Raw genomic sequence first — 72,089 nt, forward strand, 5'->3', positions numbered from 1 at the left:
GAGTGCCCAGGAATTCTCAGACTGTTGGGACACCTATATTGGGAGATGAATAGGATTCAATGACCTTAATGGCCCTTTAAGCCCCCAAATCTCTATGATTCTATATAATTAGTTACATAACAATATTTATTCTGAATACAAATCCACAAAAAAATCAATTAAGTTTTCCACTTTTAATGGGCAGTAGATTATAAGGAAACATACACTGATATCAAAGATTCATCTGTATAAAACAATCTCCAGGCAATTTTATGTAGTCAACATAGATTTAATGCAATTAGAGTAGAATGAATATTATAGTTTATAATCTTGCCCTACCTCTGCCCTTGTCTTAGAAACTACAGCTACCACCACAGGTGTCTGGGCCTCAGTTTCTCTATGTATCTACAGTCAGTCTTTTAAGATCTTTGTGTCTAACAGTCTGTGAATCCCTGCCCCTCCACTTCCCTTTAGAGCTCTGGACAAGGAGAACTCAGCCCAATACTCACAGCCTTCTATGCAACCTAGGGTTTGAATGGCATATGTGCTATATTTAATGCCAAATATATACTGTGAAGTTTGTATAGTAACCCGCAGTTAAATCAAAGATTGAATTAGCCAGAAAGCTTAGTTCCTGGCCCTCCCCCCATCTACCCCCAGCCTTCTCCATGGACTCAGCTGTCTGTCTGGGTTACCAACCCTCAGGACATCATAATCTCAGCTTCCTGCCACTGTTCTTTCAATGGTGCCACAGAGTCCAATTACCAAATCCTGCCCACCATCCAAGATGCAGCTCAAGTCAGGACCTCTGAGACCCACAGACCACACACTGGGCACTTTATATACACTAGTTGTTAGCTGGGATGTTATTCATGCCTTCTCCTCATCTGTAAGCTCTCAGAGGACATACTACTTATGACCTCCATAAACACTTGAGAACCAATGGCTCATGGTGAGGTGGCAATGGTGAGGTGCAGCTAGCCAGTGAGCCATCTGTTTACCATCATCACTGGCCTCAGCCTTGTGAGGGCAGTACATTCCAGTCCTTAGTCCTATGAGAACATAAAGAAAACTCAAGGGAAAAAAACAGGTCAGTAAAAAGTAATTGACAAAAGTCAGCAAGAAGCCTCTCAAAGAACAAGCTAAGGTATATCTAAGGAAGCTTATCTGAGGTCAAGGTAAGCTTATCTGACCAAAGACAAAGACTAAGGTCAGACACCAGGAAGCACTCCCTGAGAACTGCCCAGTCCCTCTAGGAAGGCATGCACTCTCTTAGCTGGAAATCTGTTTGAAATGAGTGGAGCATTCTATTTCTCAGACACAAGAATGCAAGTCTTTACAGAGGTAGGTGGCCTCTCAGAAAATCCATCCTTCTCAATGATTCCGAATCCTCAGCTCCAGCCCCTAATCATGAGGTGTGAGCCCAGTGTAACTTATAAATTATTTTTTTTAAGTTGCAGAGTCTTCACAGAATCAAATTAGTCAGAGCTGCAGTGGGCCTAAGAGGTCACCTAGTCCTGTCCACTCATCACACAGGTAAAGGACAGACAGTTTTTGAGACGGTCCCATGATCCTGCTTCACTTCTCTCATACCAATTCAAATGCACCACACATTCTGAATTAAGATATAGACACACGCAGGCAGCACCCAGGACTAAAAATGAAGTTCATGCATTCAAAAAAAAACAAAAAACAAAAAAAAAACCACACCTGCCTCACAAGTACCATCTCACATTATAATCCTAGTATGTATTCCCTAGCTAGCACCTGCCCAGCCTCCTACAAGGTGTTGGTGAGCAGGAAAGACGAGGAATACAAAGGTGAAAACCACACACAGTTCCTGCCCTCCTAGCTTATCTCTCTAGTTGGCAAGGTAATAGGTTAACACATGAAAAATTAAAATCATATTATCAGAGAAAAATATAAGTTCAGGGCAACAACAGAAGGTTTGTATGAAGGCTCTACATGACAGGTTGTTCGCAAAAGAAACTGAGAAGAGAGCAGGTTTAGAAGCCGTGAGGTCCAACTGGGCTGGACCCAGAGAGAGCTTCCTCCAAGTAGGTAGGGCAGCAGCCTGCCCTGGAAGGTGATTGGATGAGATGTGCATCTTCAAGGAAGTGGTAGTTCATACGCACAGAGCCTCACGGCAGGTAGAACAGTGCTGACATCTGAGTTCCCTCCCTTGGGGAGAAATGCTACTCAACATTTTGACCTTATCTCTTGGATAGCAGAATAAGGGAGTGAGAAAAATTCTTTTTTGCTTCCTAACAGGAGGTTAATCAGCCATCAGTAATGCCTTCATTCGGTTGACACTGGCCCATCCCACTACCTTCTACCTATCCCATCCACCTAAATGCAACCATGTTTTTCTTGACATTTCTCATTTGTGTGTGTGAGGTGTGGGGGGGGGGTGTGCATGGTGTGTGTGCACATACGTGTACAGACCATACTGGGCATGCATGGTTCCATCCACAACTCTTAAGGTTTACTTTCTAACTTCTGGGCATCAGTTACAATTACAATGCAGTCAGAGGCAGAAAAGAGATAGGCTAATTAGTCATTGTCAATACTGGTCCCTACTTTCCAGATGAGTTTTTTGAACAGCATAGCTGAGAATAATTTGTATCAGATTGTATTTCCTTGTTTTGTGTCACTGAGAAGATTTATTTGGCATCATGGTCACTGTACATAAAAATCCTAGAAGCGATGAGGGGTATAACTGAATGGCACAGATTCATTCATTAGTATTCATCAAATTACGTACTGAACATCTATACCAGTATGTAAACTGCACTGAACTCAAAATATTAAGTTTCTGGGGGCTCTTTAATAACTTCCATAGTGCCCTAAACTTGGCCAGGACTTTTCTGGTCACCTGCACATAAACAGAATGCATAGTTTCACTTCTAGAGACTACAACTGGAAAATTCAACATTATCTAATTCCTTGAAATTCCACTGGTCAGGTGGCTTTCTAATGGCAACCCAGAGCTCTGTGTTTACTCAGACTGATGGTTCACCCAAAGGGACTCTGCATTCATGAGCTGATAAATCACAGCCACTGGCTGGGATTAATCTTTATGACACCAGAATGTGTCTCTGCTAGAGTCACTAGTCTGCCTGCTGTAGGAAGGCCTCCGTTTGCCTCAGAAAGGGCAGTGATTTCAAACACTCAGAAATGTAAGGAATCATCAAGAGACAAAGGGATGCTTGGTCACAGCTATGCATAGCCCTCCTGGAGGCCCTGTTGTGTGCTTTTCCTCAGCCCTCATTTCCTATTTTTGTTCTATTAATCCCTGATTCTGTATACATCTTAGTTAACTAGTTCAATAGGTATGCTACAAATATACTTCCACTTTAATACACACATTAATAAATAAGTCAGTCTTTTTTTTTTTCTTTTGGCCAGGCATCATGCTATCAGTGCAGTTATTTACATAATTGTTTCATTTACTTCTCTCAAAAATTCCTAGGAGGAACGTAGATATTTTTAATCCTATTTTAGGGATGACTTAACAGAGTCACTTGCCCAAGGTTACAAACTTCACAAGAAAGCTAGGACTCAATCTCTGGACTTATTGAGTCTAATGCACTGTTTTCCTTCCTATCAGCTGACCTTTCTGGACCAGCATCTTTTCTGTTCATGAGTACAGTTTATACCATAAGACTTCCTGAATCCTAATTCCAGCTGAGGTCTCCACAAAAACTAGCAGATATCCTTTGAAACTTAGAACTTGTTTAGGAGAGGGAACTGAGAAACGTTTTACCCAAAGGAAAGGAATGAAGGGTGCTATCTGTGATCACAATGAATGCTGCGTTTTCAAATAGCTTTTGACAAAAGATCTGCGTGAATTTGTAACTTAAGAAAAATCTACATATGAATCCTCCTAGTATTGCTGCCAGTGTAGTCAAGTCAACTCGATGATTCAACATTTGCTTGATGATGCTTGTGCACTGGACCCTGTCAGAGGATGAAGTCCCGCCCAGGGTGACTTTCCAAAGGAAATGAGGGAAATAAAGAAGTTGACCCCCCATGTTTCCAAGTCTTGGGCTTCCTTCTTTGGAGATGATGACAGCTCAGAAGCATCTAAACACCCCACGATTTTTCTCTGCATCCAAGATACCAGATCCATTTTTGATTCTCAAATCACAAAACTGATGTGGTCTGTGGACACTGACAGTAGTACACTGACTTCATCTCTCACCTCCTTTTGGTTCTTAAGACCTAAATTTTTCACCCATCCTCTTTAAAGTGAAAACCCACTTCCAGAAATACTAACACCAGCTCCCGGTGGAAGGTCAGTCACAAAACAGTTCTGATCAAATGCTCAGAGAAATGGGGTTGGGGACAGATCCTTTCTCCAGACTTTCCACAATTCGGAGGTGCAGGCATGGCCAGCTGAGACTTTTAACCATATTAACAGAGCACAGATGCAAAGCAGCTGACCCCTGCAGGGAGCTTAGCTGCCCAAGGAGTTCCTGGCTAAAGACAACAAAACACGAATGAGGAGAAATGTGGCCCCGAGTCCTAGGGACAACAAGGCAAACGTTGTTGTTCCAGAAGGAACCCTTCTGGAACCATCCTTCTCACCACCAGAAGACCTCAACACTTCACAAGTAGTTTGTTCCACTTGAATGTACACAAGCGCCAGCTCGCCACCATGAGCGCTAGCCTGAGCAGCACATGCTCATGCATCCAGTAGTCCCCTGTCGGGCCTTGGTGCTCAGGCCCCTCACTCTCACCCCCGCCCTGCACCCCTCCAGCAGTTACACCCCACGCACTTTCACACTCCTGACAGTCTACCTGCAGTTCTCAGCAGCAGTTGCCTGTCCGTGCATCTCGTCACCCCAGGCAGACTGGAGGTGCCTTGTGGACAGGCCAGTCTCAGTCGTCGTCCATCCCCCCACTATGCCAGCCCATCCACCCCGCTTTAGGATGGCTTCTGGGTCAGTACAGCCAGTGCTGCTGAGTAGCCATGCGGTGCAGCATTGCCCACAGCTGGGAGAGGAAGCGCACCTTGGCCAACGTCTCCTGTGGGAAGAAGGGAAGGATGTGTGGAGAAGGCTCTGGGGTGTGTAGGGGCAACACGCCCTGTCCATCCACCCCCCCCCCCCCCCCCGGCCTCTCCTCACTGGAGAGGAAACTCAGGAGCTGGTGCATGTAGGGAAAAGCCTCCTCTCCTCAATTTTCCAAGAAGATGGTGGGGGTGGGGCAGGAGAGTGTTGGTGGGGTGGGCACCTCACAGGGTTTCTGGAAGATCTGGGCACTTGACTCTTGCTGTGAATGAGACCAGGTTCCTCAGAACACCCAGTCAGTCGCTCACCAGGCCTCCTTCCCCTCTCCCTCTGCTCCCTCTCAGTGGGCTGAATCCCAGGCAGGTGATGCACAGCCACAGTACTGATGAACATTAGGGGCACCCTGCCAGGACAAAGTCCACCAAAATGAAAGAAAGGAAAAACGTCCCAACCAAGAGTCTGTTACGGACTGGCTCTGGAAATAGCTACAAAATCAGGGCAGGGGGCAGGGAGCAGGGGTGGGCTCTGTCCACGTGCCTGGTCATCTCCTGAAGTCGCCGCTGGGCCGGGGCAGGCCTCTCAGGCGCCAAGCACCCCCGCCCCAGGGCCCCACTCTAAGCAGGCCGGAATAGAGGCCTGCTGTGGTGGTCCTGGCTGGGTCTGGGCTCAGGCCCCCGGCCGGCCCCTCCTGGAGCTCAGAGGCCAGGCGAGCCCGGTGTGCAAAAGCAAACAGGCCCGGCTGCCCTTTGGACCTTTTGCAATTCGCCCGGCGCGCTCTGGAAGCCAGGGAGTTGCGGCCTGGGCGGGCGGCCCGGTATAAATGGGCCGCGGGCGCTGGCCGCGCATTCCTAGCTCGGGTGCGGGGCGGCTGCCTGCGGGTGCCCGTCCCTGAGGAGCCAGCCAGCCCGCCCGCCGGCCCACGCGAGGCGCAGCGAGGGAGCCGCCCACCCCGTCGGCATGGGCCCGCCGAGGCCCGCGCTGCTGCTGCTGCTGCTGGCGGCCGCCGGCGCCTGGGCGCGTGAGTGGGGCGGGCCGGCGTGCGGGCGCGCGGGGCTGCGTCGTCGGGGAGGGGGCCGGGGGCGCCGCCGGGGACCCGGAAAAGGGCCGGCGGGGCCTCATCCTCGTGCAGCACGGTGGGGGGGGGGGGGGGGGAGAGCACGGGCTGGGGAGCGGGTTCTCCAGAAGCTGCTTCTCCTCTAAAAGCTGGAAGACCCCTGCGGTGCCCCTCCCGGTGAGACGCTGGGGCCCGTCATCGGAAGACAGGAGCGACCACCAATGTCTGTCTCCTTTTCTTACAGAAGACGAGGTGCTGGAAAACGTCAGCCCCGGCTGCCCAAGTAAGGCGCTTCCCCACTGGGCAGGGAAGGGCGCCCCCACCCCCCAGCCCACCCTGCTGTACGCCAGCTCACTAAAATGCTGGGATGCTGGGATGGATGTGCACTGCTCTGAGCCCCAGGAAGCCAGTTCCTGGGGCCTCTGCCCACCTCCAAAGGAGCTCAATTCTCTTCTCCTTGCTGTTCTATTCTGTCCCCAAAACATGGCCTAGGGCACGGTGGGGAAGGAACTGTCACGCTGTGGGCCCGTGGACACTTTAAAGAGACATCACCATCTGTTTATCGGTGGCTAATCATTAATTCGAAACATATGAGGGTGAGGAAATGCTGACTTTAACCTTTGTGCAGAAGCCAGCCCCCCAGTCCTTCATATTTACCTGACCTCTCGGGGTCAAAGGAGCTGGCCTTGCGGTGGTACTCAGTGTTTTCCTTAGAGCAGGAGGCTGGCCTCCGATGGGGCAGCACTGCCATCTTGTGTCCTTCTCGCGTCACTGCACCTGTGCTCATGCCCCAAATGTCCTTTTTCTCAAATTGTTAGGCAAATTCCTCTCCAGCACAATGGAAACCTCCAGATATTCCTTCTTGAGGTTTTCTTAAGACAGATACTCCTAAAACTTAATGAACTCTGCCTCATGGATTTGTGAGAACCAAAAAAGAGCCACAGAATTGTGGTATTTTCAAGCTGAAAAGGTATTAGAGGTATTTGCTGGTCTCTCTTGTAGACTTTCTGAGCCCCATTGTTTAACGCTCCCCTCCTTGCACCTCAGAGGATACATCCAAAATACCATCAAATGTAAACATTATCCTCAATGAAACACAGTGGGGAAGTTAAATCTGTAAAGGGAAAGTAAGTATAATGCAGTCAATTAAAAATAATTTCAGTCTAGGCGTACCTGGGTGGCTCAGTTGGTTGAGTCTATGACTCTTGATTCAGCTCAGGCCATGATCTCATGGTTCCTGAGTTCCTGCTTGGGATTCTCTCTCTCTCTGCCCCTGCCCCCCTCTTCTGTCTCTCTCTCGCTCTCAAAATAAATAAATAAACTTGAAAATAATAATTTTAGTTTAATTACCATTTTTTATGATCTGGGCCACTGCCCCTCTCTTCCCAGAGTTGACTATCCTTGGGGGAGTTATCTGCTATGTAGTTGACCTATTTCTCCCCATTTTAGAAGGAGCAACTCGATTCAAGCACCTCCGGAAGTATGTGTACAACTATGAGGCTGAGAGTTCTAGTGGTGTTCCTGGGGCCACTGATGCAAGAAGTACCACCAGGATCAACTGTAAGGTATGGAGGGAGAGGAGGAGCACCCAGAGGCACGGAGTCCATGGCTGAGCAAACCCAGCTTATGCTAGGACTGCTGTGACCTCAAAGTGCAGGGACTGGCCCTCAGTTTGAAAGTCAGCCGCTTTGCTGAGTTGTCTGCCACAGAAAATTTTGCCAACCAGATTTATTTTTCCATTCGTTTGCAAGATGCCATTGGAATACATATCTAGAATATCAGCATTGCAGGACGGTAGATTTAACATGATGAGAGAAGCCCAGTGGGTGAGCCAAGGGAGGTGGGCATCTCAGGAAAGCATTCTGGAGTACAGTTTTGATACTCTAAGCCAAACAGTGTCTTTGCTAAAAGGAAAAAGAAAAAATTAAACATGCAATTTGTTCTTGAATAAAATTTTACCTGTGGTTCAGATGACTGTATTCATGCCCATGTTGATATGGAATGGATCTAAGGGCCACTATTGGGATTTGTGTTGGGGAAGAAAAGTCAGGCTGAGACATTGACCTCTTCTTTCTAGGGCCCCGTAGTCTGTGCTGTCAACTAAGGTAGCCATTAGGTACATGTGGCTATTTAAATTGAGTAAAACTTAAAATTCAGTTTCTTAGTCACCCTAGCCACATTTCAAATGCCCATGGCTAGCAGCTTTTATGTCAGACAGCACAAATATAGAACATTTCCATCATTGCAGAAAATTCTTTAACAGTGCTAGATGACAACTAGGGATCTCCATAAATGCCAGCTCTACGAGAAGCTCTGAAGAGGCCCTAATAGATAGATACAAACAATGGGGTCTGGAGCGGGGGGGGGGGGGGGGGGGGGGGTGGGGGGGGAGTTGGTGACATTAAGGAAACATTTGGTGTTGAAACCAATGATAGCCTGCTTCCTGCTTCCTGTTGGTCTTCCTCTTGCTCCCAGGCTTCATTCCCTCTAACCAGTTATGCCTCTTTAGAACCAATACAAAAATAAGTCCTCCTTTACATGCACAGGGGCAGACTTAAAAAACTTGGTACCTCAGAATGCAAAAAAGACCCAAAATCAGACTAAGTCTGTTGATTGATGGGGGACCCAGAAGGCATATTAAAGACCCACATGGCGTGGGGGCAGGTATCACAGTCCCCAGTGTATTTCCCGTAGTGTCCTGATTAAAGAGTAAGGCCTGGGCTGTGGAGGGGCTCACATTCTTGGTGGAGAGTCTTCAGGTGCTGCTATCCTCTTCCCAGGTTGAACTGGAGGTGCCCCAACTGTGTAGCTTCATCCTCAAGACGAGCCAGTGTGCGCTGAAGGAGGGGTATGGCTTCAACGCTAGGGGGAAGCCGTTGCTGCACAAGACCAGCAACTCTGAGGAGTTTGCTGCTGCCATGTCCAAGTAAGGCACGGGCTTGTGTAAACTTCTGACTCTGGGAGTCACTGCATGTATCGTGCATACACGTGTGTGTGTTGCATGTGTGTGTGTGTGTCCCGCGAGGGATGAATCTATGTGTTTATAGGAGGCATGTGTGTGAGAATAAGTATTTTATGTATTCACCACGGGTCAGGGAATTGCTGTTGTCACAAAAATCAGAAAGAGGAAGCATTATTTACCCTCCCCTAGTGAAGTTCCCCTAATTATCATTTAACTGTGTTTCTCAAATAATCTCATGCTTTAAAACTCCTTGAGATGATAAGGCTGAGATAGTTGATTTAAGTAAGCGAATTTTTGTTTAAAGAATTAAACGAGACAGGAACCTAGTGCTCTTCGTTGGGGAAGAGGGGGTCCAGCAGGATTTGTTGGTGTGGCTACTCATGGTGGTGCGGGGTCTGTTCAGCACGGAGACCAAGCCCAGCCTCCAGTCTAGAGCGTTCTGCTGGTGCACGCTGACCAGGCTATTCCTGGTGTTTACAGCTGGCGTGTCTTCTGACTGATCAATGTCTATGTGACACCAGTTGTTAAATATTTTGAACATCACCCCTGCCTCCAGTCCAAATCACAGCTGATGGTGTCCTAAGTGTGTGCAAATAAATACAAGCAGTGATAGAGGTTTGTTGATCTGGTAGCACCAGGAGCTCTCTGCCCATCTTCGGTTTGTTACACATTAGACATGAAAGCCAGTCCTTCCTCTGCAGAGTAAGCCTTGAGGCTTCTGACTCCCACCAATAGTTTTTTCTAAGACCTAAATGTGTATGAGGGACAGGGATGCGGTGACAGGAGGGACTAGGAGTTACTTTTTGGTCCTTATCTTTCTCCGAACAAAAGGGACTCCTGCTCTTGATCACCACAAGGCTTTCCAAGCCCACACGGCTGTGTCTGAAACTGTCAGTGAGGATGTCGAGCTGTAGGAGATGTGCCTGGCCCCCTTCTCTTCCTGCTGACTTAACTAGAAAAGGTGCAGCCCTGAATTCCCAAAAGGGAGTCCCCAGAGGGAAGTCCCTAAGATCATAGTTGACATGGGCTTCAGACATGATCTGAGACCACATACGAGTGACTATCCAACAAACGTATGAGTAGAAGCTCAAATTCGGTAGTAGTCAGGAAGTGTAATTAAGGTAACAACAAGGTATTTATCACCTTATGCCCATAAGACTACAGAAATTTAAAACAGCTACAGCACTTGTTGCTGGCAGGCCTCCGAGGAAAAGTGTACATATGCATTGGTGATAGAAATGAGAGCCGATAGTCAATAGCTATTATAATTAAAAATACTTATAGCCTTTGACACAGCAATTTCAAAACTCTGGGATTCTAGCCCGTGTAAAGAAAAGCAGTAGTATATGCATAAGGATGTTTATTTCAGTGTTGTTCGTGTGGGGAAAAAAAGATCCAGAAATAAAGTGAATGCCACTAAGTAGGAGAATGTCTGAATAAATTATATATAACCATAAAATGGGAATGCTCTATAGCTTTAAAAAAAAAATCTGTTAGAGCTTTACCAAACGAGTCAAAGGATTTCTATGGAGTATAATTAAGTGAGAAAAGCAAGAAAGAGAAAAATGTGGAAAACACAATGTCGTTTGTATAAAACAAACAATGAAAAAAATCTTTATGTGCAAATGCTTCCACCCCCACACCTCTGTATGGGATTGCCTGCGTGTGGAGATAGAAATGAAATACCCAGTGGGTTGTTCCGTGAAGAGCACGTCAGCAGAGACTGATGTGGGTGGCAAACAGATAACGGGATGCGTGAGTCAAACGAAAACAGGTAAAGAAGTAAAAGAATGCCAAAAATATACACATATCTCTATACTTTTTTGAAAAATGTGTGTATATGTGTAGGTACATTTGTAAAGAAAAGATGCAAAATGAAAAAAACGGTAAGTAAAAAAAAAAAAAAGGAGGCTGCAAAGTGATCCAGCTTACGTCCAACAGGCTCAGTGGAGAAAAGACACTTCCGTGACCACACTCTCTCTGGAACAGGTACGAACTCAGGCTGGCCATTCCTGAAGGGAAGCAAGTTTTACTTTACCCAGAGAAGGAGGAGCCTAAACATATCCTGAACATCAAAAGGGGCATCATTTCTGCCCTCCTGGTTCCTCCAGAGACAGAAGAGGATGAGCAAGTGTTGTTTCTGGTGAGAGCTCAGAGAGTGGATAATAGTGGCCCTTTGAACTCCTCTTCACATATTTCAGCCGGGTCCCACTGTGTACATAGAGTGGGTTATTCATGTGGCTCCATGGCTTGCTACACAGTACCCAAGGCTCCCCCTCTCTCCTGGGCTCACTGGTGGATCCTCTTGAACAGGCTGAGCAAGTTGGCTTCATTTGAAAGCAGTATTTGAGGAGTCCTGGCCTCCCTACTCTTTTGTTTGATTTTTTCCTATCCCCACCAGGTGTCACAAAGTAAAGCCTGTGTGTGTTTTCAACACAGAAAATAATTGAATCTGTTGCCAGCCTCTCTTAAGAATTTCAAGTTTCAATCTGAGAGACAATTCAATTTACTTGAGTCCCGGGAACATTTCTGAGCCCTTACTGAGTTCTAAGTTCTATGCTATACCACACTTGGAGAATACAGAGATGCATCCTACAGAAGCCTTTCCTCAGGGAGTTCTCGTGGTCTGGGGAGAAAACCAAGATACATTAAATACAAGGCAGATTGGAATATATGCCGTAAATAAGCAATAGAGAAAATGCTCTGAGAGCACAGAATAAAAAGTCAGAGTTAGCTGGGTCCTGGGAGGCCAGGCTGGAGTGCATCAGAACCAGAACCACTCTTAACTGGCTTTCTTACTCTGCCTCTGGCCAGCCAGGCAGCAGCATTGCCCACACTCTGCCTAAGAGGAAGAAAGTCCCCTCCCTGTCCATATGGCTCCTGCCTTTTCTCCAAGGCTCCTTTCCCACCCCCTCTGAAGCACCTAAGGCTGCTTTCGCACATCCATCTGATAAACCTGTTGTCTCTTCTGCTCCCATAGGATACTGTGTATGGAAACTGTTCCAGTGACTTAACTGTTAAAACAAAGAAGGCAAATGTGGCAACAGGAATCTCCATCGAAAGAAACCTGGAGAAGTGTGATCGCTTCAAGCCCATTAGCACAGGAGTTAGCCCACTTGCTCTCATCAAAGGCATGGTAAGTTTCACACCCACATCGCTCCTTGCACTGAGCACAGTCCTCTTGGTTATTAAAATTCTGGAATGTTAAAGCAGGTACAAATCTCAGAGAAGATCCAACCCAGCCTCATCTTCATATAGATTTCAGCAGGAAACTGAAGACCAAACCAGGAAAGGACTGATAGAGGCCACATGGCCTATTATTAATTAAGTCAAGACAAGAATCACGTTCCTGACTGTCAGCCCAGAGCTCTTTCTTGCCATTATTCTGTCACTGGCACCAAACCTTCTGCCATCGATAGAGAATAATGACTATCCATCCATGAGAAGGTTCTAGGGCTTAATGTAGGGCAGCAAAGCCACTTGCCACTCTTTCCTGTAAGAGAACTGGATGTCCCCCCACCTCTAGGCATCTGACCTCTGAGGAAGCCCCAAGACCTGTGTTCTGCTCTCCTCTCCCTCACTCCCATGGAGTGACATTACCAAGACCATTCTAGTGTCATTTCCTTTCATCCCATATACAACCCTGATCAATACCTGGCCCCTCTGCTTCTTGTCTAGGGCACCCCCTTAGTATTAACCTTCTCTGCTGTCACCTCAACAGGGCTCATGCAGCACCACATTACCAGAGCTTGCCCAATGCCTTGTAATATCTTGCGGGACGTGAATCACAGCCTATCTCAGTAAATTGGAAGGTCTTGAGCAATCACTGCCATGCTTGGCAGTGTTCCTGGTCATTGTCCTTGGGGCCAAAAATAGGGCATCTGATGACAACAAGGGCCACAATCAAAAGAGACCAAGGCACTGGCTTATCTTGAGCACCTGCTGTATGCTCAGACTTACTCTAGGCAGCACTGAGGGTCAGAGACAGTGGCAGATGAACCATGGATTTTCCCCTCAGGGTACTTACAGTCTAATACAGGAACAAGATTCCTACACATGCCAATAAAGGACAATAAATGGCATACTTGATAAAGTTATACACTGAGCAGTACAGACAAGCAATCCTAACTCCAACCAGGAAGGAGAAGCAACTATTCAAACAGCTCACTGGGCAGAGCTGTTGGTAGATCCACTTAGAAGAAATGGTGGGCAAGCATCAATCAGTCTAGACCCAAAGATTCGTGGAGGATGTGGAGCATGAACCTGAAAGATACAAAGGATGTAAAAGTGCAAGAGAGCCTTAAGGACGGGCTTCTAGGCAAAGAAAACTTAAGAAGCAGTAGTTTGTCGAGTGTTAATGTGCAGTGGGTGAGTATGCATACAATACCAGGTTATATACACTTTGTACAGGATGAGAGGTCCATTGGGGTGGAATAAGAGTACAGCTTGACTCAGCTTGGCGTATGCCAAATTGCTGCATCCTTTTGTCTCAATGTCAAGTACCAAGTTCCCTTCTTTCACTGAGTTTATCTAGTGGTGCAGAACTCCCATCTCCCATCTTCCTCGAAGGTAAATGTCCCTTGCAGAAAAATCAGGTTCAAGCCTCAGGAACTGATCAAAATGCTTTTCCCGATCCCATTCACAGATTGGCCCCTTGTCAACTCTGATTAGCAGCAACCAGTCCTGCCAGTACACTCTGGACCCCAAGAAGAAGCATGTGTCAGAAGCCATCTGTAAGGAGCAACACGTGTTCCTGCCTTTTTCCTACAAGTAGGTTACCTTCTGCACCCTGATTCATCACTTATGGAGTCAGTGTGAGATGAGTGCTTGTCGGGTGCCCTGTTGTAGGTGAGGCTGTGCCTGGAGGAGGCTATGAGGAGCTACAGAGCACAGCCCATCCCTGTCGCCATTTTCAAGCAAACAGACAATTCAGCAGGAAAATCTTAGGCACGCAAAATAATTTGATATCAACAAAACGTATCTGAGACCCAGACTTTAAGAGTTAGAACATTTTATGGAGGATTTGAGATGGGGACCAGAGACTTGGATATACTAATCCATTTTGAAACCTGATCCATCAACTTGTATTTACTAAGTAATTGCTTTATTCTTGGCATTGTGCTGAGGGTAATACACAGGAATTTCAAGGCACAAATTAGTCCCTATACTCTGGGCACTCCAGACTGGTGACAGGTGTAAGGTACAGATGTCCTTCTGAAAGAAAGACAGCTAGCATGTCCAGGTGGAGGTAGATGGTGTTCATTGGCAGGCGAGGGGATCAAAGAGGCTGAATTTAATGGTTTGAAAAATAGGCAGGATTTGGGTAGAAATGAGACGGGGGAAACACTCAACATGAAAAGAATAGTGCGCTCTGAGGAGCTGACCATCCATGACATGATGTACTTCCTTTGTTACCAGGAATAAGTATGGGATGATGGCACAGGTTACACAGACATTGAAACTTGAAGAAACACCTAAGATCAACAGCCGCTTCTTTGATGAAGGTAAGATTTTAGGTGCACGCAGTTGCCAGGGCTGGGAAGTCTGCCCAAGAAACACCATGTATCATGGCTTAGCTTCTTGCTGGGTCCTAGGAAGTGTCTGCTGACTAATGAGTCCAGTGGGCTTTGGTGTTCTGGCTCTGGGCCGCTCTAGTGAGCAAGCATGTTCCTTTCAGTGGAACATGTTCAGTGGAACATGTCAAGTGGTGATGGAACAAAAGAAAAGGAGAAGTGTCCCAAAGCTACCCAGATTTTCAGAAATAGGAAATTGGCCTCCTAAGTCTACCTTTGGTAGATCTGACAACTTTATACACCCAGTAATTAGGCCTGGAACCTGGATGAGGTAGGGAAGTGGGAGAGGGCGTTTGGGGTCAGGAATCCGTCTTTAGAGTAGGAAGGAACTTTAGCGATCTCTAGTCCAACTCTAGCCCTGCATTTGTCTTGTATTTAAATCTGTCTTATGCATTCCCTCATTGTTCTCAATGAGGGAATGCATAACCTATGGTAGTAGCTATGTGGACTTTCATACCCACTCTACAGAGGGGAAAATGGCACATGGAGAGGTTTGTGATGTACTCAAGGTCTCTGAATATTAGAAGTGATGCAAAATGAGCCCCCAGGTCTAGTGTAAGTCAGAACTCTTTCCATGGTACCACATTTCCCTTGTTATTCCCCCACATTTCCCACATTAACACATATGCTGGCATGGGTCAGAGCAGGGTGATGGAGGAGACACAGAGGGTCATCCCCCCATAAGCTGATCCCTCTGGAAAAGATGGCAGATGAGCACCAGTGGGTCTAGCCTCAGCCGTAGCACCTCCTCTGCTTCCTTCCAGTAAAGAGGTAATCTGATATCAAATTCAGACAAGCTGGGATTCAATTACGGCTCTGCCTCTTACACTCAGAGAGGTCTTAGGCAAGGTGAGTTGCTCATCTATGGATCTTAGTTTCCTTATCTTTAAATTGAAGAATAATAGCAATCCATATGGATAGTATGATGAGCAAATGCATTAAAGTAAAAGACATTGAAGTCAGATACCTAGCACAGAGACAGATACATAATAGGCATCGAGTACAGTATAGTTTTCTTTTCTTCTTTGCTGATACCTCCCTACTTTCTAGTTTCTAGTAGACCAAGACGTGGTTGAAATGTAGATAAGCAGGAATCCCTTTGACGCTTTCCTCCTCCCAGGTACCGAGGAGGTGGGTCTGGCCTTTGAGATCACCAAATCCACATCACCCCCAAAGCAGGCCGAGGCCATTGTGAAGACTCTCCAGGAACTGCAAACATTACACGTCTCTGACCAGAATGCCCAGAGAGCTAACCTCTTCAATAAACTGGTTACTGAGCTGAGAGGCCTCAACAATGAGGCAATCACATCCCTCTTGCCAAAGCTGATCCAGGTGTCCAGGTATTTCTTTAATGGTTGCAACCATATCTTTCGTATGACCTATGGTATCTGGCTGAACTTGCAAACGTTGGCCAAGCAGAAAACCTCAGGGGCCATTAAAATATCAATCCAGCTAATCAACTAGTCAATCAGTTAATGTTTGCTGGATAGAGAAATATCAGCTAACATGCTTAGACTTCCATGGGCCACACACACACACACACACACACACACACACACACACACACTGCATTCAAGGCAGATATGCATTTGTGTGTTAATATAGGAGGGAAATACTTCGCACATTTTGATGGATATCTACTAATCTAATCCCTCATTCTATAGTGAGCACCTTGGAAAGTTTGAGAGAAAAAGACATCTGTGCCCTCTGGAAGCCTAGGCTAGTGGAGAGAGAATTCAGGAAAACAAAGTAATACCGTGATTTCTCTATACTTCAAGGCACTGGCTCTAAGTGCTGGGAATGTCAGAGGAGGGACTGAGGACCAAAATGAGGCCATGCCAGTGTCTGCCTGGCATGTTCTATGTTCTGAACGAAGGACGGGGATAACTGTCCTCTTTTGGTGATAAATCTGGGGTCCTTCTTCAGACTTTCCTCCATGGTGCTTCCCCAGGGGATAGTGCTTATAGGGAAGGCTTCCTGGTTCCTGGGATACAAGTTGGATTTTGGAAGATGGTCATATTTGGAGAGTGAATACGGGAGATCAGGGCACTCCTGACAGAGGAGCATCATGAGCCAAGGATAATGGAGCTGCCTAAAGGTGATCTACGTAATCCTCTGCTCTTTCTTTCTCAGCCCCGTCACCTTACAAGCTTTGATTCAGTGTGGACAGCCCCAGTGTTACACTCACATCCTCCAGTGGCTGAGAAGTGAGAAGGCCAACCCCCTTCTGACAGATGTTGTGACCTACCTGGTGGCCCTGATGCCAGAGCCCTCGGCCGAGAGGCTGCAGGAGATCTTCAGCACAGCAAAGGAGCAGCAGAGCCGGACCACTTTATATGCTCTGGGTCACGTGGTCAACAAGTGAGTTTCACACTGGCCCTCCTCGCAGGAGTTGAGGAAGACCCTACATCTCTGTACTAAGGTCATACCCTACCCTCCACTTCCAGACTCTTATGCATGCACTGTTTTTCCACTGGCCATTTTGAGAGTAAAGCCCCGAAATAAGAAATCTGCACACACAAGTTTGTTAAGGTAAACCTAGCTATGCTTGCTGAGTCCTAACTCTTATTCCATAGCTATCATGAGACAAACCCTGTGGTGACCCAGGCCCTGCTGGACATTGCTGATTACCTGTTGGAACAGATTCGCGATGATTGCACTGGGAATGAAGATCACACCTACTTGATTCTGAGGGTACTTTTGGTCTTTTGTATAATATACATCATTTCAGAAGCATTTTCCTGGATACCCCCTACTTCTCTTTCTGCACCCTGATTCCCCCTCATTTCTTTTCAATGCAGGTCATTGGAAATACTGGCAGAACCATGGAGACAGTATCCCCAAGACTCACGTCTTCGATCCTGAAATGTATCCAAAGTTCAGAGCCATCACTGCTGATTCAGAAGGCTGCCATCCAGGCCCTGCGGAAAATGGAACTTAAAGATGAGGTTAAGTCCACAGAGGATGTCTAAACGTAAAAAGTTTATTCAGATTAACAAGGACTTGGAATGAGATTCTAAATCTCATCATTCAGCTTACTTTATTTTACTGCTTTCTAATTGCCAATTTCAGCAAGCCTATTGACCTGACTGTGGACAAGAGAGAAATATTGGACCATGCTGCTACTCTAGCACTCAGAATATGAGACTTTAGCTCCATGCTTCCCCCCTACCAGATCAACCGTCACTCATCTTAGGAAAACATGCCTGATTTCCCCAGTCTTCCCAAACTAGGATTGTCGACCTGGCCCTACTTTGGGTGGAAATGACTCCAGAGTTTTGGAAAATGCCTTATTTATTTACCCCACACTCTCACTACCCCTTCCCACCTTTATTCCCACACTGAAATAATTTGTGTTAAAACAACTTGACTTTCACCTAGTAGCATCCCTTCATCAAGTCACAACTTGAGTATGTTGATATAGTTGAATGCAACATGCATTTGACACGAGTCTTCTGAGACCCTTCCTTGGAGCTTGTCGTTCTGAGGGATACTGGTGAGAAGATTCAGTACCAGCATTTGAAAAGTTATTAGAAAGAAATTTGACTTGCACGTAATAAACCGCTAGCAGACCCCACCAGTGTTTGCCAGGCATGTTCTGTGTTCTGATCAAAGGACAGTGGTAATAGTCTCCTTTTTTGGCTATAGGTCCGGGAAGTCCTTCTTGAGGTTTTCCTCAGTGATGCCTCTCCAGGGGATAAGCGACTGGCTGCCTATCTCATGCTGATGAGGAGCCCTTCCCAGTCAGATATTAATCAAATTGTCCAGTTTCTCCCACGGGAACAGAATGAACAAGTGAAGAACTTTGTGGCTTCCCACATCACCAACATCTTAAACTCAGAAGAACTGTATATCAAAGAGTAAGTAAGAGTAATGTTCCCCCATCTGAAACAAAGTGCTAGAATTCTAAACCTCATTCCGAAAGGCCACTGCCTACCCTTATGGAGTGTTCTTTCTCCTGGGCAACATTCATGCAAAAGTGCATCAGACCTGAGCCAAGCTCTTGAGCAAATGAAACCCAAATCTTTTAGTAGCAATTGGCAATCCCTATTTCCTTGGGGTGGGACAGACAATGGATTAGTAATATGACATGTAAGCTAAAAATAACACTCCTTCTTTCCATCTAGCTTGAAAAGCTTAGTGGAAGATGCTTTGAAAGGATCTCAACTCCCAACCATCATGGACTTCACAAAATTTTCCCGGAACTACCACCTCTCCAAATCTGTTTCCCTTCCATCACTTGACCCGGTCTCAGCCAAAATTGAAGGAAATCTTATATTTGATCCAAATAATTACCTTCCTAAAGAAAGCATGCTGAAAACAACCCTCACTGTCTTTGGATTTGCTCCAGCGGACCTCTTTGAGGTATGTGTGATACTAAGAAGAGGCTTACGTCCTCTCTCCTGTTGTATACAACACCACAAATAGGAAGTTGAGGGAGCCGTGAGGCAGCCTGGGGAGGAATTATATTCAGGCAGTTCATTCATACCAACTGTTTGAGGGCTTCTTCTCTCCCACCTCCCTTGCCCCCCTGCCTTCCAGCTAGAGGTCACCTGAGGCATGACTCTGTAGTATTAATGGAAATGCAGATGTCTCAGAGAAGTCCTTAGAACCAAAACCCAAGAAAATGCATGGGCTGTGTAATCAGACTAATCTGGCTCAAACCCCAAATTCATTCTCACTCCGAATCTTTTGTTTAATTATTTATCCTCTCTGAACTTTAGCTGCCTCTTCTGGAAAAGGGCAAATAATAAGTTCTGCCTTTCAAGATTCTGGTAAGAATTAAATACCACAACTCCTGTGGAGTTCTAAGTTCAGCTCCTACCCTGTAGTATTCATTAAATACTTGTTTAATTAAATGGACATAAAGAGAGGAATTAGAGGCTGACATACAACAAAGAAACCTGATGGCATTTTCTTGCCTGATTTTCTTTCTCAGATTGGTTTGGAAGGAAAAGGCTTTGAGCCAACATTGGAAGCTCTTTTTGGAAAGCAAGGATTTTTCCCAGACAGTGTCAACAAGGCTTTGTACTGGGTTGATGGCCAAGTTCCTGATCATGTCTCCAAGGTCTTGGTGGACCATTTTGGCTATACCAAAGATGATAAACGTGAGCAGGTATGTTTTTGTTAAGTACTCCCTCAAGGAAGGCTTTCGGTCTCAATGTGAAAACATTTTATCCAAGCCTAGAAGTCATCAAGGAACTGTCTAGCTGAAGTGACAGTTACGACTGTTATTAACCAGTCCTATGCGGATAAGGACTATGTCCTCTGTAATTATAAGCCTCCTGGATATTCAATGTGCCCAGCGGCCAGACTCATTAGAGGCGCTCTCACATGATGATTAAGAGTGTAAACTCGGGGGCATGGGTTTGAATTCTCACCACACTGTCTTCAAACTGCATACCTAGAAAAGCTGTTTGATATTATGTCTGTTTCTACATCCCCAGAGTGTGCTAATAATCCATGCCTCCCAGGGTGATTTAAAAACTAAATGAAGTAAAGTATGTAAAATGCTAAGCAGAGTGCCTGACTGGTACTGATTGATCAATAAGCAGATACTATTACAATTTTTGAATTCATATTTTCATAATTAACTGCTTTTTTTTGGCTCTTACTCATATCAGTGTACTAGCTAGTGGGAGAAAACCACTTTGAAGCCAGCATAAGACCCCACTTAAGGAGTAGAAAGCAGATTGAATAACCTGGAGTTTCTTATTCTTTAATTTTTTGCCTTACGCAAAGTGTGGTTCAGGCAATTGCATCACATCAGAACGTGTTAGAAATGCAGGTTCTGAGGCCTCACCAGGATCTACTGAATCTGAACCTACATCTTAAGGACATTCCCTAGGTGACATGTATGCACATTTCAGTTTGAAAGACAGGGCAATAATTTACTCCTAGATGTTCACAGATGGCCCCACCTCCACCTTGTAATTTAACTACCTCCACCTGAGGCTGAGGCTCTTTGCTGTGTTCTGGGTCTATCAACACTCTCTTCTTTCTCAATGACTAAGCATCAATCTATAGAATTCTTCTTAACTCTAAGAAGAACTTGTCTAGGATGGTGTGTTTTTAAAGCATTTGGCCAATTTATACAGCAGCTGCATTTTCTCAAGAAACCCCTAGTATTCATCCCTTATCAGAGGAGAAAGGGGTAAGCTGGGAAGGGGTGAGTAGACAATCTTCTACTCCTGGTTAGCCCTATGAATCCTGACATCTTCCTATGCCTGCATTATTCAAATTAAGAACAGTGTGGAAGCATTGCTATCCGTGGTAAGATCTCAGGGTCGTTGTTGTTGTTTTTCATCTCAATTTGGAGGAGCTATCTATTTTTCAGTAAAAGGTGGGAGTCTGATTTCAGTGGCTTCCCTAGATCCCCACCTTGAATACTTGTGTTTAGCCCATCATGGCAGCAGCAGATGGGCCCCACATCAGGACTCTAAATGTCTGACAATGCTGACATCTCATTAGACATTTTGTTGTTAAAATCCCAGGACATGGTCAATGGAATTATGCTCAATATTGAGAAGCTGATCAAAGATTTGAAATCCAGAGAATTCCCAGAAGCCAGAGCCTACCTCCGCATCCTGGGAGAGGAGCTTGGCTTTGTCAGGCTCCATGACCTCCAGCTCCTGGGAAAGCTGCTGCTGAATGGTGTTCGCACTCTGCAGGGGATCCCCCAGATGGTAAGTCGGCCAGGCCCCGTGATAGGGCAATGAGATTAGCCAGTGCTCTTTTTAGATCTCCCAGACTCCTTACAATCCTGTCCCACAAACCAGAGAAAGTGCTGGTACTTCCTTCAAAGAAGCAATTCAATTGCCTTGAATTTCAGAGAGGAAGATTCTTAGACTGCAAATAATTGGTAACATTTAGAAACTAGGCCATTTGTAACGTTAGGTATATCTTTTAGAGCATTCATTTGTTCATCTGGAAAAAAATATTAAGTGTTACCTCCCTATATCTATGTTACAGGTTCCTTTTAATATTGAAATTATAATGATGAAGGAATGTATTTGACAAACTGTGGTCCACTATCTAAATATGAGCTATAGTTTCCACTATTATTAATTTATTAATAAGGTAGAAAATATCCAAATATATTCCCTGGTATTTGATAAATAACAATGTTGGCTTTAAGAAAACAGACCACAAGTTATTTTCTAGAAATGTCATTTAAAAAAAAACTAATACGTACTATTATGTCTATCATGTCAATAGCTCATTGGTTTCAAAAAGAAATGGTTTTATCATAATATATTACACTTACATAAAACCTCATTTATGTTGAGACTCCAAATAACTGGAATTAAGCCATGCCATTCAAGGCTACTTAAAGCACATAAAGCTCTGAGGCACGGCAATATTCTCAAGGGTCTCCAAACCACTCGTTCAAAATGACATGGTATCTTTCCAGGGAAATTTCTTATATCCCAGCCTGTCAAAACTGATAATCATTAATTTTATCAAATACTCAGATAATCAAAATATGCTAGTCTGTCCCTTCTGGATAACAAACAATTATTGTGTGATATGTGGGAAGTCACATTTCACAAACCCCAGTCTGATGAGGCTTACTTGTAGTTACTGTACCCTGTTGGACCCACAGATTGGAGAGGCCATCAAGAAAGGTTTAAGGAGCGACTTGTTTCTTCACTACATCTTCATGGACAACGCCTTTGAACTCCCCACCGGACTTGGGTTACAATTGCAAATCTCCTCCTCTGGAGTCATCACTCCTGGAATCAGGGGTGGAATGAAGCTGGAAGTAGCCAATGTAAGATCCTGTTCATTGTTTTGATTCCTTAGATCATTCTTTTCCTCAGGGGTGGGTTTCTTGTACAATTTTAAAATGTGTGTCTAGTTGAAGATGAAGTACATCATCATTGTAATCGCCCTACTCATTTTTATGAACTTTAGGATTCCACTAGGAGGCGCCACCTTGCTAGCTCCTGGCAGTAAGGAGACTGCTATTCTCTCAGTAAATGAGGATTCCTGTCATCTTTTCATCCTGTTATGCTTAAAGTTAACTGGGGCACTTCCTAGTGCTGGGTATCAGTGTCTGGCTCTAGGGAACTGAGAACGTGGCTTTTTTTCCTCCAAAGAAATCACAGTAGGGGTGCCTGGATGACTCCATTGGTTAAGCCTCTGACTCTTGATTTCAGCTCAGGTCATGATTTCACAGTTCATGGGCTCGAGCCCCGCATCAGGCTTCGTACTGACAGAAGGGGACCTGCTTGGTATTCTCTCTCCCTGTCTCTCTCTCTGCCCCTCTGGCATGTATGCATGGGCTCTCTAAGCAAACAAACAAACAAACATTAAAAAAAAAAAAGAAATCACAATAATGTTTCCTAAGGTGTGAGCTATCCAGAGATGTTAGCACATGGGTGGGGAAGGGCACTTGATCTGACGCCAGGGGCCTGAGGTGTTTAATGAACCTGAACAGGTTGTTTTCTGACTTAAAGATGCAGGCAGAGCTGATGGCAAAGCCCTCTGTGTCCGTGGAGTTTGTGACAAATATGGGCATCATCATCCCGGACTTTTCAAGGATGGGGATCCAAATGAACACCAACTTCTTCCACGAGACAGGCCTGGGTGTGCAAGTTGCCATGAAAGCCGGGCAGCTGAAGTTCACAGTTCCGTCTCCTACGAGGCCAATCAGGCTGTTCAGTGGCAGGTAATTCTCTTTCCAGCTCTGATTAGCCAGTGTAAGAGAGAAGGTTGCGGCTGGATCTGTAGGGCTTGGCTGCCCAACATAATTCAAGGCCCTGTGGCCGTGGGGGTGTGGGGGGGAGAGAATGTAGTGAATTACCTACTTTTAACCTAGCCTAGACTCATTACATAATTACAGTTTCCTCAACTGTCCACATTTTACCAAACTGAGATTTAGGACTTGCTAATTAATCACTTCTTATTAGGTGATTTTTGTTATTGTTTATTTGTTTGTTTTGAGAAGAAGAAACACAAACTCTAGAAAAATCATCCTTGGGAAATGAACATTTTTTCACAGGAAAAATACCAGAGGACATACTGATCTGTGGTAACTAGCTCAGCGGATAGAGCAGGAAAGTCTTAATCTCATGACTATGGGAGGCAGCGTATTTGGAGAGCTCCATTTTCGATGATATCCTCAAACATTGATTTGCCTTAGTTTCTATATCTTGGACACATTAATTTGTCGATTCAAAAATAGTAAAAATGGTATTTAAGTGCCAACTCTATACGAAGCATGTTAAATAAGATACACAAGGTCCCTGACCTTCTAGCACTTAAAGTTCACAGATAGGACATGCAGGGAAGCAAACCCTAAGAATAAACGGAGGCCTGAGAGGAAGCACAGAAGGACATGAAGTTCTGTATGAGGTAGCCTGGGCCACTCAGGGAAAGCTTTCTGAAGAAATCGACATGAAGACCATGTCAGAGATATGCAGAAAAAAGAGAAAGGAATAAGTGTTACCAGGCCAAGAGAAGAGAACAGCCCGAAGGAACAAGAATGTGGTTCAGGAGCTACAAGAAACTCAAAACTCAGTGTGGTGAAGTGCACAGGGGACAGGGAGGGAGGTGACAGAGGCTGGCAAGGGTCAGCCTTCTCAGCCATCTGAAGGGTGCTGGACTCTTCTGAAGGCAAAGGAGTTTAAAATGGGAGCATAAATCAAGCAAGTGTGGTGTTTTCGGAGACCTCCTCTGACTCCAGAGTGGGACAGGGATGGAAAGGAAGCATGACTGGAGTCAGAGAGACTGGCTGGAATCTGTCACACCCACGTGTGGGTGAGAACAGGTCGCAGACTGCACAAGAGTACCAGGGAGGGTGCGGAGAGGAGTGAGCCTACTCCAGAAAGTCTCAGGAGGTGGAAACAAGAGCACTTGGTGATTGACCAGACGTGGGGTTGAGGAAAAAGAAAGAGGAAAAGGCAGTGGGGGTGTCTTTCGTTGAAATAGGGAAAGCAGCTGGTTTGGAGGAAGCTGACAAATTCAGTTTGGGATATGCTGCATTTGAAGTCCTGTGAGACAACCAGTTAGAATCTCCAGTGGCAGTGGGACCAATGGGTCTGAGCTTGGTAAGCAGGCTGGAGCTACAGATACCGATTTAGCACCTGCAGATAGAGGTTGTTGAGGTCAAACAGTGATTCGTGTAGGGTAAGACGTGAGGGACTAGCACAGAAATGTGGGAAATGTTAACGTGTGAAGTGAGAGGGGAACAGCAAAGGGTGAGAAGGAGTGGCCAGAGACAGAAGCACCAAGGCCGTAAAGCGTCATAGAAGCCCAGAAGTGGCCACCAGGGTGGATCGCCCCATTGGCAGCCAAAGCTGGCACTCAGGGCTCCGGTCCCCCAGAAAAGCTAGATTTTAGGGCACCCCTAAAAGGAGGACACAGTACTGAGGAAAGAACATGATACGTCAAAGAAAGCATCCTTGGAGAAATCAGGACATTGTTGAACTTTGTCGCACTTCCTAACGTGTTCAAATACATACTTGAGAGAAGGGTGGCTAAAGTCTTAATCTGACCAGAAGTGAGAAGCTCTACTAAATACTTCTGGGAGATCAAGGAAAATAATGCCTAAAAGTGTCTATTGGAGTTGGAAGCAAGACGGTGATTGGAGATGCTGATGGAAGCAATCCCAGACGCACGGTAACAGTTCAGTGAGAAGCGTTTTGAAAGGATGGAGACCACAAAGGCAGACAGGTTTCTTGACTGGGAGGTAGACAAGAAGGGATTGCAGGGAAAGAAAGGGGTGTGAGTGAGTGTGTGTGCCCAGGCGTGCATTCACGCAATGGGAGAGGTGACCTGGACAGGTTTCATGTGGGAAAGAAATGGAAAGAAGCCAGTATAGTAAGAGTTCCTTCTAGCCTTCTTTTCATGGGAAAAGACCTGAGTTTAGGTCCCAGTGATCATTATTTAACATCTCTGAGTCTCTGTTTCCTCTGTAAAAGAAGGCGCCTTCTGATGTCTGCTGTTGTAGGGATCACAGCTAACAAAAGTAAACGACTTGTACAATGTCTGTAATGGAAAAGTCACTGTGTCTGTTAGCCTTGCTGATGTTCATACTGTTAGTTGTTTCTGTAAATCAAATAATTTGGGGTGGGTATGGACAGAGAGGAGAGAGAAAGCAGGTTAAGGGGGCAAATATTAGCACTGAGAGAATCAGTGATGTTCACTTCAACTCATGACTTGAAGGTAACTAGGGTTTGTGCTTTCTTCACCAGTAACACGTTGCATTTGGTCTCTACCACCAAAACACAAGAGGTTCCACCTCTCACTGAGAACAGGCAGTCCTGGTCGACTTGCAAGCCTCTCTTTACTGGCCTGGACTACTGCACCTCGGGCTCTTACTCCAACGCCAGTTCCCCAGAAGCCACCTCCTACTGTCTGCTGCCCGGGGGCACCAGGTCAGAGATGATTGATGTCCCACCCAGCTTCTGCTCACCTCCTACGTTGTGGCCACCTGGCAGGAAAGGGGAAACCTGCTGTGTGTTCTAAGAGGCTGTGCCACCAGCTTTAGGGGTTTGCACCACCTTTTGATTAGTTACGATGGTGGTCCTCTGTCCCAACGCACCTGAAGTGTACTTGTATTCCTACTAAACTTTGAGTGTAGGATGGAGTTTCTCCATAGGTGAGGAAGGGTGGGGCAGGAAGGTAAGCAGTCACAACCCCTAAGGAAGTCTCAGCTCAAAAATTAACAAAGTGATTCCATCACGCTCCTTCAAGGGAGCTGTAGCATTGCCAGTGAGAGATATTCCTTTAAAAGCCTCTCTTTGTAGATGGTGTCCCCTTTTTCTCCCTTATGCATTAGATAATGGGATCACAGCACAGATTCCAATTTGCTCCTAATTCAATGTCCATATTTCTGAGCCTCCAGACACGTTAGCACAACTTTTCCTGGAGCCCACTGGTGTGTTCAAAGCCCTGGCCATGCTTAAGGGCTCCTTGCCTTCAACTCTCGGCACTTCTACTTGTCCTCAGCTTTGCTAACACAACCGGCCAGCTCCGGCTCTGTTTGTCCAAACACCCTGGGGGTCTTCCCTAACCGTGGCTTTTGGAGGGACTGAAAGGGATCAGAAGGGTCATCATTAGTTAGGGACAAGAGCCAATGTTAAGGAAAAATTTTTTTTTGTTGAAATAGAGGCTAAATTGTTTGGGGGTCCTTAATCTCATTGCTGAAAGCTCTAACATGCACCATACACGCTGTGACACCTTTAGGTTTGCTCTGGAACTGAAGCCCACTGGAGAAGTAGAACAGTATTCTGCCAGCGCAACCTACGAACTGCAGAGAGAGGGTGGAATCTTGGTGGACACCCTGAAGTTTGTAACTCAGACCGAAGGCGAGTATCTAGAAAGGGTTCCCACATCTCTGCCTCAGCCTCAGGTCCAGGACTCACAAGGACAACTTATTTAATTTTAATGTAGTTAACAAATATCTACTGATGCCTGAAAAGTGTCAGGCCTGTCTACAAGCTGAGGCTGGAACAATAAACAGCGGTGATAAAGTCTCTGTCCTCATGCAGTTTATGGCAAGAAGCCAAACAAGTAAATGTTCAGAATGCCATATGGGTGCTAGAGAAAAAAATAGAGCATAAAAGGGTGTAGGGAATGTCTGGGAGTGGCAGGGAGGAAGAAGGATGGGGGAAGACGGTGCCATTTGAAATGACAAGGGAAAGTAGCACTGGTGAAAGAGAATAAAAAAGAGATTTGAAGGAAGTAAGGGGATAAGCCATATGGAAAGAGTGTTACAGGCTGGGGGTTAGCCAGTGCAAAGGCCCTGAGGCAGGTTGTGGCTGCCATGTTTGAGGAAAAGGAAGGAAGCTGGTATGACTGAAGCAGAGAGATCAGGGAGAAAAATGGTAGAAGATGAGGTCACAGAGAAAGGGGGAGGTAGGGCAGGGATGGTCTTGTAGGCCATGGTAAGGACATTGGCTTTTACTCTGAGTGAAATACAAAGCCACTAGAGAGTTTGCATGAATTGATTCATGTTTATATTGAGGAAAGACTTTAGGGGAACAGGGACAGAGAAACTAGTATTTAGGTTCTGGCAATAATCCAGGCCAGAGATGTTGGATTAGAGCAGTGGCAGAGGAGATCTAAGAAGTAGTTGGATTCTGGGCATATTGTGAAGATCAGGCTTCTCAGGATTTGCTGATGTGGTATTGACTGTAAGAGAAAAAACTGAGTTGGGATGACTCTTGAGTTTTTTGGCCTAAGCAACTGAAGAATGGGGTTGCCATTTACTGAGATAGAAAAGGCTGGTGGAGGAGCAGGTCTAAGGGGATGGGGCGAACTTAAATGTTTGCTTTGGAAGATTTTGTAATGTAGAAATGGTATGTCACAAAATCAAGTGAGAAAAACAAAACCCACAGGAGGGGGGTGCATGCTGAAAAACATGTCATGTAACAATGTTACAGAAATGTAAAAAGAACACACCTGGGAGTTAAAGAAAACCTAGGAATCTCGTGACAAAGGAAGAAGTCTGGGAGAGAAGGCGGCGGGGCAGGGGTGGCAAGGAGCCAGGAAGACACAGGCGGAGGGTCACACAGAGATGTCATGTCTGCTGACTCAGAAGGACTCGAGCCTTTGTTGTTCTCTGACCACACCAAGTGTCTCCCATGTCAGGCAGGGCCTTTGCATTCCAGGTCCCTCCAGAACATGGCATAGCTCAGCCCTTCTCTTCATTCTGGTCTCTGCCCACATATCACCTTATTGCCACATATCACCATCTGCCATAAATAATGTGCTTCCTGACTGTCTGGACACCCCCCACCAGAATGTAAGCTCCATGAGGGCAAGGTCTCCCCAGTGCCAAGGGCAGTGCCAAGCATGTGACAGGCAATCAATAAATATTTGCAGACTGAACAAATGCACGAACACCCGTAAAATCCTGAACTGTGTCCTCATTGAAGCACACTGAATGCTTAGTGTTTCTCTGCCTCTTCCTCCCCTTCCTTCCTAAACATAGCTTCTGAATGCACATGTCTTGATTCTCTTGTACACCCTTTCAGGTGTGAAGCAGTCTGAGGCTACTATGATGTTCAAATATAACCGGCAGAGTATGACTTTGTCTAGTGAAATCCAAATTCCAGATTTTGATGTTGACCTTGGGACAGTCCTCAGAGTTCGTGATGAATCTGCTATGGAAAAAAAGTCTTACAAGCTCACTTTGGACATCCAGAACAAGAAAATCACTGAGGTCACTCTTACCGGCCACATAAGGTATGAAGGCTCAGGGTGACCTGATTTGAAGTCTTGGTTCTTTCCTTTCTTCCTTTTGAGGTTTAAAACTGACCAAACCTGGGGTGTCCCCAGTGCGTGCTCCAAGGGGCAGATAGAGCCCTCAGCATTCTGACCCTCTGTACAATGTCCAGTTGGATCTTCCTACCATTCATTGGGCATTTACTATTCATCAGACACTGTGCTAAAGGAATTATCTCAGTTCTCATAATAAACTGCAACATAGGTCTGAGTTTCCCTGTTTAATAGATAAGAAAATGGTGCGCAGAGGAGTTAAATAATATGGCCAAAGCAACAGAGCTAGTAAATGGTACAGCAGGATTCACACAGGTTTTGAAAACCTTGTCTTTCCCCCTTACCTTCCTGGAAAGTCCTGAATTTGTGCTGAAGTTGGCCTCAGAAGTTAATGAGTTTATTTGGGGGAGGGGGGCATTCATGTATCTCCTTTTTATCACCACCAATGGTTCTTCTGTTTGATCCCGTGTGTCTCTTTGGCATGGGTAGTCATTGACATCAAATGATTTTTTTTTCCCAATAGCTACGACAGAAATGAAGAAGGCAAAATCAAAGGTGTTATTTCCATACCCCGTCTGCAAGCAGAAGCCAGAAGTGAAATCCTCACCCAGTGGTCTCCCACAAAACTACTCTTCCAAATGGACTCGTCTGCTACAGCTTATGGCTCAACAATTTCCAAGAAGCTGGCATGGCGTTATGGTATGTCCTTCCTCACCCCATGGGTACTTCCAGAGAGCACCTGGACATGGGTTAGGGGCTGACCTAGTACCACTGACAACTGTTTCATATGTGCATTTTCAGATGAAGAGAAGATTGAATTTGAATGGAACACAGGCACCAACGTGGATACCAAAAAAGCAGCTTCTAACTTCCCCCTGGATCTCTCTGATTATCCTAAAAGCTTGCACATGTATGCCAATAGTCTCTTGGATCACAGAGTTCCTCAAACAGACATGACTTTCCGGCACATGGGTTCCAAATTAATAGTTGTAAGTACAAATCAGTCAGTCAATAAATACATGGTTATAAGGACTAATTACATACTCAACCCTAGTTAGGTGAAAGAGGGTATCCAGAGATGGATAAGGTATGCTTCCTACCCCAGAGAATTCCTGAGGAGCGAAGAAACACTCACGGGTGTTTAGTTACCCAGTTACACCAGGCTGTGTGTGATAAATCCCTAATGAATAGTACTAGGCAGAAGAGTTTACTATGTGTATAATATCAAAGGAAGCTTTAGGACCCTGGCTAGGAGTTTGACTATGTTATATATTCTTTTTATAAAATACAGGAAGAGATCAATGACTAACAGCCAAAATTCACAATTTTCTGTGATTTGCTTTTCACCTTCAGTGCATCATCCTGCTTAATGATTGATGTGTCAAATATGGATTATCACCTAATGTTAATTGTACTTGGAGGCCCATCCACCCATACCCATTGCTCTAAAAACTTCTATTGTTTCATAGGCAACAAATACATGGCTTCAGAAGGCATCTGGGAGTCTTCCTTATGCCCAGAACTTGCAAGATCACCTCAGTGGCCTAAAAGAATTGTACCTCCAGAAAATGGGATTGCCAAACTTCCACATCCCAGAAAACCTCTTCTTGAAAAGGTAAAAAAAAAAAAAAAAAAAAATTCTTGAACCATGAAAAGTAAATGAAAGAGTTCACTTAGCGTAACTTAGACTGTTTATAAATTTACATTTTTAAGGGAAATAATTTAAGCATCTTAAGGAGTTAATAACTGTAGCATAAGCACTGTGGCATTTTTGCATTATTGAACATGGGATCTGAATGTGAACACCAATCCAATCGGAAAGAACCTAAGGAAGTAACTGGGGGGTTCTGGTATATTCACCCAAAGAGGTTTTATTCGCTGCAACCTGGATTTGAAAGCCATCTAATTTTCCTCCGTTGTAAGTGAACTCCCTTTGTTCCGGATCAAGGTATGCTCATAATTGGTTGTGGGGATTTGAGAGTGGCTAGAGAAATTGCTGACTTCAGGATGGCTGTGGAGCTCTTGAGGGTCAGAACAGCCCTGGAGCATTGCAGGAAGGCAGTGTCCCGAGGGGATATTCACTTTCGCAATATAGCCCCATCCTTGTGGGGAAGTCAGTTCCAAACTGCTTTGTCCACTTCTCTATTTCCAAAAATACGTGGGATGCTTTGCTTTATTTCATGACAGTAAAAAAAAAAAACCACAAAAACAAAAAAACGAAAACAACAACAACAAAAAAAAACAGAGCAGGAACTAAAAACACTGTAGTCTTTTCTAGATTGACCATTCTCTGTATGATCTTCAGGGTTAAGAAAACAAGTGATCTGGGGGTGCCTGGGTGGCTCAGTTAAGCGTCCAACTCTTGGTTTTAGCTCAGGTCATTATCTTATGGTTCATGAGTTTGAGCCCCGTATCGGGCTCCATGCTGTCAGTGCAGAACCTGCTTGGGATTCTCTCTCTCTCCCTCTCTCTCTGGCCCTCCTGCTTGTTCTCTCTCTGTCTCTCTCCCTCTCTGTCTCTCTGTCTCTCTCTCTCTGTCTCTCTCAAAATAAATAAAAACACTTTAAAAATGAAAAAAAAAGGTAAGAAGTGATCTGTGTCACGTGGGCATTTCCATAATCTATGGCTGAGCAGCAAAATGAAATAGGCCAAGTAAGTGTAAAACAGCTGAAGTCTACCAAAGTCTACTAAAGATAAGAGGAAAAATTGTCAGCTTCAGATGACCCAGGACTCTCTTCTTTCACTGCTAGTATTTCTGACCAACAGTCTTCTTTGTGCTGTACAGAAGATAGGCCCGTGTGACCTTAGAAATGGACAAGGCTTATTAAGCATCCTCCCACTGAGGATTGGGGTCCCAGATAGGCAGTGCTAGTCCCTGTTGGAGTCATGCTATCAACAGTTCATTGCTTACAACATTTAAATTCTGCTCTTGTCCTTTACGATAACTTATAATAGTCCAGGAGCAGAGTACATATGCATATGCATAATACATAGTACATATACATATGTAGAAGCATAGTATTGAGAATATTACAAAGTGCTTTTAGGTATCTTGTTGCAGCTCTGTGAGGTCAGCAGAAAGGGTACTGTTAGCCTCACGACACAGATAACATCCCTGTGACTCAGGGAGTCAAAAACACAGATGTGTCATCACCACTCAGTGGAAGCTAAAACTGTAACCCCCTATCACTGCTTTCCACACCTGCACCTTCCACATATCCAGCTGCCTCATTTCAGTTTAGCAAATATGAAGTATCAAGCGTCACATGTGTGTAAGATACTAGAAGAGGTGCAGTGAGAAGATAAAAACCAGTTAAGGTATCATCCTTCCTCCCAGAAGACACCATGTAGACACTGACAAATGAACAAATACGTACTAGCTATGTAGGCAGAATTGTGGCATGTTCTTTGATACTGATGTAAAGGACTGACTCTTGGAAGGAATTTGAATGGATTTGAGTGTTTGATGAGCAGAGAGGTTAAAGGCACGATTCTGGGCACAGGGAGTAGCAGGAAGAAAAGTACGGTATGGGATTGGGAATGGGGCACATACACCATTGCTTGGAAGGTCAGATGGCAGAGAACTTTGAATTCTTGATGCCTGACTGTTGCAGACATTGTCCTTATTGTTCATTTCAGTGATGGCCGGGTCAAATACACATTGAACAAGAATAGTGTGAAAATCGAGATTCCTTTGCCTTTTGGTGGCAAATCCTCCAAGGATCTAAAGATGTTAGAGGCTATTCGGACACCAGCCATCAACTTCAAGTCGGTGGAATTCTACCTGCCATCTCAGGAATTCCAAGTCCCCACTTTTACCATTCCCAAGTCGTATCAACTGCGAGTACCTCTCTTGGGTGTTCTAGACCTCTCTACGAGTATCTACAGCAATTTGTACAACTGGTCCGCCTCCTACACTGGCGGCAACACCAGCACCAACCATTTGAGGCTTCAGACTCAGTACTACATGAAGGCTGACTCTGTGGTTGACTTGCTTTCCTACAGTGTGCAAGGTGAGCCGTGGTCGGGCTAATTCATCACAGGCTCTGGTGGGATAGCCTCCTCTGGGAAGGAAAAGACTTGGGCTTTCTTACAGATGTTTTCCTTGCTACTTGGGAGCCTATTTATTCATTCATCTAATAGAAGTATTTATTAAGCATATAATATGTACCAAGTATCCTACTAGGGCAGTAACAGAGAAAGCAGATAGCTAACCTGGCAATGAAAATTCAACGTAGGAGGTGCCATGATAGGGTATAGTGGATAAGTATAAGGCAAAGAGAAGCCCTTGATAAGGGAACCCAACAAGATCTGCGGTGGTCAGGGAAGTCTTTTGCTTTCAGATTTTATGCTTGTGTTATCAATGGAGGAGACTTGTCCAACTAACCCAGATCAGTGGAAGTTTATTTATTTTGGTTGGGGGGAGGGGGACTTTATTATTGAAAGACTCTGAACATAGAAATTGCTCTGGAAATTTTATTACTTAATGTAACTAATGTGTTTTAATTTTTATGTCAGGATCTGGAGAAACAACATATGACCACAAGAATACATTCACATTGTCATATGATGGGTCTCTACACCACAAATTTCTGGATTCAAAGATGGTATTCAGCCACACAGAAAAAATTAGAAACAATCCAGTCTCAAAAAGCTTGCTAACATTTTACGCTTCTAGTGCCTGGGGTCCTCAGATGTCTGCTTCAGTACATGTGGACTCAAAAAGGAAACATCATTTGTATGTCAAGGAAGTCAAGATTGATGGGCAGCTCAGAGTCTCTTCATTCCATGCCAAAGGCACATATGATCTATCTTATCAGAAGGATTCTACCACTGGCCAGTTAAGTGGAGAGTCCAACCTGAGGTTTAACTCCTCCTACCTCCAGGGCACCAACCAGATAACAGGAAGATATGAGGATGGAATTGTCTCCTTAACCTCCACTTCGAATCTGCAAGGTGGCATCATTAAAAATACTGCTTCCCTAAAATATGAGAACTATGAGCTGACTGTGAAATCTGACACAGATGGGAAGTACGAGGACTTTGCCACTTCTAACAAAATAGATCTCACCTTCTCTGAGCAAAATGCATTGCTACGTTCTGAGTATCAGGCTGATTACAAGTCATTGAGATTCTTCACCCTACTTTCTGGAACACTCAATTCCCATGGCCTTGAATTAAATGCTGATATTTTGGGCACTGACAAAAGTAATAGTGGTGTTCACAAAGCAACACTAAGGATTACCCGAGATGGAATGTCTACCAGTGCAACGAGTAACTTGAGGTATAGTCCACTGGTGCTGGAGAATGAGCTGAATGCGGCACTTGGCCCCTCTGGAGCATCTGTGAGACTAACAACGAATGGCCGCTTCAGGGAACACAATGCAAAATTCAGCCTAGATGGAAAAGCTGCCCTCACAGAGGTGTCCTTGGGAAGTGTTTATCAGGCCATGATTTTGGGTCTTGACAGCAAAAATATCTTTAACTTCAAAATCAGCCAGGAGGGACTTAAGCTTTCAAATGACATGATGGGCTCTTATGCTGAAATGAAGCTTGACCACACGAACAACCTGAACATCGCAGGGTTGTCACTGGACTTCTCTTCAAAACTTGACAACATTTATAGCTCTGACAAGTTTTATAAGCAAAATTTTAACTTACAGCTACAGCCCTATTCTCTTGTAACTACTTTAAACAATGACCTGAAATTCAGTGCTCTGGATCTAACCAACAGTGGGAAATTACGACTAGAGCCCCTGAAGCTGAATGTGGGTGGGAACATAAAAGGAGTCTACCAAAATAATGAAATAAAACACATCTACACCATTTCTTATGCTGACTTATCCGCAAGTTATAAGACAGACACCGTAGCTAAGGTGCAGGGTACAGAGTTCAGCCATCGGCTCAACACAAACATCGCTGGGCTGGCTTCAGCCATTGACATCAGTACAAACTACAATTCTGACTCACTCCATTTCAGCAACGTTTTTCACTCTGCAATGGCGCCATTTACAATGACCATCGACGCACATACAAATGGCAATGGAAAACTGAGTTTCTGGGGAGAGCATACTGGTCAGCTGTATAGCAAATTCCTGTTGAAAGCAGAACCTCTGGCCCTTACTGTCTCTCATGATTACAAAGGATCCACAAATCACCATCTTCCATTGAAGAGCAGCATCAGTGCTTCTCTTGATCACAAAGTCAGTGCCCTGCTCACTCCGGCTGAGCAGACAGCCACCTGGAAACTCAAGACCCAGCTGAACAAAAATGAATACAGCCAGGACTTCGATGCTTTCAATACGAAAGACAAAGTTGGTGTGGAGCTTAGAGGACAAGCCCTGGCTGACTTTGCCATGCTAGACTTCTCAATTCAAGTGCCGTTTTTCCTCAGTGAACCCACCAACATAATCGATGCTTTAGGGATGAGGGATGCTATTGACCAGCCTCAGGAATTCACTGTTGTTGCTTTTGTAAAATATGATAAGAATCAAGATGTTCACACCATCAACCTCCCATTCTTTAAAATCTTGCCAGAATATTTTGAGAAGAAACGAATGGTCATTATAATGGCACTGGAAACCATACAGAGAGAATTGAAAGTCATCAATATTGATCAATTTATGACGAAATACAGAGAAGCCTTGGACAACCTCCCACAGCAAGTTAATGATTATCTGAATGCATTCAATTGGGAGAGTCAAGTTGCGAGTGCCAAGGAAAAACTAAGTGCTTTCACAAAAAATTACAGAATGACAGAAAATGATCTACAAATTGCATTGAACAATACCAAAATCAACCTCAATGAAAAACTATCTCAACTACAAACATATGTGATACAATTTGATCAGTATATTAAAGATAATTATGATTTACATGATTTTAAAATAGCTATTGCTGAGATTATTGATCAAATCATTGAAAAATTAAAAACTCTTGATGAACATTACCGTATCCATGAAAATTTAGTAAAAACAATCCATGATGTATATTTGTTTATTGAAAAGATTGATTTTAACAGAATTGGAAGTAGTCCTGCATCTTGGATTCAAAATGCGGATACTAGGTATCAAATCAGAATCCAGATGCAAGAAAAATTGCAACAGCTCAAGACACAGATTCAGAATGTAGACATGCGGCACCTTGCTGAACAGTTAAAACAACAGGTTGAGGCTATGGATGTTAGAGTTCTTTTATATAAGTTGAGAACTACAATTCCATTTCAAAGAGTAAAAGAAATTATTGAGCACATCAAATACTATGTTATCCATCTCATGGAAGATTTTGTAGTAGTTGACAAAATCAGTGCTTTTGGAGCCAAGGTCCATAAGTTAATTAAGATGTATAAAATAGACCAACACATCCAGGTTTTAATGGATACATCAGTACAGTTGGCCCATAAATATCAGTTGAAGGAGACTGTTGAGAAGCTAAGTAATGTCTTACAACAAGTTAACATAAAAGATCACTTTGAGAAATTGGTTAGGCTTATTGATGATGCTATCAAGCAACTTAAAGCACTGTCTTTTAAAAAAATCATTGAAGAAGTAAACAGATTCCTTGACATGTTGATAAAGAAATTAAGGTCATTTGATTATCACCAGTTTGTAGATGAAACCAATAACAAAATCCGCGAAGTGACTCAGAGAATCAATGGTGAAATCCAGGCCCTGGCACTTTCAGAGAAAGCTATAGCACTAACACTGTTTGTGGAGGACATCAAGGCCATGGTCTCAGTCCATCTGGAAAACACAAAGGACATCCAAATAACCTTATTCTTTGATTGGTTACAGGAGGCTTTAAGTGCAGTATTTTTAACTTCCATGAAAGCCAAATTCCAAGAGACTCTGGAAGATATACGAGACAGAGTGTATCAAATGGACATTCAGCAGGAAGTTCAGCGATACCTGTCCCTGGTTGGCCAGGTTTACAGCACACTTGTCACTTATATTTCTGATTGGTGGAGTCTCGCTGCTAAGAACCTTACTGACTTTGCAGAACAGTATTCTCTCCAAGACTGGGCTGGAAACCTGAAAGCATTGGTAGAACGAGGGTTCACTATTCCTGAAATCCAGACCATCTTTGGGACCATCCCTGCCTTTGAGGTCAGTCTCCGTGCTCTTCAGGAAGCTACATATCAGACTCCTGACATCATAGTCCCCCTGACAGATTTGAAGATTCCATCAGTTCAGATCAACTTCAAAAGTTTGAAAGATATAAAAATCCCATCCAGGTTTGCCACACCAGAGTTTACTGTCCTTAATACATTCCATGTTCCTTCTCTTACTATTGACTTGGTAGAAATAAAAGTTAAGATCATCAGAACCATTGACCAAATGCTGTCCAGTGAGCTGCAGTGGCCAGTTCCGGAAATATACCTGAGGGACCTGAAGGGGTTGGACACCATTCTTGCTGGAATCACTGTGCCAGACTTCTATTTTCCAGAAATTGCAATTCCAGAATTCATAATCCCAAATCTTGATTTAAAAAATTATCAAATTCCTGACCTTCACATACCAGAATTTCAGCTTCCCCACTTGTCACACACAGTTGAAGTCCCTTCTTTTGGCAAGCTGCATGGCATTTTGAAAATCCAATCTCCCCTTTTCATATTAGATGCAAATGCCAACATTCAGAATGCAACTACTTCAGGGAACAAGGTGGAGATCGCAGCTTCCATCACTGCCAAAGGAGAGTCCAAATTAGAAGTTCTCAATTTTGATTTTCAAGCCAATGGACAGCTTTCAGACTCTAATATTAATCCACTGGTTATGAAGCAATCCATGAGGTTCTCCAGCAAGTACATAAAAACAGAGCATGAGAGTGAAGTGCTGTTTTTTGGAAATGCTGTTGAGGGAAAATCAAATACAGTGGCGGGTTTACACACAGAAAAAAATATGCTGGAATTTAGTAATGGTGTGCTTGTCAGGATAAACAATCAGCTTACTTTGGACAGCAACACAAAGTACTTCCACAAATTGAACATCCCCAAATTGGACTTCTCCAGCCAGGCTGAGCTGCGTAATGAAATCAAAACCCTGTTGGAAGCTGGACACGTAGCATGGAATTCTTCTGGAATAGGGTCATGGAAATGGGCCCACCAGACATTCTCAGATGAAGGAGCACATGAATCACAAGTTAGCTTTACTGTGGAAGGACCCATCACATCCTTTGGATTGTCTAATAAGATCAGTAGCAAGCATCTAAGACTAAGCCAAAACTTGGTTTATGAATCTGGCTTCCTCGACTTTTCTAAATTTGAAATCCAGTCACAGGTTGAATCCCAGTATGTGGGCCGCAGTGTTCTAGCTGCTAAAGGCACAGCATTGCTTGGAGAAAGGAAGGCAGAGATAACTGGTAACCATGACGCTCATTTAAATGGAAAAGTTATTGGAACTTTGAAAAATTCTCTTTTCTTTACAGCACAGCCATTTGAGATTACTGCATCCACAAACAATGAAGGGAATTTGAAAGTTAGTTTTCCATTAAAATTGATAGGGAAGGTAGACTTCCTAAATAATTATGCACTGTTTTTGAGTCCTAGTGCCCAGCAAGCAAGCTGGCAAGCAAGTGCCAGGTTCAATCAGTATAAGTACCATCAAAACTTCTCTGCTGGAAACAATGAGAACAGCATTGAGGCCCACGTAGGAATAAATGGAGAAGCCAATCTGGATTTTCTGAACATTCCTCTAACAATTCCTGAAATGACTCTACCTTACACAGTGCTCACAACTCCTCAGGTGAAAGATTTCTCCTTATGGGAAAAAACAGGCTTGAAGGAATTCTTGAAGACAACAAAGCAATCGTTTGATTTAAGTGTAAAGGCTCAGTATAAGAAAAACAAAGACAAGCATTCCATCCCAATCCCTTTTTATGTAAAAGATTTCCAGGCAGTGAGTACCCCAAACAATATTTTAATTCCAGCCATGGGCAATATTACCTATGACTTTTCCTTTAAGTCAAGTGTCATCACACTGAATGCCAATGCTGGACTTTATAACCAGTCAGATATTGTTGCTCATTTTGTTACTTCCTCTTCTTCCATCACTGACACACTGGAGTACAAATTAGAGGGCACCTCAAGTTTGACAAGGAAAAGAGGCTTAAAGCTAGCCACAGCTTTGTCTCTGAGTAATAAATTCATGGAAGGCAATCATGACAGTACTATTAGTCTGACCAAGAAAAGCATGGAAGCATCAGTGACAACATCTGCAAAAGTCCAAATTCCCATTTTGAAAATGAATTTCAAACAAGAACTTAATGGAAATACCAAGTCAAAGCCTACTATCTCTTCATCCCTTGAGTTAACATATGATTTCAATTCTCCCAAACTTTACTCTACTGCTACTGGGGCAGTTGACCACAAGCTCATTTTAGAAAGCCTTACCTCTTACTTTTCTGTTGAGTCATCTACCAAAGGAGATATCAAGGGTTCAGTCCTTTCACGGGAATATTCGGGAACTATTGCCAGTGAGGCCAGCACTTATTTGAATTCCAAGAGTACTAGGTCTTTAGTGAAGCTGCAAGGGGCTTCCAAAGTCGATGGTATCTGGAACCTTGAAGTAAAAGAAAATTTTGCTGGAGAAGCCACTATCCGACGCATCTATGCCATCTGGGAACACAATACAAAAAACCATTTACAGCTAGAGGGCTTCTTTTTAACATCTGGAGAGCATACAGGCAAAGCCACCCTGGAACTCTCCCCATGGAAAATGTCAGCCCTTGTTCAGGTCCGTGCAAGTCAGCCCAATTCCCTCCTTGATATCAATTACTTTGGCCAGGATGTGTCCCTAAATGCTAACTCTGAGCATCAGAAGGTCAGCTGGAAAAGTGACGTCCAGGTTCATTCTGGGTTTTTCCAGAACAATGTACACCTTTCCAATGACCAAGAAGAAGCACGCCTTGACATTGCAAGTTCCTTAAAAGTGTCTCTGTGGTTCCTCAAAGACATTGCCCTACCAGTTTATGACAAGAGCTTATGGGACCTCCTAAAGCTAAATGTAACCACCAGCATTGATAGAAAACAGTATCTTCATGCTTCAACTTCTCTCGTGTACACCAAAAACCCCAATGGCTATTATTTCTCTGTCCCTGTGCAAGAATTGGCTGATAAATTCATTGTTCCCAGACTGAAATTAAATGGCCTAAGTTCAGGTCTTGTCATACCTACATTCCAAGTCCCATTTACTGATCTTCAGGTTCCATCCTACACATTTGATTTCAGTGAAATAAAAATCTACAAGAAGCTAAGCACTTTGCCATTTGCCCTCAGTATACCAACATTACCCAAAGTGAAATTCCCCAAAGTTGATGTGTTAACAAAATATTCTGAACCAGAAGATGCCTCAGTTCCCTTTTTTGAAATAACTATACCTGCATCTCAGTTAACTGTGTCCCAATTCATCCTTCCAAAAAGTATTTCAGTTGGCAGTGCTGTTGAGTATCTAAATGAGGTGGCCAGCAAGATTGCAGACTTTGAGTTGCCAGCTATTACCATGCCTGAGCAGACTATTGAGATTCCTTCCATCAAGTTCTCTGTACCTGCTGGAATTTTCATACCCTCCTTTGGAGCACTGACTGCACATTTTGGAGTGGTCTCTCCCCTGTATAATGCTACTTGGAGCACTGGTTTGAAAAACAAAGTAGAATACGTTGAAACATTCCTGAATTCCACGTGCAGTTCAACCATTCAGTTCCTGGAATATGATCTAAATGGTAAGAAAATGTCCTGAATCCTCTTCTAGATGCTATATATTTGCAATGAGAGTTGTGAATAAATAAGAACATATTATATATGACCGGAAGCACAATTATTCTCCATAGCAAAATTTTAAAAAGAGAGAAAGATACATACCCCACACGTAAAAACCACCCTGTAGAAAACCTACTGGCATTCAAGGGGAATAGATTCAAAGAAAGTATATTTTTTTCTATGATGATTTTTTAGGACCAATAATATCTCCTTCTATTTTTTTCTTAAATGTGGGCTGCATGTTTCAAATATGTAAAGCATATAGTTAAGATAGAATTCTCCTGGCTTTTACAATGAAAATACTTATGTCCTGCGGTTACTAATCTAACGAAATATAACATCTCTCCTCTACAGTTGTGGGAACACACAAAATTGAAGATGGCGTGTTATTCTATAGGACAAAGGGAACATTCGCACACCATGACATCAGTGTGGAATATAAAGAAGATAACAAATATCGAGGACTTTGGTATGGAACTTTTGTGGAAATCTCATGCCTTTTCAAATCATTCTGATTTTTTCCATGTCCATACCCCTTTCATGATGGCGCATCTGCTTTTCTCCTTTCAGGGACTGGAAAGAAGACATTCGTCTCGACATCACCAGCCCAGCATTCACTGATGTCCATCTGCACTACCAACTAAATAAGAATAGCCTCTCCTCCTCAGTGTCCTCCCCAGCCATAGGCACTGTGGCCTTGGACTTGGAAGGCAATAACAATACCTTAAAATGGAACTTGTACTACCGCCCTCAGGTGAGTCCCATCTAATGGATTACTCACCCCAAGAGTGAGTAGAGAATTTGGGCAGATCAGAAAGCCTCTCCAGGCTTTCCCAAAGTAGATGAAACCAAGCAATGAGCAGGTTCAACTTTTTCTCTGAGAAACTATTCTCCAGAATGTATTACAATGATTTTATTGATTATAATTAGATGCACACACAATCCTATTTCCACAATTATTTTATTAGTTTTTGGCAAATTTATAAAGATGAGGTTATGGAGCTCTGTCAGTTAAGCATCCAACTTTGGCTTAAGTCACGATCTTGTGGTTAGTGAGTTTGAGTCTCACATCAGGCTCTGTGCTGACAGCAGGCCTGAAGCCTACTTCAGATTCTGTGTCTCCCTCTCTCTGCCCCTCTCCTGCTCGCATTGTGTGTGTGTCTCTCTCTCTCAAAAATAAATAAACATTAAATTAAAAAAAAAAAAGAAAGATGAGGTTATGTCTCATCACCTAAATCATGAGCAAAGTCTGCCATGTGCTGAATACATTTTTCAAATAGTGGTTTCCAAAGTATTTGAGGCTTCAGAATTCTTCCCCACAATAGAAGTGTTAGTTGAGATATGCCAAATTTCTCTGATATACTCTACAAGCTCTGCTGGGCCAAATCAAAGATGCTATTAGTAAAGAAGAAGCAATCAGGTTCTACTGCTAAAGTTTGTCATAAGTTTGGAGAATGAATGGCTCCTGATACTGGTATTCTAGGGCTCTGCTAGATGAGCTCTGGGATTTTTCCTTTTTTCTACTTCTCCTGTCTCTTTCTCCACTTTTTCCTCCTCTTCCCCCTTCCCCTCCTCCTCCTTTCCCTTTTCCTCCTTTTCCTCCCCTCCCTCCTCCTCCTTTTATAATCTTGAGTTCTAAGAAAGCCTTAATGTTAAGTGTTACTATGTAAATGCCATTCATAATTTTATTCTTTTTGAGGCATATGATAAAGAGGAATTAACAGCAGTGAACTTGTTTAACCATAAGACAAACACATGAACTGACATATTAAAGATAAACCCCCTTCAGAATATGAAAGATCCTCTGATCTTTACTTTTAACTGCTAATGAAGTTTCACTATAGTATATTATGTAATCAGGATAATTGAAAACATCTTCTTATCATCCTTTTTTTTTCTGGTTTTAGTCCTCTCTGGATAAAAAACTCAACATATTCAAAACTGAGTGGAGGTACCAGGAATCTGATGATAAAAGTCAGATCAAAGTCAGCTGGGAAGAAGAAGCAGTGTCTGAACTACTAAGCTCTCTCAAAGACAATGTGCCCAAGGCCACCGGGGTCCTTTATGACTATGCCAACAAGTATCACCATGAGTACACAGGACTCAATCTGAGAGATGCTTCTTTAAAATTGAGAAGAAGTCTGCAGAACAGTGCTGAGTGGGCCTATCAAAGCACCATAAGGCAGACTGATGAGGTGGATATGGGGCTCCAGAGGGTAGCCAGGGCCACCACTAGAACCTACCAGCAGTGGAAGGACAAGGCCCAGGATCTGTACCGTGAACTGTTGGCTCAGGAGGGCCAAGCTGATTTCCAGGGACTCCAGAATAAGGTGTTTGACAGATTAATGGGAGTTACTCAGGAATACAAAGACATAGTCAGTCATCAGGTTGACTCATTGATTGACTTCCTAAAGTTCACCAGATTCCAGCTCCCAGGAAAAGCCGGGACATACTCTAGAGATGAACTCTTCACTATGGTCATGAGGGAAGTAGGGCAGGTGCTGTCACAGGTATATTCAAAAATCCATAGTGGGTTAGAAATACTGTTTTCCTATTTCCAAGACCTGATGGAGAAATCTGAGCTAATCAAGGATGTAGAGATTAAATTTCCTTTTAATTCAGAGAGCTATAAACTAAGAGATGTTGTCTTGGAGTTTGGGAACCTGTTGAAATCTTTATCACAAAAGATCCAGGATGCACTTAATAACCTTCAGTCTATCAAGACTACAGAGATGCTAAGTCATCTTCAGAGATATTTAGAAAGAGCTTTCCAAGAGATAGAAGAAGAAATTCAACGCTTAAAGGGAAAGAAATTTACTTATCTCATTAATGATATTCAACACGTGATCAATAGAATCTTCAAAAAATATATTCCAACTGCTTTTACATTCCTGAAAATTAACTTTGACAAGTTTAATGAACTTGTCCAAAACCAACTCCAGGAAGCTTCTCAACAGTTACAACAGCTCCATCAGCTCATAAAGGATCTTCACAAAGAATATGTTGATCCAACTGTGGTCAGCTGGACATCAAGGTATTATGAACTTGAAGAAAAGATCATCAGCTTGATCAAGAACCTAGTGGATGTCCTTATGGACTTCCATTCCAAATACACTATCAGTACTGCTGGTTTGATTTCCCAACTCTCAAATCAAGTTGAGCAGTTTGTGCAGAAAGATATCCAGGAATACCTTAGCATCCTTACTGATGCAGATGGAAAAGGGAAAGAGAAGATTGCAGAGCTTTCTACCAGTGCTCAGGAAATAATTAAAAGCCAGGCCACTGCAATGAAGGAAATCATTTCTGATTACCACCAGCAGTTCAGATATAAACTACAGGATTTTTCAGACCAACTCTCTGATTACTATGAAAAATTCATTACTGAGTCCAAAAGATTGATTGACCTGTCCACTCAAACATACCACATGTTTCTGAGATATATCACTGAATTACTGAAAGAGCTACAATCGGCCACAGTCAATAACATGATCCCCTCCATAAAGGTTTCTCCAGGAGAATTTACTATCACCTTTTAATTTCTTATGCAATTCTCATTTATTCTTCCATTCCTATTAAACTTTAATATAGTAGGGGGAAAACTCAAACTGTATGTATTAATATAACTATACAGTGAGCCAGCCTCGTGGCAAGCAGCTGACTATAAGCAGGAGCACACATGAACTGGGTCTGCACTGAAGCTGGCGTCAGATCGCTAAAGGTCTCTGAACTCTGGGAAATAACTTTTTTTTGCAAGTTAAAGAAAATCAGTATCTGAGTTGTTTTACTAAACTTGGGGGAGGGAAAACAAATAAATGAATTCTTTATTGTGTATCATAGCACTCAATTTGGCTCAATCATATTGAAAGATAGCAAATGTCTGGCATTCCAAAACCTGTCAAAGAATACATACTGAGTTTAGAGTAATAGAATAAAAGGGGAAGGGAGAATTTGAGGAGAGAAATATTTTGCCACCTAAAAAATAAAAAGGTAACTGATATCAGGAATTGTATTTGCCAACTGAAAAGGAAAAACTATTTGCAAAAGCTTTCACATAATTTGATCCCAAGAAGCATCTCATTTGTCTTCATGTGCCGCACAGTCTTCCTCACCCACAGTCTGCTCTTTCCAGGCAAGGCTCTCTGCTAGGCTGAGATCAACCAACAGGCTTTTTATTTCACTTAGCCTGCCAGAAATTGAGAAAGGATGACTAGGAAGTCCTGGCCCCCAGGGCTTCATGATAATAGGGACCTCAGATGTCTCCCTGCAGCTTAGCCAGGATCCATTCAAGGCACAGAAAGTAAGTGTGGAAAAGGAGGCATGGGGATATGTACTCCTAACATTTCTGGGATCAAGCATACATTTATGTTCTTGAATTTCCTCATTTCTCCACATTTAATATCTAACAATCCAAAGTATAATCAAAACCCAAGGATTTCTCCTGCCACATCCACTTATCTCAAGCTCTATTTTTAAACACTGGCAACCCCCAGGCAGAGCATCCAAGCTGAGATCTATTAAGGGAAAGCTACAAAGAACCTATGTATCACTAATATCTTTGGGAATATCTAATATCTACCATCACTAATATCTTTGGGATACCTTTCAACAGTGTTGAATAACAAAAGAAGGGTGTGACCTTTGGGGAGTAGGAAATGGGAGATTACTAGCCCCTCCAAGTCCTATATGAGGTTTGTTTGGAAAAGACCCTCTACATCCAAAAACGCCTTCAACCTCCACCATATTTCATAAAGCTTTCACATTCCCTTCATGAAGGTCACTGTTAAAATACACAAGCATTACCTGTAAAAGAAAAACACATTCGCGTATTTCTGTCTTAACAGGATTCTTTGGAACTGAGGAGCCAGAAAGAGTCCTAAGGAGGTAGAATATATGGTAGTGATGAATCTTGTACTCAGGGAAAGTCCGTTGGATAGTCAATCAATGGATGGCATTGATTCAATGGATGTCCATCTGATGGGTGGACAGGTGGATGGATGGATGGATGGATGGATGGATGGATGGACAGATAGTTGAGAGAATTGATGAGTGGGTAAATGAAGGCTCAGTTCCAAATGTGATAGCAGGAGGAAAATTAGGCCCAGGTCCCAGGGCATCACATGAGTGGTCCTAGGCATAGTCCTAGGAGAGTTTCCCTGATGAGCAAGAATGTACTAAGAGTTCAAACTGAAAGGTGGTCTTGACTTACGGCTTAAATTGGAGGGGAAGAAGGAATCCAAGGTATCTGGTATTCATGTAACAATATCTGTATCTAGGGCATGAGAGAAAGAAAAAACACAAATTCAAAATGAGCATGTAATCGCACAATGTGACCTATTCAGTTCCCTGACTGGTATCCCTTTATGAGGTACTCCTGGGTGGCTTAGAATATCTTCATTATGCCATCCATAAAGGTGGAATAAGAGATACTTGGGAGGGCTTGGACTTTGCTTGGTTTCTTCTTTGGTCTTCTACTACAAATCAGGATACACCTCTGTGTTCAATTACTGGCTACCTTCCTTATTTGCTTATAGCTTTGTACAACTTATTTCCCCTCTGTGAGCCTATTTTCTTAACTACAAAGTAAGGCTAGTATTTATCCTACCTGTCTTTGAAAGGCTATTCATAAAAGTCAGTTGAAATAATAGATATGAAAGACCTTTGCAACCTTTAATGTTGTACAGATAAGAAGTGCCATGATTATTAGGTGATAATGTAAATGCGTTTATGGCAAGGAGATAAAATAGAGGGAAGGAGACCTATCCGGTTCAATAAACATTCATTAAATGCTTCTATACGCTAAGCACAAAGGATCTAGAGAAGAGATAAAGGTCATTAAGATGCAGTTCCTAGATATCTGTCCATTTATCAATCATAGGTGGAATGTGTTCTCTCCTGATGTGTATAAACAAAGCAACTACGAGGGTCTATAATAAGAAAGAATGAGAATCAAGAAGTTTTCATGGAGAATGTTGGAATGAATCTTGAAGATACATTGACAAGTGATAAGGGAGAGAGGGTATTCTACATGAATAAAAACATGAGGAAAAAAAGAATAGGTGGGTGTGTTTGAGAGACACTGGATCATCTAGTGGCCAGAGCACAGGAAAAGTAAGGGGAGGCGGGATTGGAAAGGCAAGATTGGCAGTATTGCAGAGAGCTCAAAAGCCAGAGTTAAAGGTGGTAACTTCTTTGCTGGACAAGGGCATCCAATGAGGGTTTTGGAGCAGGAAGGGTGATAGGAGTTGTGATTTAAGAAAACTGATAGGATAATTCATGCAAGATAAATTGTAATGGGATGAACACGGATATGAAGCTGTGCCAGGGTCCAAATGAAAGATGCTGAGTGCCTTAGTTACCCAAGTCATAGTTTCTAGGAATGGTGAGAAAGGATAGAATATGAGAAGCATCATGAAGTCCTAATTGATAGAACCAAGGGGCTCATTGTTTAGAAAAGAAGGGATGGGTTCAAAAGCTATAAGAAAGGGAGCTGCCTTGGCAAATCTCTGGAACCAAGAGGGTACCAAGGGGTACAGGGGACACCAGAAGAAGAAGGAAGAAGGAAGAGTAAAGCACACTTGAGAGTTGTGAGATTTTGAAACTGCGTGATCTGTAGGAGCCATGGGGCATCAATAGAAACAGGAGGAATGTGTTGGGGGCAGATTATTGGTGTAAGGCATGGACTCATAGACTATCACAGCTGGAAAGCAACTGTGGTAACTTTCAAGTTGCAGTGGTGTGCCTAAGCAGAAATAACTAGCAGGATATTAAGCTGCAGATGTGGGCAAGAGAGACAATATTCAAAGGAATAGCAACAAAGGAGAATTTTAACTGAATGTTGTATTAATTTTATGACCTTATAGGTATCTTTAGAAACTTAACAAGAAAACAGAGTTTGTTTTTCTCATGCAATTAATTAGGTATTATCTTGAGACTGAACCAACATATACATCTAACTTTTTTCTGAAGAAGTAATTTAAATTTACTGTGAGAAGAAAAAAAGAATGAAATATTTTTTATGAAATATAATCTTTTGTCAAATTGGTTTCCATAAAACACCCAGTGCTCATCCCAACAGGTGCTCTCCTCAATGCCCATCACCCACTTTCCCCTCTGCCCCACCCCATCAACCCTCAGTTTGTTCTCAGTATTTAAGAGTCTCTTATAGTTTGCCCCTCTCCTTCTCTGTAACTTTTTTCCCCTTCCCCTCCCCCATGGTCTTCTGTTAAGTTTCTCAGGATCCACATACGAGTGAAAACATATGGTATCTGTCTTTCTCTGCCTGACTTATTTCACTTAGCATAATACCCTCCAGTTCCATCCACGTTACTGCAAATGGCCAGATTTCATTCTTCTCATTGCCAAGTAGTATTCCATTGTATATAATAAACTACATCTTCTTTATCCATTCATCAGTTGGTGGGCATTTAGGCACATGTACCCCAATGTTTATAAAAATGCTTTCAACAATAGCCAAATTATGAAAGAATGAAATATTTTACTGCATTTTTTTAATTGTGGTGAAATATATGTAACATGAAAGTTGCCATTTTAACCATTTTTAAGTGTACACTCAGTAGCATTAATTACATTCACAATGTTGCACAGCTATCACTATTTCCAAAACTTTTTCATCATCCCAAATAGAAACTCTGTATTTACGGAGTAATAATCTTTTAAAAACATACTATGAAGATGCCTGGGTGGCTCAGTTGGTAAAGCATCCAACTCTTGATTTGAGCTCAGGTCATGATCTCACACTCCTGAAACTGATCCTTGGGTCAAGCTCCACACTAGATGTGGAGTGTGCTTAAGATTTTCTCTCTCTCCCTCTGCCTCTGCCCCTCCCCACTTCGAGCACACATGAGAGCATTCTTTCTCCTTCTCTCAAAAAACAAACAAAAATGCTATCAGATGATGTGGAAAATCCTACTATAAACACAGATATTCTTTCTGTAAAACCAACCTTTCAAACCAAAGGAGAAATGAAATAATGGAGCCCAGCCTGAGGCCCTGGAACTTTGGAAGCATGATCAAGCTGTGTGCTTTAGTTTGACTCCCAGTATCTGCTTGGAGTAGTCATGTTGTCCCCACAATATTGTAATTAATGGGTTAACTGGGAGTGGGCCCCACCAGATGCATTTAAAGCTAACTCCATTTTTTTTTTGCTTTTCACTTGAAGGCTGGTTAGTTGAAGAGCCCAATGGCCCTTTATTGGTGAGCTGAGCAAAGCCCCCTTCACTTCTTATTCTAGGTCCCCTTCCTGGCCCTAATTGATGACTTAGTCCCCATGAAGTCAGAGAAGGGACGAAGCTGGCCCTCAGATAGAGCCTGCAATATGGGAACCAGAGTGGACAAACAGATGTTCCCTCTAAAAATGTCTAATAACCAGAGATAAACGTGCAGAAACAGACCCTACCTCTTAGCTCATCTCTCTGTCTTGCTGTTTCACATTAAGAGGTCGGCTACAACTCCCTTCATAGCACTCCATTTGTTGGTGGGTTGGTTGGGGGGTCACCAGCAAAAAAACATTCCAATTCCTCATAAAAGTTGGTAGGGTAGATACACATGTTTCTGTGAGGAGAGGGCCCTGCCCTTCTCCTCCTATACAAACTGGCTCATACCTTCTTTAGGTCTGAGCAGTGCTTCAGGTCAGTGATACCAGGGACACTAACGCACTAAGATCTGACCTTTGCATCAATTTTACACCCTCAACTAGCACCACTGAGGCCCAGTTTCAGGTGAGAGGAACAACTCAGGCCTTGGAGGTGGCCTGGTCCATGACCTGTAGACTCATGTCCTCACCCTTGTTTTTAAGCTATGGCTAGGGCTGTGGCTATGCAGCATGCACTAAGCTGCACTAAGAAGAGGTATTTAGAGTTTAGACTCTAAACTAGAGAGTAGCCTAAGGGAAGGGTAATCAGCAAACCACCCAACTTCACCAACTCCCCCTGGCTCCCCAAGTGAACTCCACTGCCTCTCTGCTTTTCCATCAAGTGGGATCCACTCAGGCTGACATGTATGTCCCTCTAGAGCAGTGGGGAGGCCAGAACAGCTCCAGGAGCCATTTATAGTGGGGCTGTGCTGGTTGGCTGGGCCCTGTGGTCATTAGAACATTCTGGAATTACATGATGTACTAGATGATCATAGAAACAACAGCAAGAATAGGGTAAAGTGTTGCCTATAGCTCTACTCAGCTGAATCAGGGAATCCTGGGGCAGCCTGTATTTCCCTCTTTTCACACAAAGCCTAAGCACTGGAGCCAAATTCAGGCTTTACCATTCATGAGTTCTGTAACCTCAAGAAAGTCACTTCGTTTTTCTAGTTTCACCTTTATTTTTTTTTTCAACGTTTATTTATTTTGGGGACAGAGAGAGACAGAGCATGAACGGGGGAGGGGCAGAGAGAGAGGGAGACACAGAATCGGAAACAGGCTCCAGGCTCCGAGCCATCAGCCCAGAGCCTGACACGGGGCTCGAACTCACGGACCGCGAGATCGTGACCTGGCTGAAGTTGGACGCTTAACCGACTGCGCCACCCAGGCGCCCCTAGTTTCACCTTTAAAATGGAAGAACAGGTTGAGCTATTCAGAGCAGTAGTAGAAAGTGGTTTCCTCTCATTCAGAGGGATGTAATGGAGATTAAATGAGATAATGTATATCAAGTGCCTGGCACACAGAGAGTGGATAAATTAATAGTGTCCTATTGGCAGAAGTAAAAATGAATGATGTGTAGTTATAATTATACACAACTATTTAAAAGGATTTTGCAGATACAATATGGAATGAAAGGTAAGTCTCAGGAGATTAAACACAGCACAATACCCCTTTAATAAAGTTAAAATCAACTAAAACCACATAATTTGTTCTCTAGGATTATAGTTTTAAAGAAAGTGAATAATAGGGGCACCTGAGTGACTCAGTCAGTTAAGCCAGTTAAGTCAGTTTTGACTCTTGATTTCAGCTCAGGTCATGATCTCACAGTTTGTGGGATCGAGCCCCGCACTTGGACTCTGTGATGACAGCATGAAGCCTGCTTGGGATCCTCTCTCTCCCTCTCTCACTGACCCTATCCTTCTCATTCATGCACTCTCTTTCTCTCTCTCTCAAAATAAATAAACATTAAAAAAAGAAAGTGAACAATAAACTCAAATTCAGGATAGGTTATACCTGGTGGAGAGGGGCAGGGGAAAGGAAACATATATTAGAGTCCTCCAGGAAAAATGGAAGCAACAGGATATGAGAAATTTACTATGGGAACATAGTAAATGGAGAACAAGCAGTCCCAGGATCTGTCATCTGCAAGCTGGAAAACCAGGGAAGCTGGTGATGGCCAAGTGTGAAGGCCTGAAGATCCAGGGACTGGATTCTCATCTCCTTGTATTGCTGTTTCTTTTATGCATACTGGGAAAATCCTTCAGGGCCCAGTAAACAATGTCTCTTAGCCTTCAAAGGCTGTTCCAATCATCTCTAAAGCACACCCGGGCCATGTACTTGCATTGGTTTCTTATTTCTTGCTGCCCCATGTTGTTGCCCCAGACCAAACCCTGAAATCAACCAGACCATTTGCAATGGGCTTCCGCTAAGGCCTTGTCAGTTTTCGTTTAAGTTATACTTTACTGGCTGGGGAGATGGGCCCAGCCCTTCTTGGGGGTCCACCGAGTGTGCTGAAGCAATCATTCCCTTCTATGAAGTCCTGTGAAATAACTCACTCAGCACTGGCATGCACTGTTTGTAGACTGACTAACCATCTCGCTGAAGTGACAATGAAGGCTTTTCTGTGAGAAATAAGGGAGATGATTCATTTTCAGAAATATCAAATAAAAGCTGTTCTGTCTAACTAACAATAGGTTTACAACCTATTGGAAATAGGTACGAACCCTCCCCATTCCCCACAATGGAGTCCCAAACCCTTAGACATTTCTCTTCCTGGTTCTTCCCCTCTCCCTTCCGAGGGCTGGTTTTTCTTGGGCTTTGCAATGAGCATGCGCCAAACAACAAAGGGAGGAGGGACTGAAAGTCTCTGTGTTGCCTCAGGGAATGTACTTCTGTTCCAGTCAGACCACTTTTTTTGCCTTACATGGGCATAGGGGACCTCTGGGTAAGGCTGTAACCTCTGTAGTACTCAGCCAATAAGGAACCAGGGGCGGGACTTGCATGCTAGGAGATAGGCTGCCTGATGAAACTGCCCCAGGTGTGCCTGTCTGACACCCACTCTTGCAAGAATGTTGATTAAAGCCTCCTTTCAGTGTGTTATGAGTCTCTGGGTCCCTCCTTTGATAGGGTTGATTGGGCTTATTTCTAACATTTTCCTCTCACAAAAGCGTTTGGATGGTGGGAGGAAGGAGTTAGAATCCATGAGTCCTTCAAAGAGAGACTATCCATGTCCTCCAAGGAGGCTGAGCTGCCGGTGGCTGCTCAGGGTGGTGGTGAGGCAAAACTGCCCCGTTGTTTCCTCTACAACTGCTCCCAGCCCTGGAACTGCCCCTGTCCCCCCAAGAACTGGCCTCCTGCCTCCTGACCACCCCTCCATGTCCTGGGAAGCCCCAGTGGAAATCTAGTCTCCCAGTTCTCCATCCAGCCAGTGGGGCAGTTGGCGGTTTCTGGGGAGACCTCTACTCAGAAGTTCCTGCATGGTTGTCAGGGGGGCTGGCTCCTGCTCCATCTCTGTTGCTGACCTAACTGCCTCTGTGAACTGGAGGCACTGCCCTTAGGGTCCTCCCCATACTGACAAACTGTGGCCTGAATATGACCACAGTGTGTCCTATTTTAAGCAAATCCTATATACACAGAATGCAAGCCTAAAACTTACTCTGCAACCAAGTGTTGGCAGCCTGGATGTGCCCAACTTACCCAGCCTTCAAGATCTTCCTCTTTAACATCTGAATAAACCAGTTGGGCCCCATTTCACATGCTTTCCTAAGGTTCCTTAACACATGGCTGTCCTGTGAGCCATGTGCTTCTGTCTAGGTCTCTCACTCTCTCTGTCCACCCCTTTAACTTTCCCCAAGTCCTCAAACCCTGTCTATCCTACCTAGCAGAGGAAGACTCTTGTCACTGTGGAAAGAGAAATAATTCAACTCTTCTGTGGTTATATCTAGGAAGGGGGTGGGGTGTCATGTTTTATAACCAACAGGCCCATTGACCTATTTTCACTTAAGAAAAAAACAAGCAGTTTTCTTACTAGGAAACATTTTTCCTTCCTTTTAGGCCAGCAGGTTCCAAGTGCATGCAGCCAGCTATAAAATAATTTTTTTCACTCTTCACAAATAAAACAAGGCAATGACTCATCCTAGCATGTTTTTTAAAGAATCTTCTTATCAAAAACTCTGCACACAATTTTCCTGGGACAAAGTGGATTGGTAAATGCAGGCCCCCATGTACTTGCTTCCTCCTAAGAGGTCACGATGAGAACCCTGCTCAGGGGAAATTAGTAAAGTCTTTGGTTTCACTGTAAGAGTTGGGTCCTGGGGATTCAAGTTCCTGGTAGAACATTCTCTGCCTATTCCTTTTCTGTGCCTAAAGAAAGAAAACAGATGGGAGATGGTAGAGGATAGAATTTGCAGGCAATTTTCTGCTGCAAAAAAAAAAAAAAAAAAGTCACCTAGGTTGTAAGCTGATTTCTGAGCCAGTCACAGCCTTGCCTCAGTTTACATACACATTTACTGGCTTAAATAAGATTTGGGTATTCACTTTGATAAATCAAAGTGTATTTGAAATTTACAATATATGAGAACCTGGTGGGTAATGCTCTTGGAAAGCAGTTTCCTCTTCTCCAGTGAACCATTGTACCTAAAATGAATCTTCATTGCCAATTTCACGTTTTTTATGGAGTGTGCTTCACCCATAGTCATGTTGGTACCAAGCCAAGTCCTACTGAGGCTACTGGAAGCCTGTATGTAGTAAACCCACCTTGTAGCAAGAAGGATTTGGTTCAATTGTTACAGAAATACTTCCAGTCCGGGAAATAACCAATCAAGGTCAATCAAGCAAGTTGCTTGGTATGCATGCATTGAGCATTTTCCTCACAGAGGCCAAGACTGACAGAGGAGCAGGAGATGCTTACTGTCACCTCATCATCACGGACACATACATGAGAGCAAGTTTTCCTTGGAGAGTCAGTCACTGACTCAGGCTCCACCCTCGCCTCCAGCGAAGGCTCTTCCCGCTCCCTTGACTATGCATCATGCTTTGCCACCTGCCTCCGGCGGTTCCTACTCCTTGCCCTGTGCCTGAAACACCCTCCCTGACCCTCTGTGGAAATAGTCAAGATTATCTCAAGGAAGCCTTCTAAGACCAGACAGCTCTGGCCTTGATCACCTGTCTGCCCACAACGGAGGCCCACTCCACCTGACACGGGCTGGGATGCCACCACACTTCAAGCAGCCCCAGCCTGGGTCACTCTGGTCTGCAGGCCCTCTCCTCAGAGTGGGGATGAGGTTCCTCTGTCCACTTTGGGGACAGATTTTGGTTGTGCTCCCCCAAGGGAAGCCATGATGGCATTCCCCAGTCCTGGATGTGGCCCTGCTTCTAGCCAGGCAGCAATTCCATTGTGGTAGAAAGGGCAAGTCACATCAAAAGGAGCCTGGACCTTGAGAATCATGAGGACCAGGTTCTCATTCCAGCTGTGACCCAAGGCTAAGAAGTCACATAACCTCCAAGACTCCCGTTCTTCATCTTATAAAAATATCCCTCTCACAGAAGCACAGGAGCATCTGGTGAGGGCTGACAGCACTGCACACTCAGGCTTGCACACTGCCTGGCACGTGACAGATGCTCAGTGAAGGTACGTCAAATGGAAGAAGGATCCTCAGGAGTCCATACTTTCCCAGATCAGTGACCCTTCCCCTTGTGGGCTCTGACTTCAGGAACGAGCCTGGCTCACATGCTGGTCCAGCTCAGGCCAACTCCCTGCACTATCTTGATTCTTGCAGAAACTTTCTCTTGTCGGACAGAACACACGCTTCCTGTCAGCTTTTATTTCTGTGAGGGCTTGCTGACGAGAAGGGCATTCTGTTCTTGGAATTTCTTGTTAAAATATTTCATTTAATTAAGTTTTTACAACCAGCTCTGCTTTGTGTCTGTCAGAAGGTAGGGGCCAGGGCGGCCCTCTCCTCAGCTCTCTGGGAGGCCAGGTCACAGAGACTCTGGGGAGAGCCGAGCCCAGGCCTGGGGGCTGTGTCCCTAGGTCTCCAGGCATTCCTATGCAGCTACAGGAGCTGGGATCATCAAAGGGTACATCTGCATAGCAGGCCCCACCGGAGACCTAAGTGGAAATCTCTCTCAGCCCAAGAACTGCGCTGTGTCTGTACCATAAGCACAATCCAGAGAAAATGTGCTGTGGATAATCTTAGCCACCTGTTAGCATCCCCCCAAAACTCTGGTCAAGACCCACACCTTGTCCCCTTCCTTCTCAGGACCCTCCTTGGCCCATTCTTCTGGTCTGTTGAAGCCTCTTCAGGCCCTCCTCCCTTGGGAGCCCTACCCAAGTCCCTTGGTTATAACTGATTTTCTCCTCCAGCCACACACTGCATGGAGATGGTATCTCCCAGGCCAACCTGGTGATTCACCCACCTTGGTCCCCTACCATTGCATACGCCCAGGCCACAGTCAGAGCACCCCTCCTTCCTCCCCAGGCCCCAGCTGGGGACCTTGCTGTGGAGGCCTCAGGAGGTGAACTCAGCTGAGCATGTCCTTCCTTCTCTCCACAGAGCCCAGCTGCCACCAGACAGGAATTTGTGGTCAGGGATGTGGCAGAAGATGCTGTTCTCCTTCACTGGTGTTTTGAAAGGTTACAGACCATGTGCACCTAACAGGCAGAACATGAGGTCACTTAGAACAGAGGGAGAGAAGGGGACCCAGGGGGGCTGGTGGGTTTGTACGGAGTATTCTCAGCAGGGATGTGGCTGCACCCAACATTCGGCATGGAGCCTTGGTAAATCTTTTTTACAAGAGATAAACCAGTGCTTCCCCATTAGTCAGTCTCCAGTATTCCACGGCAGAACTCCCCACACCCTCTATGTCCCCCTAACCACCCCCACCCCTGCCAGTGCTACTGGAAAGCTACTGCTCCCAGCCCTGGTCCTAGCCTACGACCGACCCATGACCCATGCCGTGGGGGCATGGGAGGTGGGCTGCTTCTGGGCCCTTCCCAGCCAACTGCCAGGCTAAGGCTGTGCCCTGGCCTGTCACAGGGTGGCACTGGAGGTCGAGGTTCTGCCTCCATGGGCTCCTTCCCCCTAGCCGTCCATCTCCTGACCTGGCCCATACCTGGCCTAAGGAAACCACTGTGGCCCCTCGATAATTCCAGACTCCTTGTGGGTTGCTAAGAGCCTGGCTGCCACCTGTCAGGAATTTGCGGTCAGGGATGTGGCAGAATGCGCTGTTTTCCCACACTCATATTTTAAAAGGTTACAGACCATGTGTGCGTAACAGGCAGAACATTAGGTCACTTGTCTCACTTAGAACAATAATCCGTTTTGCTAGGGGTCAGGTTGACACAAAGAATCTGTCCAGACCAGGTCTCTGGATGGGACTTAGCCCTCCCCTCAAACTAATGAAATTTTCAACTCGTGGGTACTTGAGTTAATAAAGTGTGCCACACATCTGCTCCGGCCACTGGTAGAAGAAAGCCCTGGGGTTCAATTTTGAGATCACTGACATAATGTTTGAGTGGCCTCCCGCCGGCACCCGGTGGGACACCAAATTAAGGAAAGCCGCACAATGAATGTGTGAGAAAAAACATTAGTGTATAAACACAGAGGCCAAGGCTCCCCAAGGGGAGGGTGAGCGAGGGGAGGCCTTGGAATTACAGAGAGAGGGTCAGTGGGGGCTACCGCTGGGATTTCACGCCAATGGCCCGCAGGTAATGAGTTATTTTAAAGGAAATTGGCACCAACATGATCTTAGGTCAAAAAGATGAAAAAAAGTAAAAAGAGCAATATTTTCTATGGCTGTTGAATTAAGTGCTGAAGTATAATGTGAGCGATTCTAAACAAAATAAAAACCTGGAGGTGAGAATATAAAACAGCCCCAGGAGAGGTTACGATTCAGGCCCAGGGACCCCTGAGAATCTAGCCACTCCCGCCCCCTGTCACCGCCCTGGCTGGGGCAGGACCGTCAGGTTGGATTCAGGCCTGCTCTCAGCCAGAGAGAAGGGAATCCATCGCCCACTGGGACAGGAATGCCTCACTGGCTTTTCCAGCTGCCCACAGACAGAAAATCAAACTGAAAATCCCTTAGGATATGTGCTTCCTGATGGTGCCCCTCCCCCAGGACTCACAGACTCTGAAGAGGAAGAGGACAGAGGGCACCCCGAATTTTCTGTGGTCTTTCCTTAGGGAGAAGGGAGAGGCCTTCTTATTTTCATGGCCTAGCTCCCAGGAAATGCCATGTGCTTGCTCTGAGGTCAATGCAGGTCAGCGCTGAGACTTCCTGCTGACACTTCCCTGCATCTCCCCCATCCCACGTGGTGGGAGGGGGTGGGCGGGAGGGGGGCTGAGGGCTCCCTAAGGCCTAGGCTGCAGGTGGGGTCCTGAAGGATGATGCAGCGTCATCAGGGGTCAGTGTCCCCGCCTAGACACAAATCCAGAGGCTCTGCAGTCTCAGGAGAGCCTTGCCCAGGACAAGGTGAAGGCCACACTGAAGCTCTCCAGGCTTGTCCAGCCTACTGCTCCAGGTGCTCTGCCGGGCACTAAGGTCCTAGAGGGGAGCCAACTGGTTACTTGTCTTTAGCTTGCCTACCATGTGCTTTGGGGCCCTGTCCCATGGGGTACACAGAGAGGCCAGGGTGAACTGAGCACAGGAGATGAAGAAATAAATCTTCACTGGGGGGTGGTGTTCAGCCCTCCTGACACATGAGGAAAAGGGCTCAGCAAATGTGGCCCCCAGGGCTTTGCCAGCAGGACACCCTCCGCCCCCTTTCCCAGTGACATGCCACATTTTGTCTTTCCTCTTCCTCCGGGAAGTCTTCTCTGACCCCAGACCCCCAACCTGCAGGGCTCTTCCAGTCCTCTGAACCATCAGCCCTCTCCTCTCCTGGCTGTGTGGCCAGCCTGGCTTTCACACATCTGGTCCCCCCTGTAGCCTGTGACTGGGTCCCAGGTCCTTGGCAGAGGCAGGGGGTGGGGCAGCAAAACCTTGTAGATCAACTTTGGGGCAGAATTGGTCCCAACTACAAACCTTCAAGAATGCTAGGAGCCTACCCACCAAAGGAAAGCCATGGCCCCTCTCTCAGTGAGAATTTAGCAAGTGAGAGGAGAAAGGCTGGGCGAGGTACAGCCGGTCCCCATGAGGGGCCACATCATGATTAATGATGCTCCCCAGAGGCTCTCCGAGCAACTGCACATGGCCGCCGTGGAATGCAGAGCAAGTGCCTTTCCGCGCAGCCCAGCCACGCCGTGGAGCTCCAGGGCTTTCCTCTCTGCTGGGAGAAATGTCCACGCTTACAATTTCCCAGCATTCAGCTCAGATCTCCCCCAGGGGAAATAAGAAGCTTTGTCCTTCAGTCCCATCTTCTAACAGAGGACACAAGAAAAAACAGACTCCAGGGTCCAGCCACCCAGATCTCATTCCAGCTCCCTCCTGAGCCAGGGATGTGGCCTTTTGAGGTCACTGTATCTTCATTCCTCATATGTAACATGGGGATGATAATAGCACCTACTTCAGAGAGTCCGTGTGAACATGATAGATATCACTGTGTGTCAGTTGCTCAGAGTAGTGTCTGACACAATGAAATGTTGTATAAGTACGTGCTGTTTTTATTATCCGATTATCTGATTTCAGAAACTTGCTACTTGTTGAGAACCATCTGAACATCTCATGGGACAGCAGCCTTTACCTACCTCGTCAATCACCAAAAGTAGCAATAAGTTTCTGTAACATTCAGTACCCAAGATGTGGGGAGGCCTGGCCTCGCCTTAGTTTTTTCCTCTGCCACTAATTTAAAGGCAGCATCTATGCAGGCCTCATAATGAGTGGAGGTTTTGCAGGTGATGGGGCCAGTGTAGCCGACAGACCCGTACAAGCCAGCCAAGCCACTGCTGCATCCAGCAGGGAAGCAGCCCAGTGACACCCTCCTCCTTCCTCTCCTCTTCGCAAAGTCACTAGGAGCCTGGGTTGCAGGGAGGGTGCATGAACAATGGGAGCAGACATCCACACATTTATTTTATATAACGAAAGGTGTGTGTGGCACTACCATCTTGCAAGTTCCAAGGGGCAGCGTCAGAGCCCAGGGCTCAGCAAGTGAAGAAGGCCTTCCCAGCTAGAGGCCCACTAGCCTGATGCCTCAGCTGGTTCCTCAGGCTGCTACCCCCAGGGTGGCCTGAGGCCAGTCACACGTCACACTTCTGCAGACCACAACACTCCCATCTGTACAATGAAACGGTTGAACCAGATGATTTCTAAAGGCCTTTGGGTTCTGACGACTACAGAGGGGTCCCTCCTGTTACCACCACCATCATCATCATCATCATCATCATCGTCAGGAATTCATCTCTAATTACTTACTTTGTGCAAAACGGTGTTAATAGTATTAGAACAAACCCATAGTAACATATTGTGGTTTCCATGTGGACTATAGGTGGGGAAACTGAGATTCAGAAAGGCTGAATAGCTTCACTTTCACAAGCTAAAAACAGCAAAGTGGGCTTAAAATCCAGGTCTACATGGTCTCCCAAACCATATCTGGTGACATATACGATGTCATTTTCATAATAACAATGATGACACCAGTGGTATTAACAACTTCTATGTGCCAGGCACACTGTGTTGACATTATCTCATTCTGTCTTTACACCAACCTTATGTAAAGGTAGGTATGTATGGTTGTTCCAATTTTCCAGGGGCATTAAGTAACTTGTCTAGAGCCAACAGTGTCTAACATGGAAATCTGATTCTGTCATTCCCTTTAATGTCCAGAACATATTTCCTTAATTACTCACCCAACTTTATTTTTGGTGTCAGCAGAACTGGTGTTCTTACCATTAGCACAAAGAAAACTATACTGGTTATTAAAATATTGAAATACACCTGAACCAGTTGGTACATGGCCACTGGACCAAGCTCCCATTTGCTCCCCGCTCTGTCCCAGTCCTTGCAGCCCCTTCTAAAGGGATCCGTGGGCCTCGCCTGAACTCTAGTCATGCTGTGTTACTGACAGTGTCCCTTCTGACTGGCCAGTGCCCACATCAGGCTGGTGTCACCCCTTGGTGACAGTAACCTATGTACATGCACAGGCAGGTGGGCACATTCCTTACACTGACACCTGGCCCAATGCATTGTGCACAGGGGACATGGAAACTCAGAAATGCCTATGTTAAATTAATTAAACACAGAAGTCATCAGATGGAGGTGGTTGTGATGATGCTTTAGCAGCTGACATATGCAAACCACAACCAGCCTACGAATGCCTCAAGCTTAAGATATCAAAACCTAAGGACAACCAATCACAAGCAATGAGACTTTCCCAAACAAGACAACTACTTCAGCTATAGCCAATCAAGTAATTTCCTTACTTTGCTTCCAGGTCTTCTCTATAAAAGTCTCGTGACTAGTTCTGTCAGCGGCATGTTCACAAGCACTTCTGGTTTGGCACTGCCCAATTTGAATTGATTTTGCTCACATAAACCCTTAAAATGTTTAATATGCCTCAGTTTATCTTTTAACAGCAGGCCTCTGCCAGGTGTCTATGTACAGACACCAGGCACATGCACACACAGATACACACATCTGCAGGAATGCACACACACACATCTGCAGGAATGCATACATACACACACACATACACACACGAACAGATGCACCACCCCCATACATACCCCGGTTCATCCTTCTTGGTGCCTACCTGCAGCTACCAGGGATACCCTTTCCAGGCTTACTGCCAGCCTCTGCTTCTGGAATTCTCTTTCCTGCTCCATGTTGCCTTCTTTGAAATCCAGGGTAGTGCAACTTGATCTGTGGAGGCAGAGAGGGGCTCAGTGACAATGGTCAGATGACTGCTCTGACCCTTTGAGAAGGAGGGCCAAGAGCAAGTGTTTTTTTCAGCCTGGCCTACAGCTCTTAGCACACACCAGTGCTCCGCTTGATAGACATGACCTCATCTGCAAGAGAAGTAGCCTGGTCACAGGCAGGCAGGTGCTATTGCCAGCAGTCTTCAAGGTTCTGGTAAGTCTACACATTCAGCTTCTTGCCACAAAGAGAATGAAGAGGCTTTGGTTTCACTGGCTCCAGGTGAGCCCCAGCTTAGCATCGGCTTTGGTGAGGGTCCAGGGCATTCCCCACTTGGCCTGATGCTCTCCATGGGGTGCTCAGAGATACCCAGGGAGGATGGCCTTCCTGTAATAGTGATAGAAATCCCCACGAATGCATCACAGCACTTTCCTCTCAAATGAGCTCCTGTATAGGTGAGCCCACACCTCTTGACCTGAGCACAAATTGGAGGCTCCCTCAGCTCCCTGCCCCCCACTCCAGCCAGAGCCAACATGGTGCTGAGACAGGCCCAGCAGTGGAGAAGGGCTGTACTCGTTCATCCAGCAAACACTTAGTGAACACCTTCTATGTGCCAGCTGCTCTTTTAGAAGAGAACAGAACATACAAGTCTCTTGATTCTGTCTGGAGTAGCTCTGCCTACAAGGCTGTCCCCTTATTCCCAAGTAACACAGTGACATTTTGGTTACTGGCCTCTGTGACTTCTACTGGGGCTGCAAACTTCCCTTCTATTCTGCAAGGTATTTGAGTCTTCGAACCTCTCATATCCCTTCTGACTTAAATTTGTTTACCAGGATACCTTCCAGAGACATCTAATGTCTCATGGCCAGGATAACAACTGAGCCTTCAAGGAAGGGCCTGCAGCGTCTGAGCATGGTGGGCACAGCAGCAACTGTGGTCTCTGCTGGACAAGCGCTCCCTCCCAGCACAGGTTCCAGGCTTGAGTTTCTCCAGGGAGTGTCTCACTTCAGTAAGATGCCCTGACACAAAAATCACACAACCTGAAGAACTTCATCCAAAGTTTGGCTAAGGGTCCTCTCTCATGGGGAAGTGCTCTTCTAGTGGCCCATGTGCTGTCTCTGTTTCATTCTGTGTGAGTGGCCCCTGAGAACTTCAGAGGTGACCCTGACGAAGGCACAGGGCCTGACTGCCAAGACCAACAGGGCTGTTTGGGGAGCCTTCCAGGCGAATTTCTATTCTCCAGTTGTTCACTAGAGGTGCCACCCCTGGACCAAGCCACTCCCAGTGGGGGCCACCCACCTGCCTGTAGCCTGAAAGAGCCCTGTGCCCTCCCTGTGTGCCACTGTCATGTCCCATGGCATCCTCACACCCAGGGCAGGAGCAGGCACAGAGTAATGGCCTCATAAACCTACTGATTGTATTTGTCTCCAGCAGAATCAGCTCAACAAAGGCAAGATCTGTCTCAGACCCTTTCCTTTCCTGAACCCTCATGTGTTCTTCCCCCCACCACCCATCACCTGTATACTTGTGCCCGCTTTCTCCAGGTGGACATCAGCTGAAGGAGTCAAGGCAGGGAGCCAGTTTTCTGGATAGCTCCTGCCTCCAGGGAGCTGGATTGAGTCATCCCCACCACTCACCTCCACTTCCCCATGCAGCTGCAAGCCACTCTGAGCAGAGAAAGCAGCATCTGCACACCGGCTGTCCCTAGCCCAAGGAGACAGATATTCTATATGCAGCCCTGAGGTCCAGGCTAAGGCCCACTATTGGCTCCAAACCAAATTTCCAAATCAAGTTAAAGCTCAAAATGGGCCAAAAATGCTCAGCCCAAGAGAGGGATTTACAGAGCATTGCCCAATCCATGGGTGTTAAGCTGAGAGCGCCTCCCTCACTGGATGGAGGACCAGTATGGAGCAGACCCTAGAGCTACTCTCAGACCCCCAAGTCCTCTCTAGGATAGGGAGAGTCTGCCCTAGCCTCACCACCCAACTCTGCAGTTCTCAGGGGCTCTCCATGTGCTGGACCACAGTCACTGTCCCTGACAGCCAGCTGGACACGAGGGAGTCTCAAGAATGGCCAGTGGGAAAAAACTGCTACAAAGCCTGCTGAGCAGAATTTATTTTTTGCTCTCTCCCCCATTCCTGCACTTGGAGTAGCACAAGGAGGAGAAAACAAGCACAAAATGTTGCTTTGACTCGCCTATAATTTCCCCAATTACCTTGCATCCCCAGAAAACACACTTAGAAAAATTCAGCAGCACCCCCTCAGTAACATTAAGAATTTGCACAACATAAAGCATTGACATGACTGCATTGAGGCCTGAACTACATACCGTGTGATCTCAATATCCAGAACAAGGTGATCATTTGGCTAGTGTTCTCTAATGAGTGACAAGAGCCATATTGTTTCTGGTTTGTTTGGGGTTTTTGTTTGTTTGTTACTTAAGTCCCCTTACCACGTTTTGTTCATGCCACACCAAGAAAAGCCCCAGATGTTCAGACCAGCTGAGAAGAACAGCATCCTGGGCCAGTGAGAATTCAGTGGTTCACAGGAAATCTGCAGAATTAAACATAAACCTGGGCTGAGGGCCCCATGCCACACAATCTGCTAAGGTGAGTAAGCATTGCTTCCTTTCTCTTCCCAAGGCTATTAGTGCTGGTTATTACTGTGGTCTTGGCTCTCTCTCTCTCAGGTTCTTCCTGCTTCTAGCTCTTTATTCAGCTGTCTTCCAATGCCTGGGCAATAACTCTTGTGGGGATGAAAAAGCCATGGCACCATCTAATTTATCAAATGTCCAGGGGGCCTAAGAAAAATACTCATCTCCATCTGGCAGATAGAGGGGTATCAGGAAATATGGAACTGGGGTATGGGCAGGGATTCTCTTTCAGGTCATAGTTCTGCCCCCAGAATCCCATGAGCTCTTGAGAAGGTCTCCTTCTCCTTCTAGTCTTCAGTGTCCTTAGTCTCTTTGGAGGGAGGCCAAAGGACAGAAAAACTCTGAGGGACCCAGAGAGCTGCCCGGTTGGAAGAAGATGCCGAGGTAATGGAGCCCACCCATTGACTAATTGATGAGGCTGTTGTCCTGGCTAAGGGGCGAAGCTAGAACCCTTCTCCTCAGCCCTTGAAATCATGCAAGTAGCCAGGTTCCCTAGACCCACATGGAGGTTACAGGGAAATACAAGGTAGGAGAGCCCAGGCAGGAGCCCTTTCTTCCAACTCTGGGGCTCATGGCAGACTTCCTAAGTCACCACATGTAGCAAACTGCCCAGGACAGCAAGCCAAGCTACACCTAGGCTTTTCTCTCACCCTGCAATTTGCACTCCTCCGTGAGGGAAGTTGGCTAGCATGGCCCAGCCCTGCCTACTCAGTGCAGGCTTCTACAGGACAGAGGTCCAGCCAACCAGCCCTGAGGCAGCTGGCATGTTCTATGACTTTGTCTGAGCCATCTGAAATTTTAGGGTCATAAAGACTAAATCATCATAACTCTCTGAGAGTGAGAATGGGTGATAATCTCCACATCCTGGGATTCTCGCCATATTCCTTTGAGTTGCCAGCACTGTGACAACCACATTGTCCTCCCTGCCTTCCTTCCACCCTGGAAAACAAGGCTGGAGATGTGTTTGAGAATCAAGCAATGGGAAATTGGGCTCCAGAGAGACAGGTGGAAGGCAAGTGGGGAGCAGGGGATTGCTCACCCACACGAGGCTAGGAAACAAACTAAGCCAACACCTTCCAAATCCTCCCTTTGGTCCCTTTGCCTCAACTGAAGTCCCAACCATGAGGATTCCAGAATGTGCCTCACAGGCATCCCAAGACCCAGGTCCTTATTAAACATTACCATACTCATTTGGGCACAATCAGAAGTTTTAATCATCTTCCTTATGGGCAATATCCCCTTATGGGGATAGATCATTTCCAGATGTGATCCAACATACAAAAAAAAAAAAAAAAAAAAAAAGCACACTCATTGATTAACAAATAATTTCTAGATGGTGAATACATGTGACTAGCAATTCCCAGTTGCAAGTTCCATAAAATTTTGTTTGAGTGGTAGAGAAAGCCAGGTGTACCCCCAGAGAAGTCTATATCTTTTCAGTTGAGTCTATCTCTTTCCCAGGCTGGCTCCAGGTACATCTGTTTCTGACCAGATCAAAGAGACGCTGGAGAAAGAGCTCTGGCCTTTACCAGATCTCCTCTCTCACTTTTATTGATGACTTCCCACAGCCGCCATGTTTTAAGGCAAGGGCAAGAGTAAATGATACATGGAGGAGGAGTTCAGAGCTGCCAATCAAAAGAAAGCTGTCAGTCCATGCTGTACAACAAGCTGCCTATGTGAGCTTCAGGAAGACACTTCAACTTGTCTGTTGTGTTTATTCTTCATTCAGCTATTTGATTTACAAACATTTTTCAATCACTTACTGTCACTAGTCCCTGATTATCCTATGCTGTGTATGCCCTTGCCCACAGTAGACATTGCTAATCAATGGCTGCACACTTTCCCAAAGATCCTTCACTTGATGCACCAGGCACCCCCTAAAAATCTACTTCTGCCTCGGGTAAGGACTCAGTACAAGTCTGGTAGGACTTGGTGTCCTCAGCTGAGCTGGCAATTCAACAAAAGAGGCATATCCAGGCACAGCTGCTCCAGAAGGCAGCCTAACAGCAAAGCCACAAGGCAGTGGGAACTTAAGATTCCAGAAAGGGAGGAATTTGGGCTTGGTGTTGGATCCTGACGTAGGAGCTTATGAGTCCAAAGAGGGGGGTGCCCATTCTAAAAAGAAAATAAGAAAATAGAATTTGGAAGGATGACCCAGAGCCAGTCAAAAAGCCACTGGACTGGCTTTAGCTCTAAGCAAACTTAGCACTGGCAGCTGACTCCTGTGCACATGGGGACCCACTCTGCTGCTTTCTGTGGCCTTCCAGAGCCCCTACAGCTCCCCTAGATGCTCCACATTCCATCAGTTAATTGGTTTGTTCCTTCCATTCTGCAGCAGCAGATATCACGTGACATTTGCATTATTCTCAACCCTCTTTCAAGGGGTATCAATTCCTCCAGTGACCGTAAGTGATTCTCCGTTCCTGCATGTTTCACGGGGCCACTGGAAGGGCAGATGCGCCTATCAGAAAGGAAAATGTCTGCATCTTGGGCTGCAACCAAGCCACAACTTAATTTCCTCCTCTGGCTGCACTTCTTGAGAAGTAAATATGAAAAACGGGGCTGGGGTGACTTTGTCTCAGATAAATAAGCCACACTCTGTAGCTGGACAAACAAGGTTCTTGGCTAGAAATAAGATATTCTTTGGCTGGCATCTCCAAAACGTGACAGATTCTTCCCAGATGCTATTTAAAGCATGCTACAAGCTATCCTTGCCTCAATGCATTGCCTACGCCAGATTAAAAATCAGGTAGCGTGCAAACGTAGCACAAGCAATGCTGACACTGAAAAACCTAATGTTTTCCAAGCACATGCTAGAGAGCAATCATTGGGAGAAGCATTTTGCTGGCATTTTCTCACTCAATGCTCACTGCAATCATCTGAAGTTGGTGTTATTATCCCCATTTTACAATAAGGAAACTGAGGCTCAATAAAGTCAAGCAAATTGCCCAGAGACATAGTTAATAATGGATGCAACAGAGGTTTGAACTCAAGCCTAACCTCAAGAGTCATGGTCTTAATTGCCAAAGGCCATATCTACGGGCTCTCTGTCCACCCCTCTCCTGGCCACCCCATACCCAGAGGGTCCTGGCTGAAGCTTGTCACCATGACAACAAGCACTGATCTGGGCCACCATGATTCAAAGATGCTCAACAAATCAGAACTTTCTGTACTTCTCCTGGGAAGTCTGGTGGCCATTTTCCACAGGCGGAGACTTCTGGCTGACAGAGGGGCTTGAATGCCAGATCTCAGCCTCGGTAGAGTTGTCATTGCTCTGAGAGAGAGACAGGCATGTTTTTGATGAGCACAGAGCAGGCTGAGAGGAGGTATGTGGCTGGTTACTGTGTCACAGCAGGGAAGGAAATGCAGTGTGAAGGCCAAAATATAGACAATTGACAATGTGTTACTTTTACAGCCAAAAGCCAATGTTTCAGGCAAAGCAGAAATTCTATATTGAACACACCCCTCTGTCAAAGCCCAGGATGATGACTTTCAAATGCAAATATAAAATAACACACAGAAATTTGTCATGGATCTCAGTTAATGACTCTCTTTTGCCCTCCAGATATATCCATTACCACTGGCAGGCATTTCCGGCCATGATTTCTTTCCAGCTTCTACATCTCTACATTAGGCCAGTTCTTCATTTCCTGCAGAACAGTGGTCCTTATCCTATGGGCCTGGTTCTATATCATATCCCAGAGCTATAACAAGAGGTCCATGAGGCTGTTTGCACATTAATGCCTGAAGCTTTAGCATGTCTTATTTTGAATAAATGTTAACTATCTTTTTAATGCATATTGATGCTGCTATCACTGAAAGACACACATTTATTTCAAAACTTTCTCAAATTTGTGGTAACTTAGTTATTAATTAACTTTTCAGTTAATTGGATTGTGAAAGTCCATCAACTATTCTGTGGGGTTTTTGAAACGTTTTGACATTAAAAGGGAATCCTTATAATCTCCCAGACACTGAAGTTCTACTCAGATTTTCTTTTCACAAATTATTTTATGGACTTCAAAGGGCTGGAAGGAAATCCTTAAAGCTACAAAAAGCACAGAGGACACCTGTGGTTGATTGCAAGAATCAACGCCATCAAAGGTGGCTTCTCCCATCAAAAGGTATAATCTATGTCTTCACCTGGTGATTGGGTTTGGCTAATAGAACTCAGAGAGCACAACATTACAGAAGGTCCAAGCCTGGGCCTCAAGAGTTTTGTACACTTCCATAGGCTCCCCTGGGACCTTGCCACTTCTGTAATATAAGAAAGTCTGGCTTTGCCTGATAGAGGATAGGAAAGCAGCTTGTAGGGCCCTGCTACTTCTGGGGACACTATATTCTTTTTTTTTTTTAATTTTTTTTTTTCAACGTTTATTTATTCTTGGGGCAGAGAGAGACAGAGCATGAACGGGGGAGGGGCAGAGAGAGAGGGAGACACAGAATCGGAAACAGGCTCCAGGCTCTGAGCCATCAGCCCAGAGCCTGACGCGGGGCTCGAACTCACGGACCGTGAGATCGTGACCTGGCTGAAGTCGGACGCTTAACCGACTGCGCCACCCAGGCGCCCCTCTGGGGACACTATATTCTTGACCTTGGCTAACAGTGACCCCTGTTGTAGTCAGCTTGGGCTGCTATTACAAAATACCATATGCTGGATGGATTAAACAACAAATATTTATTTCTCACAGTTCTGGAGGCTGAGAACTCCAAGACCAAGTTACTAGCAGATATGGTGTTTAGTGAAAACCTGCTTCCTGGCTCATGGGTGATGTCTTCTCATTATATCCTCACATGGCACAGAGCAGAAAGGAGGGAACCAAGCTCTGTGTCTCTTCTAACAAGGGAACTAATTCCATTCATGAGGGTTCCACCCTTGCAACCTGATCCCTTCCCAAAGCCCCACTTCCTAATACCAGCACATTGGGAGTTAGGGTAACAACATACGAATTTGGGGGGAGACACAAACATTCAGTCCCTAGCACCTCCTAATGGAAGAGCTGTCACAATTGCCAAAGGAAGGGGTCTGAAATTTCAGAATGAAGTTAGGAGAGTTAACTGCACTTAATTTTTGGCATCTCCTACCTGTTTGCCGCACTCAGGCTAGCCAGACAGGAGATGCTGCTTCAGCATCTGTCCTTCTTCCCCCAACTCTTGTGTATCTCACCCTGTGTTCCTCATGAACATGAGTTTGTTTCATTCTCTCATTCCTCCTACTGGGATTTCCATTTTGACCCATTCTGCCTAACTAAGGTTGACATTATACCCAACCATTTTCAGAAACAGGTATTTTTTTCAGATCTTTTTCCATAATAAAGTCCCTAATGCAATGGTGAGCAAAGTTCCCCAGGCCATCTGACCACTTCAGGAGTCTAGGGTCCCTGGAGAGCCAGTCAACAATACACTTAAATCTTCTAGTTAAATCAGGTCAGAATTAGTAATAAAGACATGTTAAGAAGATACATGTTCCCATATTGTTATGGTGCTAAATCATCTCTACTGTCACCTGTTGTAGGGGGTAAGAACCAAAAGACAGTCTTCCTAGGGAAAGGCTCATCCTCAGGTTACAATGCACAGTCTCTGGCCCAGATCTTAATCTAGGGCCTTCTCTTTTGACTATTCCAAAAGCTCCTTTTCCTCTTATGAGGTCACTGTCCATATCAGTAAATACTTGAATCAAGGAACCACAAAATTTGGGAACAGGCTTCTGAGAGAGAAAATCAGAATTTAGATGAAGTTTGCTTTAGTCCAGAACCCAAGTAGCTGGGTGGGCCAGCCTCCCTCTGGGGGACCACTGCCAGTCCAACCTAGTAGGGTCTGGCCTCTTGCTGATACAGAAAATGGAGGTTTTCTTTAAAAAATAAAATAAAAATTTCCCTCAGAGCAAACCTGTATACTGGTTCCAATTACCATTCTCAAGACACAGAGGCTAGGAGTGGAAAGTGACTCTTTTGGTCCATCCCACTGACTGCCCTGGTAACAACTTCCAAAAATTTGGATTCAAAGATATTTTGGGGATGCCAGAGTGGCTCAGTCAGTTAAGTATCCAACTTTGGCTTAGGTCATGATCTCGCGGTTGGTGAGTTTGAGCCCAGTGTCGGGCTCTATACTGACAGCTCAGAGCCTGGAGCCTGCTTTGGATTCTGTGTGTGTCATTCTCTCTGCCCCTCCCCCACTTGTGTGCTCTCGCGCTCTCCCTCTCTCTCTAAAATAAGAAAGAAAGAAAGAAAGAAAGAAAGAAAGAAAGAAAGAAAGAAAGAAAGAAATAGAGAAAGAAAGAGAAAGAAAGAAAGAAAGAAAGAAAGAAAGAAAGAAAGAAAGAAAGAAAGAAAGAAAAGGAAAGAAAAAAGAAATGTATTTTGGTTATTTTCACAATAATATGGGCAGCTACTCCTAGGAAGGAGTAAGAGCTCATGGCCAAAGGAAGGAGTGTCTGTGTCATAGTAATTGTCACCATGTGTGTCAGTTCAACATTATGTGGGGCCCTGGGTGTCCCCACAGCCCCCGCAGGTCAACCCTATCAGGTTCTGCTCACTGTAGCATTAGCATAAACTCTTCATCTGCCATTGCTTCCTAGGGGTGACCCCTGACTGTTCACAGGAAAGTGTCAGCTCAAACACTGCTACCACCTTTCACAGAGACCTCAAAGCTAGCTCAGGTCCAGGCTATGACAAGCAACAGATCTTTTGAGACCAACCAACTCTGTGCACAGACCTGTCCTGGGTGCTGCTAAGCAAAGAGAAGAAAAAAATCATCATCATCACTATCATCACCACCATTACCACCACCACCACTGCTGCCACCACCATCATCATCACCATCACCACCATCATCACCATTACCACCATCACCCCACCACCACCATCATCATCACCATCATTATCACCACCACCACCATCACTATCATTATCATCATCACCATCACCACCATCATCACCGTTACCACCATCACCCCACCACCACCATCATCATCACCATCATTATCATCACCACCACCATCACTATCATTATTATCATCATCATCACCACCACCATCACCATCACCCCACAACCATCATCATCACCATCACCATCATTATCATCACCACCACCATCACCCCACCACCACCATCATCACCACCATCATTATCACCACCACCATCACTACCATCACCACCACCACTATCATCATCACCATCAGCAGCACCACCACCACCATGACCACCATCATTATCATCACAGTCACTATCATCACCATCATCATTACCATCACCATCATCATCATCACCCCCACAAAACTTACATAGTGATCACTACATGCCAGGGAGAGTTCAGTATTAACTCATTTAAGCCATAGCAACTTTATGGGACAGGTGTTAGCAATAGCCCTCTTTCACAGGTGATGAAGTTGAGGCCTTGAGAGATTAACTGGCTCAGGGTCACCAGGTGCTAACAGTAAAGCTGTAATTCCACCCCAGGCAACCAACACCTGTGTCCGTGCTTCGCCCTTCTGGGGAATGATTTCCCATGAAAAGAAATGGACTTCCTGCCCTTGGGATGGATGGAAGGTTGAGACCAGCACACAAGGAACAAACTGAGAGCAATACAGCAGATGGCTGAAAGAGGGATGCAGGAAGTAAGGACTGCAGCAGGCAGAAAGATAGCCTACTGCTAGAGGAAGCCTCTCCACCTTCCAGCCACAATATGGTAAAGCTTCTACCGGGTCAGGCACTGTGAAAGTCCTGGGGATATCATAATTTCTCTTTAAAAGTTGCCACCTGTATCACACTTTGTCCTGAGACATCACACAGGTTGTAATGACTGAGTTAATCCTAAGCTTGTCCTATTGGGAAGAACTAAATCATCCTCCCAGAGCACAAAGCAAGCTTGGTGCTTTTGGAGTTTAATACAGGGAAGGAACAAGGAGGGTGGGAAGAGGAAGGGGTTTAGGTTGGCATTCATGGGACCCCCCCCCCACCACCTCACCAGGCTACACAATGGACCCTTGACTAAGAACCTTCCTATCACAACTGTCACTCCCTTGCTTGCACAAAGATATTTCCAAAGGACCCAGGCCTACACGTTCCTAAGGAAAGGTATTTCGTATACTTAAAGCCGAGCTCCATTTCTCTGGATCTCTGGATCTCAAAACAAAGTTAAGAAGTTGGTCTTAGATTCACGAGCAGCTCTGAGATAATAGGACTTGGGATATGAGTTGCCAAAAGAAAATCCAGACCAGGAAAAACAGTGGCAAATGGTAAGTGCCAAATAAAAGAGACTGTGAACTCTTGAAACTCAAATCAGCCCTTTGAGAGATAAGACAGTAATTAGCAAGCTAATTGGAGCTACATGTTATTTAGTGCTTAATGTTTACCAGATTCTGTATTAAAATTTACACACAAAAAATCATATTTAATGCACATTTAACACTCACAACCACAGTGCAAATTCACCTAACTTGAATAAAGTCTGACTTTTTGGCTTTGCTTTTAAGAGGACCATCACATTCAAAGGAACCTCTGTGGAGCCATTAAAATGATAGAACAGACTCCATCAACACTGTAGTCCCTCAAGGAAATACCAAAGTGGCATTACTGTCCTAACGCACAGGGAACCTTCTTAAAGATTGTCTTTCCCCAGTTCCCTCTCTTACCATGGCTCACATGCTTGACAGATGCCCTGGAATCCTCTTTCTTCCCTCAGCCCAGAGGGAAAGAGACTCACTCCCAATTAAGTCTGCATGACTCTATCTCTTTCTCTGCTTCTCTGCCCTGGTTCCATCTTTGTTCTTCAGCCAGCACTTGCCATTTGCAATGGAAATCCTACAAGGCTCCATGTTTTACCTTTACCCACACCCCCAAATCTGGGTAATAAAGACCCCAAAACTATTAGGCAAGGATAGCAGACGCTTCTTAGCCAGCAAGGGGAGGGCAGGGGGAAGGTAGAGA

At 44.8% G+C, this 72,089-nt stretch overlaps 1 protein-coding gene and 1 long non-coding RNA gene across 2 annotated transcripts; one reads left to right on the forward strand and one right to left on the reverse strand.

Moving 5' to 3' along the window:
• Positions 1-5,887: 5,887 nt before the first annotated feature.
• On the forward strand, positions 5,888-44,403 carry APOB (apolipoprotein B). The gene is made up of 29 exons (XM_043604452.1): positions 5,888-6,012; positions 6,293-6,331; positions 7,498-7,613; positions 8,829-8,974; positions 11,000-11,153; positions 11,991-12,146; positions 13,656-13,780; positions 14,429-14,514; positions 15,704-15,923; positions 16,717-16,944; positions 17,160-17,277; positions 17,385-17,531; positions 18,232-18,443; positions 18,711-18,948; positions 19,523-19,699; positions 21,078-21,269; positions 22,190-22,357; positions 23,046-23,257; positions 25,785-25,967; positions 26,779-26,900; positions 28,572-28,782; positions 29,339-29,514; positions 29,617-29,804; positions 30,285-30,430; positions 32,455-32,828; positions 33,334-40,530; positions 40,922-41,036; positions 41,138-41,321; positions 42,475-44,403. The coding sequence occupies exons 1-29, from the start codon at positions 5,952-5,954 to the stop codon at positions 44,101-44,103; spliced, it is 13,320 nt and encodes a 4,439-aa protein (XP_043460387.1). The 5' UTR covers positions 5,888-5,951; the 3' UTR covers positions 44,104-44,403.
• Positions 7,762-11,043, reverse strand: LOC122497411. The gene is made up of 2 exons (XR_006301103.1): positions 10,943-11,043; positions 7,762-7,952 (listed from the first exon to the last, which is right to left on the reverse strand). It is a non-coding gene; the product is annotated as an uncharacterized LOC122497411 (long non-coding RNA).
• Positions 44,404-72,089: the final 27,686 nt, after the last annotated feature.

The sequence above is a fragment of the Prionailurus bengalensis genome, chromosome A3 (genome assembly GCF_016509475.1).
Source record: "Prionailurus bengalensis isolate Pbe53 chromosome A3, Fcat_Pben_1.1_paternal_pri, whole genome shotgun sequence".
NCBI classification, from domain to species: Eukaryota; Metazoa; Chordata; class Mammalia; order Carnivora; family Felidae; genus Prionailurus; species Prionailurus bengalensis.

Excerpts from the sequence above, each read along its gene's own strand:
- APOB (XM_043604452.1), top strand. The coding sequence starts at position 5,952 with ATGGGCCCGCCGAGGCCCGCGCTGCTGCTGCTGCTGCTGGCGGCCGCC. Across the intron at positions 11,154-11,990 it reads ATGAGCAAGTGTTGTTTCTG|GATACTGTGTATGGAAACTG; the intron begins GTGAGAGCTCAG and ends CTGCTCCCATAG. Across the intron at positions 25,968-26,778 it reads CTGCTGCCCGGGGGCACCAG|GTTTGCTCTGGAACTGAAGC; the intron begins GTCAGAGATGAT and ends TGACACCTTTAG.